This window comes from Oncorhynchus tshawytscha, linkage group LG32 (assembly GCF_018296145.1).
Source record: "Oncorhynchus tshawytscha isolate Ot180627B linkage group LG32, Otsh_v2.0, whole genome shotgun sequence".
Lineage (NCBI taxonomy): Eukaryota > Metazoa > Chordata > Actinopteri > Salmoniformes > Salmonidae > Oncorhynchus > Oncorhynchus tshawytscha.
The window spans coordinates 1973606-2045694 of NC_056460.1; the positions used below are offsets into that span (position 1 = coordinate 1973606).

At 41.1% G+C, this 72089-nt stretch overlaps 3 protein-coding genes and 1 long non-coding RNA gene across 5 annotated transcripts in view; 1 reads left to right on the forward strand and 3 right to left on the reverse strand.

Moving 5' to 3' along the window:
- Positions 1-16060: 16060 nt before the first annotated feature.
- LOC121841608 lies at positions 16061-17651 on the reverse strand. Its single transcript, XR_006080623.1, has 2 exons — positions 17109-17651; positions 16061-16414 (listed from the first exon to the last, which is right to left on the reverse strand). It is a non-coding gene; the product is annotated as an uncharacterized LOC121841608 (long non-coding RNA).
- Positions 17652-24633: 6982 nt separating this feature from the next.
- LOC112229364 (zinc finger protein 2 homolog) lies at positions 24634-43661 on the reverse strand. 2 transcript variants are annotated; one of them, XM_042310836.1, is made up of 2 exons: positions 43011-43661; positions 24634-26120 (listed from the first exon to the last, which is right to left on the reverse strand). In XM_042310836.1, the coding sequence occupies exons 1-2, from the start codon at positions 43378-43380 to the stop codon at positions 24823-24825; spliced, it is 1668 nt and encodes a 555-aa protein (XP_042166770.1). In that variant the 5' UTR covers positions 43381-43661; the 3' UTR covers positions 24634-24822. The 2 variants fall into 2 exon arrangements, with proteins under 2 accessions (XP_042166770.1, XP_042166771.1); XM_042310837.1 differs by lacking the exon at positions 24634-26120 and adding an exon at positions 41545-41749.
- A 12646-nt stretch (positions 43662-56307) lies between these two features.
- LOC112245057 (zinc finger protein 501-like) lies at positions 56308-66134 on the reverse strand. Its single transcript, XM_024413000.2, has 2 exons — positions 65479-66134; positions 56308-59619 (listed from the first exon to the last, which is right to left on the reverse strand). Exons 1-2 carry the CDS (start codon positions 65885-65887, stop codon positions 58547-58549), a joined length of 1482 nt encoding a protein of 493 aa, XP_024268768.2. The 5' UTR covers positions 65888-66134; the 3' UTR covers positions 56308-58546.
- Positions 66135-71536: 5402 nt separating this feature from the next.
- The window catches only part of LOC121841553 (gastrula zinc finger protein XlCGF49.1-like), a 2295-nt gene continuing 1742 nt past the window's right edge, over positions 71537-72089 (forward strand). The window contains exon 1 of the mRNA XM_042310643.1: positions 71537-71546. Coding sequence (XP_042166577.1) covers positions 71537-71546 — 10 coding nt within the window. The remainder of the gene's footprint in view (positions 71547-72089) is intronic.

Consider the following 72089-nt stretch of genomic DNA (forward strand, 5'->3'; position numbering starts at 1 on the left):
TCTACAACCCACACAAGTGGCTCAGGTAGTGCAGCTCATCCAGGATGGCACATCAATGCGAGTTGTGGCAAGAAGGTTTGCTGTGTCTGTCAGCGTAGTGTCCAGAGCATGGAGGCGCTACCAGGAGACAGGCCAGTACATCAGGATACGTGGAGGAGGCCGTAGGAGGGCAACAACCCAGCAGCAGGACCGCTACCTCCGCCTTTGTGCAAGGAGGAGCACTGCCAGAGCCCTGCAAATTACCTCCAGCAGGCCACAGTGTGTATATATATATATATATATATACCCGAGCCACTGCCCGCTATCATCCAGAAGGCGAGGTCAGTACAGGTGCATCAAAGCTGGGACCGAGAGACTGAAAAACAGCTTCTATCTGAAGGCCATCAGACTGTTAAACAGCCACCACTAACATTGAGTGGCTGCTGCCAACACACTGACAATGACACTGACTCAACTCCAGCCACTTTAATGATGGGAATTGATGGGAAATGATGTAAATATATCACTAGCCACTTTAAACAATGCTACCTTATATAATGTTACTTACCCTACATTATTCATCTCATATGCATACGTATACACTGTACTCTATATCATCGACTGCATCCTTGTAATACATGTATCACTAGCCACTTTAACTATGCCACTTTGTTTACATACTCATCTCATATGTATATACTGTACTCGATATCATCTACTGTATCTTGCCTATGCTGCTCTGTACCATCACTCATTCATATATCCTTATGTACATATTCTTTATCCCCTTACACTGTGTATAAGACAGTAGATTTGGAAATGTTAGTTAGATTACTTGTTGGTTATTACTGCATTGTCGGAACTAGAAGCACAAGCATTTCGCTACACTCGCATTAACATCTGCTAACCATGTGTATGTGACAAATAAAATTTGATTTGATTTGATATATATATATATATATATATATATATATATATATATATATATATATATATAGGAAATAAAATGTTAACTCACAAAGAATATTTGATATTATTAATTTCAAACAACGGTATTAAAATGAGAAGAACTTACTGGTCCAAAACAATGTCCTCGCCGTACAAAAAATAATCCTTCATCTTGCAATCATAGCTACAGACCACTTCTCAGTTCCTATGCTTCCTGGCTGATGTTTTGGTCACTTTTGAATGCTGGCGGTGCTTTCACTCTAGTGGTAGCATGCTCGCTAACTGAATCTTTATCCAGTAGAAACTCATTTTCCCTATCAATTTCTTCTATAATTTTGTGTACATCTGTATATCTAGACTTGGATTTTGCTTTCCCTGACTTAGTCGCCATAATGTTTGATATGAAAATAGCTGAAGATACGCTTTACCGAAATACTGCTGTGCGTAACACGCGTAGCTCCTTCCAGTATGAATCTTCAATGGCGAATGACCAGCTTTACGCCCGAGTTTACTACATGGGATGGTCTTCCAACAGCTAACCATTACATATTGCCATTTACCTCAGCTCATTGGCTATCTACCAAGCTAGATTTCAAGACGATCAGTGGTCATTGGCTTAAAATACAGTCAATTAACGAAACAGTGGTCATATCATTGGTGCACAATGAGGTCATTACTTGTTGTCTTCAAATCGGTTTCTTTCGGTCAATACGTCCCACGAAAAGATCCATCAAGTTTGGTTGTGTTACACACAACCAGTTGATTGCAATGAAACCAAACATGGCTGGATAAAAGCACGTTTAGTGTGTGTATTTACATCGAATGTTTCATCGAAAGTTGAATGAGACAGAATTCACGACACAAGCGGTTCACAAAATGTTTCGTGTTAGGCTATAAAATGGATTTGATCAAACAAAAGATCATTCATTGTGTAACAATGAGACTTGGGATTGCAAACAGAGGAAGTTCTTCAAATGTAAATTATTTATTTTAATGCAATTTGTGATTTTGTTACGCCTGTGCTGGTTGAAATAGTATTTTGGTATGGGGCTCTGTCCTCAGATAATCGCATTGTATTCTTTCGCAGTAAAGCCTTTTTGAAATCTTGACAACGCAGTTGGATTACCAAGATTCTAGGCTTTTGAACCATGTGAGACACTTGTATTTTCAGGAATGTTTAATATTACTATTTATGTAGCGCTCTGCCATTTCACCGGATGTTGTCGAATTTAATAATGGGATCTGTGCGCAGAGAAGATAACCTCTTTAATCTACCCCCCCAATTTCCGCCTGAAGACATACCCAAATCTAACTACCTGTAGCTCAGGCCCAGAAGCAAGGGTATGCATATTCTTGGTATCATTTGAAAGAAAACACTTTAGTTTGTGGAAATGTGAAAGGAATGTAGGAGAATACAACACAATAGATCTGGTTTAGATAATACAAGGAAAAAAACATATGTATTTCTTCATTTTATTGTTTTGCATCATCTTTAACGCTAGCTAGTTAATTCTCACAAAAGTGAGAACTGCTCTAGATTATAAACTTCCATTAATGAATGTAAGCCATGTTGGCTTTATGGAAACGATATACAATATATGGGAAAGAATATAGTTCAAGGAAATAATCCAAACCTAGTTCTGCCTAGATAGCGGTACTGTACTGTAGCTCATACAACACCGACGGTCAAACCCGGCTTTCTAATATTTTCGTTAATTAGCTATAGTAACGTTATGGAAGCTATTCACAGAAAACCATAATTGTCTTCGTTATTCATTATTAGTATGTTATTATTATTTTTAAATTCTTATTTTGAGACATATTCAGAGCCAAACATCAACCCAACTTAAAAAGGTTAACTGTTGTTGCATCCAAAATTGTAAGTGCGAAGTTCCCGTAAGAAGTCCAGCAACAACGGAGGTTCCTTGATGAACCCACATTCTAGCAAGTTCTTTGAAGAACCTTTTGGGGCTGTTTTTCATTGACCAAGAACCCTACGGTTCTTAGGGGATCTGAGAACAACTCCAGTTGAACCCTTCATTTTAACTTCACCTAACAACATAGACCTACTGTAGGACCCATAACTTCACCTAACAACAACATAGACCTACTGTAGGACCCATAACTTCACCTAACAACAACATAGACCTACTGTAGGACTCATAACTTCACCTGACAACAACATAGGCTATTGTACAACACACAGAGCTATTTTCCTATCCATCAAGGAACAGTTCTCTACACATTATGAGCAAAGTATCTCTGTGTGCAAACAGACAAACGAGACCCTACAGTAAATCAAGCAGACAATAACATTATAAACATCAATTTGTTGGATGTTGGATCCAACGTGGAGCACGGCATAGACAGCTGTCTTTACCAGAGTAATGAATGAAGAAGCACATTGGTTGTTGTTGCATGTGGTGATGGTCATTTGACTGCCATTCAGAAAATTATTTAATGGAACAGCTAATGATAGTTGAACATGTGTCTGTAACTAAACAGCTACAGTATTAAGAATTATGTGTAATTATTGAAGAACCAAGTTAATGACAGTATCCATTTGGGTGTTGTCAATAAAGTTAAGATTTTATTATTTATTTATTTTTATTTCACCTTTATTTAAACAGGTAGGCCAGTTGAGAACAAGTTTTCATTTACAACTGCGACCTGGCCAAGAAAGCAAAGCAGTGTGACAAAAACAACACCACGAGTTACACGTGGGATAAACAAACGTACAGTCAATAACACAATAGAAAAATCTATATACAGTGTGTTCAAATAGAGTACGGAGGTAAGGCAATAAATAGGCCATAGTAGCGAAGTAATTACAATTTAGTAAATTAACACTGGAGTGATAGATGTGCAGATGATGATGTGCAAGTAGAAATACTGGTGTGCAAAAAAGTAAATAAAACATGGGGATGAGGTAGGTAGTTGGATGGGCTATTTACAGATGGGCTGTGTACAGCTGCAGCGAGCGGTAAGCTTCTCAGATAGCTGATGCTTAAAACTAGTGAGGGAGATAAGTCTCCAACTTCAGCAATTTTTTTTGCAATTCGTTCCAGTCATTGGCAGCAGAGAACTGGAAGGAAAGGCGGCCAAAGAGGTGTTGGCTTTGGGGATGACCAGTGAGATATACCTGCTGGAGCGTGTGCTATGGATGGGCGTTGCTATGGTGACCAGTGAGCTGAGTTAAGGCGGAGCTTTACATAGCAAAGACTTATAGATGACCTGGAGCGAGTGGATTTGGCAACAAATATGTAGCCAGGGCCAGCCGACAAGAGTATACAGGTCGTAGTGGTCGGTGGTATATGGGGCTTTGGTGACAAAACGGATGAAACTGTGATAGACTGCATCCAGTTTGCTGAGTAGAGAGTTGGAGGCTATTTTGTAAATGATATCGCCGAAGTCAAGGATCGGTAGGAAAGTCAGTTTTACGAGGGTATGTTTGGCAGCGTGAGTAAAGGAGGCTTTGTTGCGAAATAGGAACCCGATTCTAGATTTAATTTTGGATTGGAGATGCTTAATTCTGAGCCTGGAAGGAGAGTTTACAGTCTAACCAGACACCTAGGTATTTGTAGTTGCCCACATATTCTAAGTCAGAACCGTCCAGAGTAGTGATGCTAGTCGGGTGGGCGGGTGCGGGCAGCGATCGGTTGAAGAGCATGCATTTAGTTTTACTAGCGTTTAATAGCAGAAGGAGTGTTGTATGGCATTGAAGCTCGTTTGGAGGTTTGTTAACACAGTTTCCAAAGAAGGGCCAGAAGTATACAGAATGGTGTCATCTGCGTAGAGGTGGATCAAGGAATCACCCGCAGCAAGAGCGACATCGTTGATATATACAGAGAAAAGAGTCGGCCCGAGAATTGAACCCTGTGGTACCCCCATAGAGACTTCCAGAGGTCCGGACAACAGGCCAGGTCAATGAAGACGGCTGCACAGCACGTTTAGTACCATGAGCGCGGATGAGGTGCACCCATGACCAGCTTGGAAACCGGATTGCACAGAGGTGAAGGTACGATGGGATTAGAAAAGGTCACTGTTTGTTAACTTGGCTTTCGAGACTTTAGAAAGGCAGGACAGGATGGATAAACAGTGGGGAGAACAAGTATTTGATAACCTGCAAAATCGGCAGTGTTTCCTACTTACAAAGCATGTAGAGGTCTGTAATTTTTATCTTAGGTACACTTCAACTGTGAGAGACGGAAATCCAGAAAATCACATTGCATGATTTTTAAGTAATTCATTTGCATTTTATTGCATGACATAAGTATTTGATCACCTACCAACCAGTAACAATTCCGGCTCTCATAAAACTGTTTTTCTTTAAGAAGCCCTCCTGTTCTCCACTCATTACCTGTATTAACTGCACCTGTTTGAACTCGTTACCTGTATAAAAAGACACATCTCCACACACTCAATCAAACAGTGCTCCAACCTCTCCACAATGGCCAAGACCAGAGAGCTGTGTAAGGACATCAGGGATAAAATTGTAGACCTGCACAAGGCTGGGATGGGCTACAGGACAATAGGCAAGCAGCTTGGTGAGAAGGCAACAACTGTTGGTGCAATTATTAGAAAATGGAAGAAGTTCAAGATGACTGTCAATCACCCTCGGTCTGGGGCTCCATGCAAGATCTCACCTCGTGGGGCATCAATGATCATGAGGAAGGTGAGGGATCAGCCCAGAACTACACGGCAGAACCTGGTCAATGACCTGAAGAGAGCTGGGACCACAGTCTCAAAGAAAACCATGAGTAACACACTACGCCGTCATGGATTAAAATCCTGCAGCACAAGCAAGGTCCCCCTGCTCAAGCCAGCGCATGTCCAGGCCCGTCTGAAGTTTGCCAATGACCACCTGGATGATCCAGAGGAGGTATGAGAGAAGGTCATGTGGTCTGATGAGAAAAATATAAAGCTTTTTGGTCTAAACTCCACTCGCCGTGTTTGGAGGAAGAAGACGGATGAGTACAACCCCAAGAACACCATCCCAACCGTGAAGCATGGAGGTGGAAACCTCATTCTTTGGGGATGCTTTTCTGCAAAGGGGACAGGGCGACTGCACCGTATTGAGGGGAGGATGGATGGGGCCATGTATTGCGAGATCTTGGCCAACAACCTCCTTCCCTCATAAAGAGCATTGAAGATGGGTCGTGGCTGGGTCTTCCAGCATGACAACGACCCGAAACACACAGCCAGGGCAACTAAGGAGTGGCTCCGTAAGAAGCATCTCAACATCCTGGAGTGGCCTAGCCAGTCTCAAGACCTGAACCCAATAGAATATCTTTGGAGGGAGCTGAAAGTCCGTGTTGCCCAGCGACAGCCCCGAAACCTGAAGGATCTGGAGAAGGTCTGTATGGAGGAGTGGGCCAAAATCCCTGCTGCAGTGTGTGCAAACCTGGTCAACAACTACAGGAAACGTATGATCTCTGTAATTGCAAACAAAGGTTTCTGTACCAAATATTAAGTTCTGCTTTTCTGAAGTATCAAAACTTATGTCATGCAATAAAATGCAAATGAATTACTTAAAAATCATACAATGTGATATTCTGGATTTTTGTTTTAGATTCCGTCTCTCACAGTTGAAGTGTACCTATGATAAAAATTACAGACCTCTACATGCTTTGTAAGTAGGAAACCTGCAAAATCGGCAGTGTATCAAATACTTGTTCTCCCCACTGTAGGTCTGTAACAGTTTGGGTCTAGAGTGTCACCCCCTTTGAAGAGGGGGATGACCGTGGATGCTTTCCAATCTTTAGGAATCTCGGACGATAAGAAAGAGAGGTTGAACAGACTAGTAATTGGGTTGCAACAATGGCTGCGGATAATTTTAGAAAGAGGATCCAGATTGTCTAGCCCAGCTGATTTGTACGGGTCCAGGTTGTGCAGCTCTTTCAGAACATCAGCTATATGGATTTGGGTGAAGGAGAAGCTGGGGAGGCTTGGGCAGGTAGCTGCGAAGGTTGCGGAGCTGTTGGGATAAAAGCATGAGGAAAGCATGGCAAGCCGTAGAGAAATGCTTACTGAAATTCTCGATTATCGTGGATTTTTTGGTGGTGACAGTGTTTCCTAGCCTCAGTGCAGTGGGCGGTTGGGAGGAGGTGCTCTTTATTCTAAATGGACTTTACAGTGTCCCAAAACCTTTTGGAGTTAAAGCTACAGGATGCAAATTTCTGTTTGAAAAAGCTAGCCTTTGCTTTCCTAACTGACTGTGTGTATTGGTTCCTGACTTCTCTGAAAAGTTGCCTATCCGGGGACTATTCGATGCTAGTGCTGTACGCACAGGATGTTTTTGTGCTGGTTGAGGGCAGTCAGGTCTGGAGTGAACCAAGGGCTATATCTGTTCTTAGTTCTACATTTTTTGAAAGGGGCATGCTTATTTAAGGTGGTGAGGAAGTTACTTTTAAATAACAACCAGGCATCCTCTACTGACGGGATGAGGTCAATATCCTTCCAGGATACCAGGGCCAGGTCGATTAGAAAGGCCTGCTCGCAGAAGTGTTTTAGGGAGCGTTCGACAGTGATGAGGGGTGGTCGTTTGACCGCGGACCCATAACGGATGCAGGCAATGAGGCAGTGATCTCTGAGATCCTGATTGAAAACAGCAGAGGTGTATTTGGTGGGCAAGTTGGTCAGGATAATATATATGAGGGTGCCCATGTTTACGGATTTAGGGTTGTACCTGGTGGGTTCCTTGATAATTTGTGTGAGATTGAGGGCATCTATCTTGGATTGTAGGACGGCCGGGGTGTTAACCTCACGAGGGTAGGAGGCACGATTTTCACCTCCGGATTAAAAGCGTGCCCAAAGTAAACTGCCTGTTCCTCAGGCCCAGAAGCTAGGATATGCATATACAGTGGGGCAAAAAAGTATTTAGTCAGCCACCAATTGTGCAAGTTCTCCCACTTAAAAGATGAGAGAGGCCTGTAATTGTCATCATAGGTACACTTCAACTATGACAGACAAAATGAGAAGAAAAGAAAATCACATTGTAGGATTTTTAATGAATTTATTTGCAAATTATGATGGAAAATAAGTATTTGGTCAATAACAAAAGTTTATCTCAATACTTTGTTATATACACTTTGTTGGCAATGACAGAGATCAAACATTTTCTGTAGGTCTTCACAAGGTTTTCACACACTTGCTGGTAGTTTGGCCCATTCCTCCATGCAGATCTCCTCTAGAGCAGTGATGTTTTGGGGCTGTTGCTGGGCAACACGGACTTTCAACTCCCTCCAAAGATTTTCTATGGGGTTGAGATCTGGAGACTGGCTAGGCCACTCCAGGACCTTGAAATGCTTCTTACGAAGCCACTCCTTCGTTGCCCGGGTGGTGTGTTTTTGGTTATTGTCATGCTGAAAGACCCAGCCACGTTTCATCTTCAATGCTCTTGCTGATGGAAGGAGGTTTTCACTTAAAATCTCACGATACATGGCCCCATTCAGTCTTTCCTTTTCACGGATTAGTCGTCCTGGTCCCCATGCAGAAAAACAGCCCCAAAGCATGATGTTTCCACCCCCATGCTTCACAGTAGGTATGGTGTTCTTTGGATGCAACTCAGCATTCTTTGTCCTCCAAACACGACGAGTTGAGTTTTTACCAAAAAGTTATATTTTTTGGTTTCATCTGACCATATGACATTCTCCCAATCTTCTTCTGGATCATCCAAATGCTCTCTAGCAAACTTCAGACGGGCCTGGACATGTACTGGCTTAAGCAGGGGAACACGTCTGGCACTGCAGGATTTGAGTCCCTGGCGGCGTAGTGTGTTACTGATGGTAGGCTTTGTTACTTTGGTCCCAGCTCTCTGCAGGTCATTCACTATGTCCCCCCGTGTGGTTCTGGGATTTTTGCTCACCGTTCTTGTGATCATTTTGACCCCACGGGGTGAGATCTTGCGTTGAGACCGAGATCAAGGGAGATTATCAGTGGTCTTGTATGTCTTCCATTTCCTAATAATTGCTCCCACAGTTGATTTCTTCAAACTCCCACAGTTGATTTCTTCAGTCACACTCCAAACTCCACTATGGCCAAGACCAAAGAGCTGTCAAAGGACACCAGAAACAAAATTGTAGACCTGCACCAGGCTGGGAAGACTGAATCTGCAATAGGTAAGCATACCTATTGCAGATTCAGTCTTCCCAGCCTGGTGCAGGTCTACAATTTTGTTTCTGGTGTCCTTTGACAGCTCTTTGGTCTTGGCCATAGTGGAGTTTGGAGTGTGACTGTTTGAGGTTGTGGACAGGTGTCTTTTATACTGATAACAAGTTCAAACAGGTGCCATTAAAAAAGGTAACGAGTGGACGACAGAGGAGCCTCTTAAGAAGTTACAGGTCTGTGAGAGCCAGAAATCTTGCTTGTTTGTAGGTGACCAAATACTTATTTTCCACCATAATTTGCAAATAAATTCATTAAAAATCCTACAATGTGATTTTCTGGATTTTTTTCCTTCTCATTTTGTCTATCATAGTTGAAGTGTACCTATGATGAAAATTACAGGCCTCATCTTTTTAAGTGGGAGAACTTGCACAATTGAACTTGCACAATTGACTAAATACTTTTTTGCCCCACTGTAATTGGTATATTTGGATAGAAAACACTCAAGTTTCCAAAACTGTTAAAATAATGTCTGAATATAACAGAACTGATATGACATTCGAAAACCTGAGAAGAATCCATCCAGGAAGTGGGATTTTATTTTTATTTTTGTAGTTTTCCATTGACTGCCTATATAGATTCCATTGACTTAGGACTCAACTTACACTTCCTATGGCTTCCACTAGATGTCAACATTCTTTAGAAATTGTTTCAGGCTTATATTCTGAAAAATGAGAGTCAGACCACTCAATGAGTGGACCATTCAGTGTTCCAGAGATGTTTCATGCACGAGACCGAGAGCGCGCCTTTCTTGTTTACCTTTTATATTAACGTTATTGTCCTGTTGAAATGTTATCTATTATTTAGGCTAAAAACAACATGATTGATTATAAACATCGTTTGACTTTGCTGATACTTCTCAGATTTTTCGTCTGGCTGTTGTGATTGCCTTTACATTTTTTTTCTTCCTTTATTTAACTAGGCAAGTCAGTTAAGACCTCTTGGGGCTAGGGGGCAGAATTTTCACTTTTGGATAAATAGCGTGTCCAATTTCAACTTCCTGCTACTCATGCCAAGAATATAAGATATGCATATTATTCATAGATTTGGATAGAAAACACTCTGAAGTTTCTAAAACTATTTGAATCATGTCTGTGAGTATAACAGAACTTATGTAGCATTCAAAACCCCGAGGACTAACTGTTCAGATTTTTGATCGATTATTAATGTTTAAAAATACCTAAAGTTGTATTACAAAAGTAGTTTGAAATATTTTGGCAAAGTTTATAGGCAACTTTTGTAAGCTGTTTTTTCTGGATCAAACGCGCTTTATTAATGGACATTTTCGATATATATGGACGGAATTAATCGAACAAAAAGGACTAATTTTGATGTTTATGGGACATATTGGAGTGCCAACAAAAGAAGCTCGTCAAAGGTAACGCATGTTTTATATTTTATTTCAGCATTTTGTGTCGTGCCTGCAGGGTTGAAATATAACACTTGTATGTTTTATGAATTTTTATAATGAGTATTTCTGTTTTTGAATTTGGCGCTCTGCAATTTCACTGGATGTTGGCCAGGTGGGACGATAGTGTCCCACACCCTCTAGAGAGGTTAAGCATATCCCAGTTTAGGTCACCTAACAGAACGAACTCTGAAGATAGATGGGGGCAATCAATTCACATATGGTGTCCAGGGCACAGCTGGGAGCTGAGGGGGGTCTGTACAGGCGGCAACAGTGAGAGACTTATTTCTGGAGATAATAATTTGTAAAATTAGAAGCTCGAACTGTTTGGCTATTGACTGGAAAGCATGATAGAACTTTGCAGTTCTATCTTGATGGAAAATGTTGTCGATGGGGATGGAAATTTCAGAATTTTTGGTGGCCTTCCAAAGCCAGGATTCAGACACGGCAAGGACATCAAGGTTGGCGGAGTGTGCTAAAGCAGTGAGTAAAACAAACTTAGGGAGGAAGCTTCTGATGTTAACATGCATGAAACCAAGGCTTTTATGGTTACAGAAGTCAAAAAATGAGAGCACCTGGGGACACACAGGGCCTGGGTTAACCTCTACATCACGCGAGGAACAGAGGAGTAGGATGAGGGTACGGCTAAAGGCTATCAGAACTGGTCGAATAGTGCGTTGGGAACAGAGAGTAAAAGGAGCAGATTTCTGGGCGTGGTAGGATAGATTCAAGGCGTAATGTACAGACAGGGGTATGGTAGGGTGCGGGTACAGTGGAGGTAAACCTAGGCATTGAATGACGAAAAGAGAGGTTGCATCTCTAGAGGCACTAGTTATGCTAGGTGAGGTCACCGCATGTGTGGGAGGTGGGACAAAAGAGCTCTCTGAGCCATGTTGAGTGGGACTAGGGGATCCGCAGTAAAATAAAACAATGATAACTACCCTAAACAACAGTATACAAGGCATGTTGACATTAGAGAGAGACATAAAGCGAGGCATAAAGCAATCACAGGTGTTGATTGGGAGAGCTAGCTAAGACAACAGAGGGTAAAACAAAAACAGTTAATCAGCTAAGACAACAACAGGTAAAATGGCAATGAATGGGCAGAGAGGGTCAGTTAACTACACACAGGGACTAAGTTCGAGGCTGTGGCCAACAGATAAGCAAAATGGAGACCTGTGATTAATTTTACAATCCAGCAGGCATCAGCTATGTAGCCAATTGATCATAGGGTCCAGTGAACAGCAATATATGAACCAGGGAAGCCGATATGGTAGTCTTTACTACGCTGGCCGGGAGATGCGCCTGGCTCGAGGCTAACTGGTGCTAGCTTCGGGACAAGGGTGTTAGCCACTATAGCCAATCTGGTGCAAAGGTCCAGAGCTTACGGCAGGAATCCAGTGATGTAGTGGCTTCTCGTCGTCTTAGTGAAGAGTCTGGGAGGCATCAGCTGTGTAGACGAGGGATCATAGGGTCCACTGAGCAGGCCGGGAGATGGGCCTGGCTCAAGGCTAGCTTCGAGGCTGGGCCACTCGGTAGCAGCTAGCTAGCTGCGATTATCTGGTGTAATGGTCCAGAGCTTACGGCAGGAATAAGATGATGTAGTGGAGAAAAACAGTCCGATATGCTCAGGGTTGATATCGCGCTGTGCAGACTGGCAGGTATTATCCAGGCTAAAAGCGGCTGGTGTCTGAGCTAAAAAGATAAAGGCCGCTAGCAGTGGCTAACAATGACTAAATAGCTAGTAGCTAATCAGCTGGTTAGCTTCTGATGGCTAGCTTCTGATGGAGTTTCTAGCTATAAGGTCTAAAAAAAATAGCAGATCCTTATCACATTGAGTGAGGTGGGTTGCCGGAAGGTATATTTAATTTAAAAATGGAAAAAGAGATTGAAATATCTACAAAAAAATACTAAAGTTTTGGAATATTTATTTTATTTCAGTTTACTAAATAGTGTTGCCCTAATTACTTTTTCTATAATGAGCATGGAGGTTTCCCCTATCAACCAGTCATAGGTACTGGAGACAAAGAGCCCGTAACCCAGCTGGGAATGGGACAGATGGAACACTTCTGTGGTAACAGACAGGGGCGATTTGTAATCAAATCTAATTCCCAGGAATGGGGTTCATATGAACCACAGAGACTGTGTGTGGGATAATAACATGGCCGTGTCCAACCCTGCTTGTTCCCTCGAACAATCTCCAACAGGGCCCTCAACCTGTAACACTAGACACCTCATAGTGAGCTACAGGTAGGAATCAGCAATGAATCCCAATAATGAGACACTTCTGGGGAGGGGTGTCAGCAACATTTAAAAAAATATATATATATAGTGTTTTATGACGAACCTTTTTTTACAAATCCGTCAAGAAACCAACTTAGACTTTACCGTGAAATGCTTTAATTACAAGCCCTTAACCAACAGTGCAGTTCAAGAAGAAGAAAATATTTACCAAGTAGACTAAAATAAAAACTAATAATAAAAAGTAACACAATGATAATAACGAAGCTATATAGAGGGGGCACAGGTATCGAGTCAGTGTGCAGGGGTACAGGCTAATTGAGGAAATCTGAACATGAAGATGGGGGCGTCGTGACTATGCATAGGTAACAAACAACCAGAGAGTAGTAGCAGTGCACAAAAGGGAAGGGGTTGGGGGGGTTCCGAAACTTGGCCCGCCGGTACCGCTTGCCGTGCAGTAGCAGAGAAAACAGTCTATAACTTGGGTGACTGGAGTCTTTGACAATTTTGTGGGCTTTCCTATTACACCGACTAGTATATAGGTCCTGGATGGCAGGAAGCTTGGCCACAGTGATGTACTGGGCGGTTTGCACTACCTTCTGTAGTGCCTTAGGGTCAGATGCTGAGCAGTTGCCATACCAGGCGGTGATGCAACCGGTCAGGATGCTCTCGATGGTGCAACTGTATTACCTTTTGAGGAGCTGGGGACCCGTGCCAAATCTTTTCAGACTCCTGAGGGGGAAAAGGTTTTGTTGTGCCCTCTTCATGACTGTCTTAGTATATACCCGCGTGGGTGATTGAAAGATGAACTGAGGTCCACACTCCAGTCCAGTTGATGATGGTAATGCACCTTAAAGTTGGTTGCCAAACGCCATATAAAGTCCAAAGAAGAAAAAGAAGCCCGAAGGAAGGAGAACTGATGAGAAACCAATTTGGTTTACCATCGCGACTGGTTACCTATTTTGATGTGATATGAAAGTATTGTGTGAAATTATTTTGATGTGATATGAAAATATTATTTGAAATTATTTTGATGTGATATTTAAGTATTGTGTGAACTTATGTTGATGTGATATGATTTATGTTTCTAGAAACGTATCGCAATTGAGAATCGTTTCACATTTACATGGAATATTTGACTATTTTAGCTGCCAGAGCCAGTCTACCTCTGAAAATAACATACAGTCCTTGGACCTCGAGGAGTAACGGGAGCAGCAATCACATGTAGAAACAATAACAAAGCGGACTCCCTGCCCGTTTCGGTAAAAAGCTGAGGGATGGAGCTGGAGAAATGCAACCATCCATGACATCAACACGATAGTTTTAACCATGTTTTGAGGATATACAGTGTTTGTTTATATTAACTGACAAACATTGGAGTAAAAAAAAGCTTATTTGGGGTTCTGATGGGGTACGACAGTTGAACTAAGCTCATGTGGCATGTATAAGTGAATTCTTCAAGAAACAGATGGGTACATACCATTAATGTATACATCCCAAAATGGATGTAACAACTGCTGATTGCCCCTTTAAGACTACATATTGGGCTAATCTAATAGGAGATATTGAGGACTACCGTATTTCAGGCATCGTCATTGGATGCATTTAATCAACTGGTAACGTTTTGTTGATAGTCCACTCTTGATGTTCTACACGTTACAGTGTAGCTTCAGCCATTCCTACAGAACAACATTAAAGTGTAGAACCCCTTTACTGCATATTGGTTCACCGACTGCAGAGACGGTACTTACTGGTGTTAAACAGATATCCAACCTCCTCTTCTTCCTCCATTATGACAGTCATCTCCCCCTCCTCCTTCACTCCAAAAACTGAATCATCCTCTCATTTTACTGTAACATCCTCTTTCACTCTGAACGTGTCTTCCTCTTCGTTCACTGAAACGTCTCTCTTCTTCTTTCACGGTAACAGCCTCACCCTCTACTTGTTTTTGTATTGTAACATCCTCCTCTTTCACCAGAGCTTCTTTCTCTGTCCAGCAGACCACCTCTTCTTTAGCAGGAGGAGAGTAGCTTAGTGAACTCATGGTCGGGGATGTTAGCTAGCTAGCATTAGCGACTAGCCTAGTTCTAAGCTAACTCAGCAAATCAGCTAGCTGACAAACAACGTAAATATATAATTAAATGGGTCAACGACTACATACGACAGAAGTGTGTTTTAATACACAGCGACTAATATACACAAAAACAGTGTAAAGAGCGTGAATGTTGTAGCTATATTTGCTAAAAAGCTACTGAGGTGTCTGCTGACTAGCTGTTGTTGTTGAAGGAGCATCCCGTTCACTAGATTATACGTCACACGGGCAGCGTCGCCTTTCTATTTGTACTTAATGGACATCATCTTTCTTTCTCTCTCTCAGAGGACCTGAGCCCGAGGACCATGCCCCAGGAATACCTGACATGATGACTCCTTGCTGTCCACCTGACTGTGCTGCTGCTCCAGTTTCAACTGTTCTGCCTTATTATTATTCGACCATGCTGGTCATTTATGAACATTTGAACATCTTGACCATGTTCTGTTATAATCTCCACCCGGCACAGCCAGAAGAGGACTGGCCGCCCCACATAGCCTGGTTCCTCTCTAGGTTTCTTCCTAGGTTTTGGCCTTTATAGGGAGTTTTTCCTAGCCACCGTGCTTCTACACCTGCATTGCTTGCTGTTTGGGGTTTTAGGCTTTTAGCACTTTGAGATATCAGCTGATGTACGAAGGGCTATATAAATAAATTTGATCATACTTAATGGAAGAAGTTTATTATTATTATTATTATATGTAGTCTGAATCCGTGGAGCTGCAGGGATTTGTAGTCTTAGTGGCCTCTCTCATACTTAAATGGAAGAAGTTTGTTATTATTATTATTTGTATTCTGAATCCGTGGAGCTGCAGGGATTTGTAGTCTTTGTGGCCTCCATCATACTTAATGGAAGAAGTTTATTATTATTTGTAGTCTTGCATGTTGTCTACTTTGATGCTAATTAGCATGATCGGATCCGTGAATAAAGGATCCCCATTAGTTCCTGCCAAGGCAGCAGCTACTCTTCCTGGGGTACAGCAAAATAAAGGCAGTTATACAATATTAAAAAACATTACAATACATTCACAACACACGGTGTGGCATCCGTCACCTTGTCCTAGAGAGATTCACATGGTTATCAAAACGTCACAACAGGGTAAGCCTAAACAAACAGCCCTATGGGAAAAATGAATGGTGGAAAAACGATTGGAGCCATTTCCCTGTTTGACCTCAAGTTGTTATGGATATTATGACTCTACAGAGCCCCACAGTGGACGTGTCAAAATATGTTACATTGATAAAGCACACTTTATTTAACCTCAATGTCATTCTCTCATGCTCCTTCAGGCTCCCTAACTGGGTACAACTCTTTCCACAATGGGAACATTAGAAAGGCTTTTCTCCTGTGTGTGTCCTCTCATGCCTTTCCACGCTTCCAAACCACCTAAAACTCTTTCCACACAAGGAGCAGTGGTAAGGCTTCTCTTCTGTGTGTCTTCTCTTATGTGTTTTCAGGCTCCCTAACTGAGTAAAACTCTTTACACACTGGGAGCAGTGATGTCGTCCTGCTGGTTTGGACGTCTCAGGGTCTGGTTCCCCTGAAGGACTCTTCCTGCCGTCAGAAGGAGAGTCTGGTCTCTCTCCTGTCAAAGACAAACAGATTATTTAAACAGAGACCTGAATGAAACCTCACATGATAAAACTTCCTATGACGTTTAATCTAGACTAGATACCTCAATCACTTGAACACCACAAGGAGGCGCTAGAGCCCGATGGGACAAGCACGTCCCAGCCGGCCAAACCCTCCCCTAACTTGGACAACACTGGGCCAATTGGGATACAGCCTGGATTAGAACCAGGGATTGTAGGGTCTCCTCTTGCACTGAGATGCAGTGCCTTAGAATGCTGGCCCACTTGGGAGGCCCTGCTTAAATATTTATATCCTGGAGTCTGACATCGTTCTGATATTTCTTAATTTCTTTCTTGTTATTTTGGGGATTTGTGTGTGTGTTGATTTGTATTGGTAGGTATTACTGCACTGTTGGAGCTATAAGCATCAGCATTTCGCTGCAACTCTGATAACATCCGTAAAATATGTGTTAGAAACCAAAAACATTTGATGACAAGTCTGATTTATTTGGACAGTTTTTAGGCTGTAGAGACCACTATAATAAAATATATTGTGGACTACAGTATTTAACTAAAATAATATATTGGATGCATGATTAATGCCTTTTGTTGGTGGCCCGCTCTTTGATGGTATACACACGTTACAGTTTAGCTTCATCAATTCCTACATTATAAACAACATAATAAAGAGTAGAACTTAGTTTAAACCTGCATCAGTTCAACAACTGCAGACAGTTTGTGCCCGTTTCCAAGACAGTACTGAATGTTGTTAATCAGATCCCTAGTCTCCTCCTCGTTCGATGTGACAGTTATCTTCCCCTGTTCCTCCGCCTCTTCTTTCACTGTAACATCCTCCTCCTCACTCTGAACGCGTCTTCCTCTTCTTTCGCCGAAACGTATTTTTCTTCTTTCACTGTAACATCCTCCTCTTCCTTCTCCTCTTTCACAACAATGTTCTGCCACAGGCTCTCTTTCTTCGTCCAGCAGAGCTCTTCTTTAGCAGGAGGAGAGTAGCTTACTGACCTCATGGTCGGGGATGTTAGCCATCCAGCTAGCTACTAGAAAGCTAAATATGGAATTAAAGGGGGTAAATAGCTAAACGGCATAAGCCGACAGAAGTGTGTTTAAAATATAGTGGATAATATACACCGAAACAGTCTAAACAGCTTGAATCGTTCAGCTATGTTGGCTACGGAGGTGGATGACTCGCTGTTGTTGTTGAAGTGTTTCGTCCACTAGATTATACGTCACACTAGCCGCGTCGCCTGAAAGACGCACATCACCATCTGCAGACACGCCTGCTGACGCAGTGGAGGGAAAAGTTGTGTTTTTCCAAACAAATCGTTTAAAATGTTTTATTATTAAATAATAATATTACATTGAGACATCCCGAAATGGGATGAACTACCTGAAATTGTCCAATAACAATCAGATTTGTGTTTTGTTGCAAAATGTTTGTGTGCCCTAAATCCCATCTTGGATTAATGATTCACTCAGACTTCTCATTCCTAACTCACAATATTGAACTAACTTGTTATAGTATTTAGTAATTGTTATGGATTACTGGCTCGATTTAGTAGAGTACAGATGTTACCATTTTTACAGATGCACGTGTTGATTAGTGCAGATTTTAATCAGTGAGAATCAAACTTGACATCTACATCCACTTGACATTGCATTTTTAAGGAAGTTTCTGATTAATTCAGTCAAACTAACAGAAAATAATAAATAAGCAGCGATGTCACAATACATCATGTAGATGTATATAATGAACAGACTAGGTCTATACTGCTCCTACAAGGTGTAGCAATGCTGTTAGTGTGACGTATAATCTAGTGGACGGAACGTTTCTTTCAACAGCAGCAACAGTTAGTCAGACACCTCGGTAGCTTGCTAAACAAAATAGCCGAACCAATTGTAACGGCTTTCTTCCGTTGAAGGAGAGTCGGACCAAAATGCAGCGTGGTTAAATCGATACATGTTTAATAAATGAATAAACACGATAAATACAAAAAAACAATAAACGTACGTGAAAACCGAAACAGCCTAAACTGGTGCAATAACACAGACATAGGAACAATCACCCACAAAACACACAGTGAAACCCAGGCTACCTAAATATGGTTCCCAATCAGAGACAACGAGAATCACCTGACTCTGACTGAGAACGCCTCAGGCAGCCATAGACTATGCTAGACACCCCTACTCAGCCACAATCCCAATACCTACTAAAACCCCAATACAAAAACACAACACAAAATAAACCCATGTCACACCCTGGCCTGACCAAATAAATATATAAACACAAAATACTAAGACCAGGGCGTGACACCAATAAAGCTCTTTAGACGCGTACGTGTATATTAGCCACTGTGTTTTAAACCCCCTTCTGTCGTCTAGTTAGTTATCCGATTTAATTTAATATTTTCCATGTTGTTGTCATTAGTCTAGCTAGCTAACATCCCAGACCATAAGCTCACTAAGCTACTCTCGTCCTGCTAAAGAAGAGGAGGTCTGCTGGACGGAGGAAGATGGTCTGTGGGTGAACATTGTCGTGAAAGAGGAAGAGGAGGCTGTCACAATTCAAAACAAGTAGAGGGTGAGGGTGTTACAGTGAAAGAAGAGGAGGATGTTACAGTAAAAGGAGAGGAGGATGCAGTTTATGGAGTGAAAGAGGAGGAGGGGGAGAGGACTGTTACATCGAAAAAGGAGGAGGAAGAAGAGGAGGAAACTGGATATCTGGGCCCGGTTTCCCAAACGCATCTTAAGGCATCCGATGGTTCTAACGGTGAACTTAGCCATAAGATGGTTTTGAGAAACCGTTCCCTGATTAAAGACTTAGTAACTGAGTTGTAGCCACAATTTGGTTACCTATAAGTACAAACAGTTATGTTTTTGTTTTATATTTACAAAATTAAAATGACATGTTAAATGTTTTCTTTACTCAAGTATGTCAATTGGGTTACTTTCTCCACCACTGTATTTTTATAACGATCCATTGCGTCATGCAGCCGTTCCTCTGGGTAACCCTGCTGTCTGAAACACTCATCCAGACATTCCTCTGAGTAACCCCGCTGTCTGAAACACTCATCCAGACATTTGGCTTGTTTGTCATAGTCACTCTGTGTACTACAAATCCTGTGTATGCAACTGTATTGGCTGATGGGGAGGTTATTTTTTAGGGGTGTAGGGTGGAAGCTCTCTCGGCGTAACAGGGAATTCCTGTCAGTCGGCTTCCTGTAATACAGTGCCTGATACAGTGGCGCTACAAAGTATTAACTTAAGGGGGCTGAATAATTTTGCACGCCCAATTTTTCAGTTTTTGATTTGTTAAAAAAGTTTGAAATATCCAATAAATGTCGTTCCACTTAATGATTGTGTCCCACTTGTTGTTGATTCTTCACAAAAAAATACAGTTTTCTATCTTTATGTTTGAAGCCTGAAATGTGGCAAAAGTTCGCAAAGTTCAAGGGGGCCGAATACTTTCGCAAGGCACTGTAGTCTGTGCTAAAGCCACTCCCCTCCCTCTTAATCAAAATGTCCAGGTAACTTGTTTCATGCGCATCAAAGGTGAGGGTGAATTTCAGATGTTCACTGCTTGTATTGATGAAGGAGTGGAATCGATGAAGTTCCTCTGCTGTCCCCTGGAATAGAAGGAACACGTCATCAATGAAGCCTTTTTCAGAGCCTGATGTGCTATAATGGATTGTTAGGGCTGTCAATCACATTCTTCTCTAACAAACCCCACATACAGATTGGCATAATTAGATGCTATTTTGAAACAACAATGACCACAATGCACTGCGTGTCTACTTGTCTTTATTTTACACCTGCTATAATTTCAAGGTTTTACTGTTAACCTACAAAGCATTACATTAGCTTGCTCCTACCTATCTCTCTGATTTGGTCCTGCCGTACATACCTACACGTACGCTACGGTCACAAGACGCAGGCCTCCTAATTGTCCCTAGAATTTCTAAGCAAACAGCTGGAGGCAGGGCTTTTTCCTATAGAGCTCCATTTTTATGGAATGGTCTGCCTACCCATGTGAGAGACGCAAACTCCGTCTCAACCTTTAAGTCTTTACTGAAGACTCATCTCTTCAGTGGGTCATACGATTGAGTGTAGTCTGGCCTACGAGTGTGAAGGTGAACGGAAAGGCTCTGGAGCAACGAACCGCCCTTGCTGTCTCTGCCTGGCCGGTTCCCCTCTTTCCACTGGGATTGTCTGCCTCTAACCCTATTACAGGGGCTGAGTCACTGGCTTACTAGGGCTCTTTCATACCGTCCCTAGGAGTGGTGCGTCACTTGAGTGGATTGAGTCACTGATGTGATCTTCCTGTCTGGGTTGGCGCCCCTCCTTGGGTTGTGCCGTGGCGGAGATCTTTGTGGGCTATACTCGGCCTTATCTCAGGATGGTAAGTTGGTGGTTGAAGATATCTCTCTAGTGGTGTGGGGGCTGTGCTTTGGCAAATTGGGTGGGGTTATATCCTTCCTGTTTGGCCCTGTCTGGGGGTGTCATCGGATGGGGCCACAGTGTCTCCTGACCCCTCCTGTCTCAGCCTCCAGTATTTATGCTGCAGTAGTTTATGTGTCGGGGGCTAGGGTCAGTTTGTTATATATGGAGTACTTCTCCTGTCCTATCCGGTGTCCTGTGTGAATTTAAGTATGCTCTCTCTAATTCTCTTTCTTTCTCTCAAAGGACCTGAACTCTAGGACCATGCCTCAGGACTACCTGACATGATGACTCCTTGCTGTCCCCAGTCCACCTGGCCGTGCTGCTGCTCCAGTTTCAACTGTTCTGCCTGTGATTATTATTATTTAACCATGCTGGTCATTTATGAACATTTGAACATCTTGGCCATGTTCTGTTGTAATCTCCACCCGGCACAGCCAGAAGAGGACTGGCCACCCCACATAGCCTGGTTCCTCTCTAGGTTTCTTCCTAGGTTTTGGCCTTTCTATGGAGTTTTTACTAGCCACCGTGCTTCTACACCTGCATTGCTTGCTGTTTGGGGTTTTAGGCTGGGTTTCTGTACAGCACTTTGAGATATCAGCTGATGTACGAAGGGCTATATAAATACATTTGATTTCATTTAAAAGAGACAGAAGAATGCACAATGGTCAATGCTATCTGGAATCCTTGGGACATCCCTACTACCTTAACCCCTACTTTCACCATTTTAAATGTCAACTTCAATGGGCTAGGGACATCCCAAGGATGTATCTCTACCTGAAAATGCATGATCTAAGTGATTGATCGTTGGTATTCAGCAGTCATAAAGCCTTATTTACTTTAATGAACTACTAAAATAGTGATTTTGTCACAGCAGCTCTACACTTTATTGACTGATTGATCCATTCATCCTTCCATCCCTCCTCAGCCTTCCTCTCCTCTCCTCTGAAGACCCAGTGAGGGAGGAGCTCAGTCAGAGAGCTGTTGAGGGACTGATTAGGAAGAACACTTACAGTCAGAGAGGTGAGATGTCACAGATGGTAAATATTTATGTCCCCTTAGTGGTTCATCACGTAAGCAAAAGGGAATATGTTCCATCATCTATGTTTATTTACATTAGTGCAAGTTATCCACTGATATTGGTGTAATTTCTCACCCCTTTTGGCTGTATGAAAGTTAATTTCCCCTCAGACACAAACATTTGTCCTTTGATATTATTAAGGTAATTTGTGTTGAATGTTCTTTTCACCCCATCGACTTTACATTGCTGATACATATTCAGTGGCCTGACTGCATCCAGACTATGTCAAAGGCCCATCCTGGTAGATCTAAACCTAATGCAACTTGGAGAGATCAGATAACAGAAGTCACATTGTGTAACTAGGTGTAACTGACACCATAGATGCTACATATCCATTACTTTGAGTGTTTTATATAATATGACTAAATGTGTTGCAGGGACAGTCAAGAAATGGAACGGCAAGGCCACAGAACATGACATAAGCAGAGCTGTGGGAGATCACCTCAAGCCCTGGTAGAGCCGAGGGTGGTGTTTCAAGCCTGTTGAAGGAGTGGTAAAAGTGGGATTGATCGGTTTGATCCATTTGTTTGTTTCTGAGTAGTTGAATCCTTTGACATGGGATTGATACTGATTTTCATACTAAATAGGGACCAAGACTCTTTCGATTGGTCGGTCATTGGGTTCATATATCTCCCTCACTAACTTTAAGCATCAGCTGTCAGAGCAGCTTAACGATCATTGCGCCTGTACACAGCCACACCCAACTACCTCATCCCCGTATTGTTATTTATTTTTGCTTCTTTGCATCCCAGTATCTCTACTTGCACATCACTCCAGTGTTTAATTGCTAAATTGTAATTATTTCACCACTATGGCCTTTACCTCCTTACTCCATTTGCACACACTGTATATAGATTTTTCTGTTGTGTACTTTTGTTTATCCCACGTAACTGTGTTTTTGTCGCTTTGCTTTTTCTTGGCCAGGTCACAGTTGTAAATTAGAACTTTATCTCAACTGGCCTACCTGGTTATATAAAGGTGAAATAAAAATAACATTTTGTTGTTGAAATCAAATCAAGCTTTACTTATACAGCACATTTCAGACATGGATGCACAGGAAAAGACAAAATAAACAAATATTTAGTACACAACAAACAGAAGACTAATAACTGAAAGACTAATGGGCAGCCTAAGGAAATTCCATTGATTAAAATATTAATAGGATGCAATATCCAACCCAAAATACTAGCTTTTTTTTAGGAGGGGTTCTGAAAGACACTATGTGGGTGTCCACTGAATGTTGACTAGTAACAACAACTGGGACCCACCATAAGACCCACTAAATCTGCCCAAGCAGAGACAAACAAAATAAAAACTCACACCAAACTTAGACAGGAAGCAAAACAAAAAGGTGGCGACTCTCCACATCTATCAAGACAACTGGAGCACTGGGCCAGACACTCTTAAATAGAACCTGGACCAGCTCAGGTGAAACACCTTCCCACTAACGAGATGGACAAGCCAGCACAGGTGTAACACATACTGACTAACGAGGTGACACCAATCAGTGCAACGAAGACACATTTCAGTTGTTCAACTGACTAGGTATCCCCCTTTCCAACGCGCTAAGGTCCAACTTCAAAATATAAATGGAAAAACCAAAGCCTGTAACACCTTCCCCTTTAAGACAACAAATATATCCTATATTTTTGTTGGACAAGTTTGCTCAACACCAACAAAAAACTTGCTGTCAACAATTAAAAACAAGGGGAAAAAAACGTAGTTCTAAATATTAATATACAATCATATTTTTTTTCTCCTTTTCCTAGAATCCTAAAATTCACGAGCTTCTATAACACTTGTCTTCCTAAAACTCACTAGCTTCTAGAACTCTCGTCCCCTTGGACAACCAAGTTGTCCTTACCAAAGACATGTCCGGTATCAAGAGGAAACTCCTGCAATATCCGTAGTAACTTTCCACCTCACTGCGAAGCTTCTCTCTTTTCAGGGTTCACTCAATAGGCTTGTTGTTGGATCAGGGCCCAGTCCCCAATGTCATGCTGTAGTACATTTGGGTTGGCACATCTGAGAATGAACCTTGATAGTCTAAAAGCAGGATAACAATGTCAATATAATTGTACCCAAAAATTGTCAGTTGGTTGCATAAATAATTATTACTGAATGTTACATGAATTGTAAATATGAAATATCAAAACCAAATATACACCCCTTTGTTAATATGTGTTGGCAATAATTGACTTAATGGTGAGGCATGGAATAATAAAACATCTGTTGTCAGGCTTTTGTCAGGCTTAATGTTTGAAATATGGGATCATTTGAGACATGCTTCTTCAGTAAGTGGAATAAAGACAAGTAGAATTTGAATGTTGTAAAGAAATACTGGAGTGATGTAGGATTTTTAAGAAAATTGATTATAGACCAATGTATTATACTGTGTCCATGTGTTTTTGCTGCAAGTATGTTGAAATTAAGTTGTTTTCCAGTCATTGAAAAAACAACCCGAAAAGACATTTTTTCAACTTTCACTTTCAACTACAACCGAACATAGTCCTATTTTCAACGTCTTTTCAATGACATTTTGCTAAATTGGAATAGCGCAATGTCAAAACACAGTTTTAACATGTCGAAATCAATAACCAATATGCAAAAAGTTCAGGATATATTGAAAACCGAAACATGTTGAAGTGTTGCGTTTTGATTCAAGTGGGCCACCAACGTGGTAAGTGTAACACAATGGTCACTTTTTGTTAAATCACATAAATAGTACTCTTTCAATTCAGAGCCTGGATTTTTCCGCTGAGGCTAATATCAACTGAACAGGGGACAAACGTTCAGGGTTCATTCTACATTGACATTCATTCAAATATTGCTACGACAATGTTAAAACATTCTACATTGTGACATTGATATCATGAAACAACTTCTTCATGTATGTATTTTCTGATGTTTAATCAGAGACCTTTTATCAGAGTATCTCTTCCCACATTGATCACAGCTATAAGATTTCTCCCCTGTGTGTGTTCTCTGGTGAATAGTTAGATAACAAGATGTGGAAAAACTCTTCCCACATTGATCACAGCTATAAGGTTTCTCTCCTGTGTGTGTTCTCTGGTGTACTATCAGGCTGCTTGGGTGAGAAAAACTCTTCCCACATTGATCACAGCCAAAAGGTTTCTCTCCAGTATGTGTTCTCTGGTGTTTAGTTAGACAGCTAGCTGTGGTAAAACTCTTCCCACATTGATTACAGCTAAAAGGTTTCTCTCCAGTGTGTGTTCTCTGGTGTGATTTCAGGGTTTGAAGCCCAATAAAAGTCATCCCACAGTGATCACAGCCATAAGGTTTCTCTCCTGTGTGTATTCTCTGGTGTATAGTTAGACAGCTAGATGTAGTAAAACCCTTCCCACAGTGATCACAGCTATAAGGTTTCTCTCCTGTGTGTCCCCGCTGGTGTACTATCAGGTTGCTTAGCTGAGTAAAACTCTTCCCACATTGATCACAGCAATAAGGTTTCTCTCCAGTGTGTGTTCTCTGGTGTATAGTTAGACGGCTAGATGTAGTAAAACCCTTCCCACATTGATCACAGCTAAAAGGTTTCTCTCCTGTGTGTCCACGCTGGTGTACTATCAGGCTGCTAAGCTGAGAAAAACTTGTCCCACATTGATAACAGCCAAAAGGTTTCTCTCCAGAATGTATTCTCTGGTGTGACTTCAGGGTTTGTAGCAGAATAAATCTCTTCCCACATTGATCACAGGCGTAAGGTTTCTCTCCTGTGTGTGTTCTCTGGTGTATAGTTAGATAGCTAGATGAAGTAAAACTCTTCCCACATTGATCACAGCTATAGGGTTTCTCTCCTGTGTGTGTTCTCTGGTGTATAGTTAGATTGCTAGATGTTGTAAAACTCTTCCCACATTGATCACAGCTATAGGGTTTCTCTCCTGTGTGTGATCTCTGGTGTGATTTCAGGGTGTGTAGCAGAGTAAAACTTTTCCCACATTGATCACAGCTGTAAGGTTTCTCTCCTGTGTGAATTCTTTGATGTATTTTAAGGTTTGATGAAGAGTTGAATCTTTTCCCACAGTCAGAGCAGCAGTGAGTTCTCTTCCCTGTGGTTTTATGTTGGTGTTTCTTGAGGAGTTCTGATCTGGAGAGACTCTTCTCTGCCTCATCAGCATCATGATGTTGTTGAGGCTCCCCAGAGGATCCACGATTGTCCCGTCTCTCTCCTGTGTGAACGACAAAGTCAGACAGATTCTTAAAGGCCCACAACAGCAGAAATCCACTGTTTACTTGAGGTAAAAGGTGATGCCCAGAGCTTACCCATGAAGTTGTACAACAATTGACGTCTGTTAAATTTGAAAGTCAAGATAGCAACAATAGTCAGATGTAGTCTTGTTTTCACATTAGTAGTAACATCGATGATTGTAGGCTAGAAATAAGTTATTCAAGTTGTTGAAATCCTAAACAGTGTGCCAGACGACCTTTAGGCTCCAACATAGGCCCCTCTCTGTGTTTGCTAAAATTGCGGCACCAGGGCAAAGCGCACACAATTTGGTTGCAGAAAGTCCTCCCTGCTAATGAGTGCATTTCACACTACTTTTGGATTATAATTGTAAGGCTCGCTTGAAACACCTGCTTAATATGTTTCTGTTATTGTCGCAAATCAACTGCTTTATACTTAAAAAATACTTAAACCAGTAATATTCTCGTTGGCTAGCTTTGCCATCAGCCTGACAATGAGGCTTTGCACATTAAGTGTTTAACAAATTGGCCCATAACTTCACCTAACAACAACATACACCCACTGTAGGACCCATAACTTCACCTAACAACAACAGACCTAGGACTATAAATAATTTCATTGTTCAGGTGAAACATGGAAACTAAAATTTCTTTGTCATGACATTTCATAACCAGATAATTTTGGGAATAATCCCACTAGGCTACTCTGTAGTCATTCTAAATTTCCTGAATAAAGGACAATAGCTCTGTGTGTTGTACAATAGCCTGTCCATCAAGGAAAGGTTCTCTACACATTATGAGAAAAGTATCTCTGTCTCCAAACAGACTAACGAGACCCTACTATAAATCAAGCAGACAATAACACATTATAAACATCAATTTGTTAGGGATGTTGGATCCAATGTGGAGCACGACATAACTGTCTTTACCAGAGTAATGAATGAAGAAGCACTTTGATTGTTGCTGCATGTTGTGATGTTTGTCATTTGACTGGCATTCAGAAAATGATTTCCTGGATCAGCTGATGATAGTTGAACATGTGACTAACTAAACAGCTACAGTATTAAAAATGATGTGTAATTATTGAATAACCATATTAATGACAGTATCCATTGGGGTGTTGTCAATAAAGTTAAGGTGACTCTCGGTTAGAACCATTGGATTTAGCAAACTCTGAAATGATTTAGGATTTATGTGCCCATGAAAAAGGTTTTCCCAGCGTAACAAAAGGAGACACTAAATGTTACGTAGGTAGAGTGCATTTCAGAGATCTGACTACAAAAAAACTGTCCTAACAGGACAATAACCTAAACCACAAGGCCAAATCTACACTGGAGGAGCTTACCAAGATGACATTGAATGTTCCCGAGTGGCCTAGTAACAGTTAGGACTTAAATTGCTTTGAAGGTCTATGGCAAAACTTGAACATGGCTTCCTAGCAATGTGATCAACAACCAACTTGACAGAACATGAAGGATTTTAAAAAGAATAATGAATATTCACATGAAGATCAGTCGCCTATTGGATGACATCACGACTTCCCATCAAGCAAACTCCTTGAATGCCTTACTATGACATCACTCACTCCTTCTAGTTTGCAGTTGTCTAAAAAACTATTTTCCTCAAAACATTTATTTGTTTCCCTTTAGTGCGTTTATACTTTACTGTATTTATATATCACTTTTCAACAGGAAAATGTGAAACATCCCTGGAGGACGTCATGAACAATTCATACAGTACAAAAACATATTCAAGTGTAGAATGCCCTTTTAAAAATCACACACTAGTTCAACAACTGCAGAGTTTGTGCCCCTGGTCATCCCTACTGCCTCTGATCTAGCGGACTCACTAAACACATGCTTCATTTGTAAATTATGTCTGAGTGTTCCCATGGCTATTTCTTAAATAGAAATACAAGAGAATTGTGCTGTCTGGTTTGCTTAATATATGAAAGGTCAAATCAATTATAGTTTTACCACTGATACTTGAGTATCTTTTAGCAATGACGTTTACTTCGTATTTTACTGGGTGACTTTTCACTTTTACTTGAGACATTTTCTATTAACAAATCTTTACTTATACTCAATTATGAGAATTGGGTACTTTTTCAACCACTGTTCAGGACGTTTAGCACCCAATACCCAACATTCACTTGGTGGCTTGAAATAGGAGTGCTGAACTAGGATCTGTTTAGCATTTGTGAGTAGAATGAAGAACATTACTTTAACACTACTGTCTATAAGCTATCATAACATGTGGGTTTTTTCTTGGGGACAAGGTATCGGAAACGCTTTTGAATGGTCTACAAAGCATGCCCCCAGGTCAAAGTTGGCTTTTTGCAGACAAGGATAATATTGTTACTCCACAACATAGTATGTTATCACAACTCTATTAAAAGGACATTCTATACAAGGTGTCAATTCAGCCCTTCTATTTGATGGGAACTAGCCCCTACCCCCCTACACACCTCAAGTTAGCTCTTTCATGCAAACAAAAGGCAACATCAAAAATGGCTCTCTAAAAATGCTCTCAGATTTGAACTCTCAAACTCTGGTTTGGGGAGCAAACACCATAACCACTACTCTACCAGAGAGACAGACTCTTTTTTTTTTTAAATGCAGAGACTCCTTTTTCTTTTTCCAATGCTATTACCTAACAACCTGTTAAGGGAATTTTTATCAATAATGACTAATTATGTATACATTTCAATCAGGACTGACTAATCAGAATACTATTATGTTACTGTATATGTATGATAAAAATAAAAATAAATCCTAGTACTGAATATAATGTGTGTAAATATAATCAAGAATTAGAACAATGACTGTCTGTTCCTCGGTAGAAATTAATGAACTATATCGCCAGACTGGCTAGAATGCTTATCTACACAGGCTGACCTTGGCTCTAGACGATGTGGGAAGGCTTGAGAACTATACAGCCTTTGTACCAGTGTCAAGAAGAGACGGAACAGTTAGAAAACGCTGACGTCCTTTTCAGTTTATAACCTGTGGTAAAATGCATCATGGGCAGTACTCTCGAGAATAAATGATGCTGGTTGATTTTAAAGACGGGTCTCTGTCCATTTTATACAAATAAGAGCCTTACAAATTCTTATGAATTGACAGAGTGTTTAATTTGAATTGGGTATTAAAACATAGAGGAATTTAATTCCTGTAACAATTGGTCCTTCGAACGCCGGATCTAAATATCCGTCCCTGCCATCTGAAGGTAGTACGCCAAAAATCGTGCACGAGCGGGTTGGGTCCCATTATTTAAGACCTGGCCTCTGAATTGAGGGTGAAAAGACCAGGCCGGTGTACACCCCAGACCGACAGGGACTAGATCCAACGAACAGTGCTTTTCCCAGTCGGCAGCAAGGTCAGTAGCCTTTATTCTCGAATTTGGGAGGAATTATTTCGGATATTTTTGATTAAATGTTCTAAAGGAGTTTGGATTTAATCAATGATAGGTGCTTGAATATTCTGAACAAATACAATGGGTTTCTACTTTGTGTTTTAACCAAAATCGATAGGAAGGAAACAGGTCTGAAATTAACTGTGGTAAGGTGCACTACCATAAATAAACTAGAACTTAATAAATCCTGGTTTTGCAAGCCGGAAGGTTATTAAGGAAGGGATATAGTACGTATTGTTAGATGGGACGGTCGTTCTGTACAAATAGGATAGCCATTAATTAAAAAGACATACCTAAATAAAGTTAACCTAAGTAGTCTATCTGTATATGGGAAGTAGTCTGACTATGAAGAAGTAGCAGATAGATATATTAAAACAGGTGAGGATAAATTAGGCTTGGTGAGAAGGCAGGGCGAACAGAAAAATTTAACCTGTTCAATGCTGAAAGAAATTAATATCCAAAGAGGAGGAGAGGGAAACCTAGTCTAGAGTAGTGAGATATGAGATATTAATGTTGAAAGTCCCAAGGAGAATATTATACGGGTGAAATGTAATGTCCGATCAAAAGTCAAATCTATTGACAAAGTTTCCAGAAAGGAGAAATACATATAGAATCCCATACACATTGATTATCATTAAAGAGACACACACAGTCAGACAGAAGAGCAACTGTGTACTGTGTAACGATAAATACACCTACATAGGTCATAGAAATATATACACAGAGAATGGACAGAAGAGGGCAGTATCGCCGTGCCCAACGGGCTCCCAGTCGAGGGGGAACTTGGTTGGATATTGGAGACGCTAAAACGGAGAATCCTCGCTGGGGAAAAGCTTAGACTTTTAAATTAGGACTATTTTCTGGGAATTCTCGGTGTCGAAGTTTGCGACTACAGACAATTATAATAATATAGTTATTGGCAGGGAAACTCAATCATTTTAATAGCGGGACACTAAGGTTCGTATTTCAGCTTTGAAACCAATAGACTAAAATTGATTTTAGATTGTAATTCATCTATTTGTATGTTTTGCCTGAAAAAATACGGTCGCTAGTGTTTGTATAAGATATGAACTGAACGGCTTATATGTTTAGATTGAATTGAAAAAAGCCATTAAAAATAATGGCGAGACAATTTCGATGTAATACGCTATTTTGCCCAAAATGATCTGCTAGAATAATGTATTGAGATGGGAGTTGTATTTAAATAAATGTATCATAGAAGAGAAAGTCACCTAAACCTGATTAAATGTGGGGAATAACGGAGAGATACGATACAGTTTTGTGCTACCAGGATGTTATATTTTTTTATTAATCGACTGACATACGATAAATTTAGCACAGAAAATGGTACGTTTAAATGTTAGGGTATAGAAAGTTGAGAAGTTTGGTTGGTTTTACTTTGTCGATAGAATTTAAAGCAGAACTCAATCTGAATAGGGAATATATATTTTACAGAGGCAGGCTGACTTGCGGCGTCATTTTACGTTGGCTACACAACAACGTTCCTCAAATTATGACAGAGAAAATGGGTTGTGGCATTTAGAGGGAAAATGCGTGCATTATAGCTTTGAGTTACTTTTCAAAAGTGGCTAAAAGTTCCAAATACATTTTTAAAAAGGGAGCTGAATATCATAAGGATAGTCTGAAAAGATGCTACAGCTAGCAACAGAATTGCTAGGTGTTCCATTGGGCTATATTTGGCTATAATATAGGTAGGTAAGAATAGTTTAATCAAAAAAGTTGTGATTGTTTCCCGAGTATTGATTTTTGGTTAGGTAACGCCAGTGAATTCGAACAAGAAGTAAACGTATTCTAAACATTGTCTGTTTTCATTACGGGGAACAATGAAATATCTACAATAGGGTATGGCTGGCTAGGAATGTCTTATTTTAAAGGGACAGTGCACGTTTATCACAGTGGTTTGAGTGTATGGCAGTGTATAAAATATTTTGGGGCGACAATTTGGAGATAGACTGAATGAGTTACATGAAACATCAAGGGATTTACAACGAATGATTTGAAGGGATTATCATAATTATTAGGTTTCATTTTTGTAGTAAACGTTTGGGTTAAGGGGATTTCCCTGTTCCCAGAGACAAGATATCTTAAAGGGGTACACTCACATATGGAACTTTATGAGTTTTTATTTTACGAGTTTTAATTACACAAGTGAATTTTGATTTTAAGGATAGGTTCACAGGTTCTTTAATATGTCTAATGTGGTATGGAACATGACTATAAAAGGGTGGTATGACCTGTGACCTTATCATGGCTATCTTTGGGGTCTGATCAGCCTCAGGGAGAGCCATTTGTATAATGAATTTGTGGTCATTTGGGTTACTAGTTTTAAGGTAAATTAATTATAATGGAGTTTTAGTTTTGGGTTAGAATTATAGTTTGAACCGCAAATGAGAAAGTGGTTCAGGATTCTGTTTTACAACATTAGCTGTGAAGTTTTTGAATTGGCTATTATTGATTTGGTATTACAACAGAAAAAAAATCCTATTTATAATTGAGAATAAATATGGGGAGATAAGATACATTGAGTTTTGGATAGGAGATATATTAAGCCAATAGGGCAGGAAATTACATAGAAAAATACGTTTCAGTTCTTAGGGGTGATAAATTACTGTAGATAAGGTATTCCACACTATGTAACATATATTAAATTATTGATGAAACTGATTTAAGGTTAATTCATGTTATTGTCAGATAGAATACTGTGGATCCCGGAAGGAAAGAGCTTGTTAGTGTAGGAAGGATTTTGAGATGGTTAGCATTTGTTTGGGCTTTGTTTGACTATTAGGTTTTTTAAATAGTATTAAATTTAACAGGAATATAGGACATCTGCGATGATTTAGGATTAAGATAGATTGATTAAGGAAATGTAAGGACTTTAGAGATTGCCACTCAGACATGTTTTTTCTAAAATCAATGATTTTAGATAAAGTCAAACAGTGAGACGCTTAGTGGTATTTGAGAGATTGGAGAGAAAGGGGTTACTGTTTAAATCGGTAAATATTTTTATTTAAGAACAGAGAATTTATACAGGATTGATATGAATGGATGCTCAAGGGAGAATTGGACATACATGATAATGTCAGAACATAAGGATAATTTACTAATCCTACCTAAGTCATTATTTAGGGTAGATAAGGTTGTTACCTGGGCAGAGCCAGGTATCAAAAGGGGGATGGGTAAGTTTGTGGTCTAGAATAGGACACTTAGTGGCCTATTGGATAATAAACAAATAATAAAAAAAAAAATTTAGCTAACAAATAGGCATAGAAGTTAAAGATAAAACATGAGAAACTGTTTGTTAACCAAGCCTGTATGTCCAGGATTTTATGCATTACAGGTGAATTACAAGGTGAAGTCACTCAATCCAGTCCCTGAGACTTGTTGGGGGGACCATACCAAGGACTCCTGGTGACAGCTAGCTGAAAGAGCTACCCGGATTCATATCACACAGCGGGAGGGTAAGACACTTTGACACTGTCGAACAATAACAGTGTTTGAGAGAAGAACTGGAATTAACAGAATTCCGGGGGCCATCTCTCGAATGAAGATCTCCTTTCTGTCATTTCATCCCCGTTTTTGTTCATAGAAGTGAAAGTGTGTCTGGCTCTTGCTAGTGATGTGTTCTCGGGGAGAGGGTGGGGCTTCACATGTGCGCTGACCGTCCTGAGCTGTTTAATTGTAGGGGCCATAGTCCTGATCCACCATGATCCCCCGGAGAAGGCCAAGGGGGGTAACTTGACTCATGTGCTAGACGAGGGAACTTTGATATTACCAAAGCATCTCAAAAGATCACTGAAACAAAAGAGTAAGGAAATGAGAGTGGGATTGGGAAGGATGTCTCAGTGGGGGGATTTCAGTAAGATAAGGAGGCCCAGGGCTCACATTTGGTGGTGGTTGTGTGGGGGAATGACGTTATGGCCGAGTATTACCGACAGATTGGACAGGATTATGTGCCCTTGTACATTTGAGAATGCCTTTCACACTCATTCAACACCAAGACATGAAGTTAGCCAAACGGGAGAAAAGAGGTGTCTTTTGACGACAGAGTATATATTGTTAACATTGGGGTTTCACGGGGGGTGCCAGATGAGTTCAAAGCAAGAAATCAGATCCTAGCAGGATTAGAATCAAGCATTTTCTGGTGGTCTACTCTCAATAAGAACGTGGACTGGATTAATTATATTTATTATAATCAACAGCGCTTTATCAATTATACCAGAGATGCTATTAAAGGTTTGGCAGAACAGACTGAAGCAACCAGCCTGATGGCTTGGCAGAATAGAATTGCATTAGATATGTTATTGGCTGAAAAGGGAGGATGGTCAAGGATGGCGTGATCTTCGGGACCATGTTTTGTACTTTCGTCCCAAATGACACAGCTCCGGACGAATCAGTGACCGAAGCCTCAGCTGGTTTGACCACCCTGGCTCACGGTTTGGCAGAAAACTCTGGGGTGGATACTTATCTGACTACTTGGTTTGACAGTACGTTTGGAAAATGGAAAATTGTTATGATCACTGTGTTATGGGCTACATTCACCTGATGTGACTGTTTTAGTTTTATGTGGCTGTCGTCTAATTCCCTGTGTACGAGGCCTTATTTCCAGGACTCTGGAGAAATCGATGACACAACAGATGGTGAGGTATTAAAACATACAGGAATTAAATTCCTCTAACACAACCTTATTCTAAAATCAAGCTAGATTGGAGTCAATTCAGAATTAAATTGATACCTGTTACATTCTACATCAGTTACTTCTTTTTGAATGGAAATAATCAGTATACAGAATTTGACATTGAATGTAAAGAACATGGACTGAAAGTGAATTACAATAGTATTTTTTTTAAAACCATATCCCCCCTGTAATCAATGATCATTTCTACATACATAACTTGCCCAATCATGTCTAAGCAATGATTACTTCCAGTGAGGATGGAATTGCACTATGACGCATAACCACAGTGGGCTACAGGCATAATCCACATAAGCAGTAGCCAGGGGGCCACCGACCATTATTATCATTATACATTTTTTATCAGCGGTCACTTACTGTTGTGTTACAATAGTGAAATACACAAGGTGACATTTAGAGATTTTGTTGTGAATCAGCAGTTGGTTATCAAATAAAAGTTTGTCACATACACATATGTTATCGTACAGGCAGCAAAATGTTGGTTTCTAGCTCCAAGAATGCAGTAATACCTAACAATACAAAACACACAATCCTAAAATGTATGCAGTAAATATCAGAACAAATATTGCCAGTCACTGAGTCACAATTAGCCATGTCAGCTACAAAAATGTCGATTGGTAAGTTAGTCTAGCCAGTTATCTAAACTTCTTGTAATAATGGCCCGATACCGACTGGGCACGCAGGGGCATGTGCCCAAGGGCCCTGACCTCCAGGAGGCCCCCCCAATGATTGTGTTAGTCACTCTCACTCAGATATGGTTAACACTGCATAAATCTTGGCAAAATGTGTAGAATTGCAGCAAATTCACTGTAATACTGCACATTTTCTCTGCTCCATTCTATAAACCTTTCCCTGCAAAATGGCCACAATTGAAATTGCTGAATTATTTACATCTCTCTCCACCGTCAAGAGGGGGGAGGGCACTACAACATTTTGCCAGCGAGGTGGGCAGCCCCCAAGCCAAATATTGGTTAGGGCCCCCAATAGCCATGTTAAGATCCAAATGAACAACATAACAATGGACAGAGGGGGACCTGGGACTTCATCCACAAATCATCTCAGAGTAATTGCTGATCTAGGATGTGTCTATAATCTTATTTTTGTTGTAAACTGCTAAACTGATCACTCCTACTCTGAGACACTTGATACGTAAGGCCCCAGGCTAGATTGAATGTTAACACTTGGCCCCTGGGGTTGAGTGGGGTCATATGGGTATCAAACTTCATGCTAATGTATTTACCTGGAGTAGGAGTAATGAGTTATTGCTGATGTGGACGAGGCAGAGGCTCAAGTGGTTCCACTGTACAAGATATATGTGGAATGGTTACAGACAATATACAGGTGAGAGGTCAAAAGTATATTATATGCAAATAACAGGATTGGGTTGTGTAGCAGACAGTAGAGGCTCGCTCAATCTTTACATATATCCCTCCTTTTGTCCTCCCTAGATGTAATCACTGATTAGAAATGACTAGATGGGGTGGAGCCCTGCCCATTCCTGTCTAAGCAATGATTACTTCAAGGAGGGAGGAAGGAGTTGCTCAGTAATTTGTATCAAACATCTCAGTTCTCCCAAAGTACCCCCTTTCAATTCTCTGCATGAACAGGAAATATGGTAGAAACTCCTTTTGGGCCAATCTAATGCTTTTACATTTATGGCGAATAGTGAATCATATTATGTACGCCCTTCAGGAGAAGTGAGTGTTTGATGTCATTACACTAAATTGAAATATTGATCATAATAAGTGATTTCTTACAGACATCCCACCAAATGAGGTTAATAAAGATAGGGCTGATTACTGCCCCCTTTGGAAGAATTGCGTGCCCATAGTAAACAGAAAAAAAATATGTCAAAAATTGCTAATATATGCATATAAAAATTATTATTGAATAGAAAACACTCTAAAGCTTCTAAAACCATTTAAATTATGTCTCTATGTAAAGCAGAACTCTCAGGGCACTCATTCTCCCAAACTCTCTCGTCATCATAAAAGCTGGCCCAACTTTGACGTCATCACCCCCACCCTTCCCAAGCACCTACAGTCCTGGGAACAGTTTCTATCTCTTCAGCGCGATGTCTGCTTTCAATGGGGCTTCCCATTGTGAGAATCGCGCGCTCACGAGAGTTTTGGCGGGCCGAAACCTTTCGGTCGCGCGAGGAAACAGGTTACTCTCATGCGCGTTCTGCTCGGGTGATGTCTTTCTTCCAAGATTGATTAAACGACTCGTGTGTTTCTGATCGTCCTGAGAATTGCTGTGAAGCTATATAACATGCTAATGCTGTGTTCTGAACATAGTTTGACAAGTTTAGTCAACATATAATATGTAATTTCGACGTTTTGGTGCGCATCCACTCGACTTATTGGCCGCATTTCAACCGGAATATGTCGTGTTTGATCACCGAAAGACACAGACTTCCAAACTAAAGCTGTTTTTGGTAAGTATAAACCCTTCCACGTCTTCTGATGGAAGAACAGCAAAGGTAAGGGAATATTTATGCGTTTATTATGGGTTTCTGTGGACTCCGAGATAGAGGAGCCAAAATGCTAATTCCTGAGCGCCGACTCATATTATAGCCTAGTGAACGAAATCTGTAACGTTAAAAATAAATGTAACACAGCGATTGCATTTAGAAGAAGTGTATCTTTCTATATATATGTAGAACATGCATATTTAGTCTAAGTTTATGTTGTGTATTCCATGTTAGCTGATGGCATATGCCAGAGCTATCGCATTTCTCCGGACATTCGAGTAGCATTTTTTTGAACATGGCGTCATTGTAAACAGAGATTTATGGATATATATAGCATATTATTGAAAAAAACATAAATGTACTGTGTAACATGTTATATTACTGTCATCTGATGAAGATTTCAAAAGGTTAGTGAAATTATTTTTCTTTTAATCCTGCGTTTGGTGATTGCATATTTTGTTCAATTTGGCTATGGAAATTAGCTTGGTCTTCGGTGTGTCTTCGGTGGTGGTTTGACATAAATATGTGCTATGTTTTTGCCGTAAAACATTTTAGAAATCTGACTTGCTGGCTAGATAAACAAGTTGTTTATCTTTCATTTGAGCTATTGGACTTGTTAATGTGTGGAGGTTAAATATTTTAAAGAATATTTTTTGCGTTCCATGCGCCACATTCCAGCTGACGGTGGGAGGGCTGGTTCCCAATTGGGACTCAAGATCCTTAACTCGTTAAAATATATTTCAAAAGGACAAATTAAGAAAGACTACAAATGAAATGCATCACCCACACATATTCAATGTCTACATGAACAAATATAGCAATGTGCAGAATAAATGAGCAATTTCAATTGTCATTGATTGACATTTCCCCTCATGCCAAATCACACGTCATGTCTACATCAAGTAGCACCTTTCCATCTAACTGCACCGTAGGTCGGCCCACGTGGGACAAGTGAGAGGGGGGAAAAAAATTCACACGCTAGATCAAACAATGAAAGTTCAGCAGGATGTCATCCAGAATGTGGAAATTTAAGGCCCTTTGCAAGGGGTCAAATGTCACAATAGGGCAGAATGGAAAGTATCACCTATAACCAGAGACTGGATGTATTATTAGTGTATTTGTATACTGTTCTGCATATACACAAAGAACCTGGTTAATTTTTCCCCCGTTAGTTGGAATTTCTCTACCCCACACTGTCAGATTGTGAAGTTATAGTTGTCATAGTTCATGAATGTCATTGACAGGAAAGTTGTGGTTAGCTAATGTCCAACTTTCACCAAAATTGAGAAATGTGTTGTTCTTGTGTATATGTAAGACTTAAAGCATAATAAATGCAAAAAGTAACTAAATGTTTTCTGGTAGGGTCCACTAGATCATAGGCCCTGTCCGGGGGAATCATAGGCCCAGTCCGGGGGAATCATAGGACATGGCCACAGTGTCTTCCTACCCCTCGTATCTCAGCCTCCAGTATTTATGTTGCAAAAGTTTGTGTCAGAGGGCTAGGGTCAATCTGTTATATCTGGAGTATTTCTCCTGTCTCATGCACCCTCTAATTCTCTCTCTCTCTTCCTCCCTCTCCCCTCCCAGAGGGCCTGAGCCCTGGAAACATGCCTAAGGACTTCCTGGCCTGATGACAACAACCTCTCCCTCAATGTGAGCAAGACAAAGAGGCTGATCGTGGACTTTAGGAAAAGGAGAGCCGAACAGGCCCCCATTAACATTGACAGAGCTGAATTGGAGCGAGTCGAGAGTTCCAAGTTCCTTGGTGTCCACATCACCAACAAACTATCATGGTCGAAACACACCAACACAGTTGTGAAGCGGGCACGACAAAACCTTTCCCCCTCAGGAGACTGACCATCCCCAGATCCTCAAAAGTTCTACAGCTGCACCATCAAGAGCATCCTGAGAGGTTGTATAACCGCCTGGTACGGCAACTGCTGGGCATCTGGCCATAAGGCGCTACAGAGGGTAGTGTGTACAGCCCAGTACATTACTGGGTCAAAGCTTCCTGGCATCAAGGACCTATATACTAAGCGTTGTCACAGGAAGGGCCAAACAATAGTCAATGAGCCCCCACCCCCCCAGTGTTTTTACACTGCTGCTACTCACTGTTAATTATAAATGCAAAGTCACTTTACAAATGACCTCAACTAACCTGTACCTCCACACATTGACTCGGTACCGGTACCCCATGTATATAGCCTCGTTATTGTTATGTAATTGTCTTGTGTTATTGAGTTTGAGTTTATTTTTATTTTTACAGGGACAGTGCACATTAATCAACGTTTCAGTAAAAGTGCCGGTTTTAGCCAGCCTGCTAATTTTCAACCGCAGTCCCTGGGCAGGTTATTAAAAACAATTACAATATAGACAATAGCAACATAGAACAAGCAAGACATAGCAACATAGGACAAGCAAGACATAGCATACAGACAGAGCAACATAGGACAAGCAAGACGTAGCATACAGACAGAGCAACATAGGACAAGCAAGACGTAGCATACAGACAGAGCAACATAGAACAAAAAGCAGCAAGACAAAATTCATTAAAGCAACAAAGTGTTTATGGGTGTAATTTAATTTTTTGACTTCAGTTTACTTAGGAACATTTTTACGAAAATCTTAACGATATTTCTTAACCTGCATTGTTGGTTAAGGGCTTGTAAGTAAGACCTTCACGGTAATGTCCACAGCTGTTGTATTCGGCGCATGTGACAAATAAAATGTACTTGATTTGGCTTGGTTTTTGCTCTGGCATGCACTGTCAACTGCAACGACCTTGCAACGAACTGCAACGAACTGCAACGCCTGCCTTTCCAAATCATGTCAAATCAATTGAATTGACCATAGCTGTACTCCAATCAAGTTGTAGAAACAGCTCTAGGATGATCAATGGAAACAGGATGCACCGGAGCTCAATTTGAGGCTCATTGCAAAGGGGAAGAATCATTATGTAAATAAGGTATTTCTGTTTTTTATTTGTAATTAATTTGCTCAAATGTATAAACTCGATATTCACTTTGTCATCATAGGGTATTGCGTGTAGATTGAGGGAAACTATTAACGTAATCGATTTTAGAATAAGGTTAGAGTAAGGTTGTTAGGTGGGAAAATGAAAAAGGAGTCTCTGCATTTGAAAAAGAAAAAAAGAGTGTCTCTCTGGTAGAGAAGTGGTTATGGTGTTTGCTCCCCAAACCAGATTTTGAGAGTTCAAATCTGAGGAGAGCATTTTTTAGAGAGCCATTTTTGACGTTGCCTTTTGTTGGCATGAAAGAGCTAACTTGAGGTGTGTAGGGGGGTAGGGGCTAGTTCCCATAGAATAGAAGGACTGAAGTGACACCTTGTATAGAATGTCCTTTTAATAGAGTTGTGATAACATACTATGTTGTGGAGTAACAATATTATCCTTGTCTGCAAAAAGCCAACTTTGACCTGGGTGCATGCTTTGTAGACCATTCAAAAGCGTTTCCGATACCTTGTCCCCAAGAAAAAACCCACGTTATGATAGCTTATTGACAGTAGTCGGCAAATGAAGGTTCCAAAGTTCCAATATTAAGATGATAGAATAACATTTCTAGGGTCTATTTGCTGGTAATTGGAAACATGTCCCTTTCGAATTTCTTCCCCCATTCCTAAACACATCCATTCTATAGTGTAGGTTTTGAAGATTCATAATCTATGCTTGTAGTCATCAGAAGAAGATTGAGGAACGGTTGGTGGACCCAAGAAGTACAAGCCCCCACACCATTCTCCAACCTCTGAAATGTTGTCTTTGATGTGTGCATTTTTAAGTACCGCTCAACATTTAGTCTCCGTCTGTCTGGTAGAGTAGTGGTTATGATGATTGCTCCCCAAACCAGAGTTTGAGAGTTCAAATCCCAGAGAAACAGTTAAGGTAGCAACTTCTTTCTTGTTGCCTTTGTGGGCCTGAAAGAGCAAACAAGAAGTATGTTGGGGAAAAGGGGCTCGTTCCCATCAAATAGCAAGAATGAAGTGACACCTTGTTTCAAATGCCATTTCAATAGAGATGTGATAACATACTCTGCTGTGGAGTAACAATACAACCATACTCTGCAAAAGCCAACTTTTACCTGGGGCCATTCAAAGGTGTTCCTAGACTTGGTCCCCCTGAAGAAAGCCACATGTTAAGAGTTTAGAAATAGGTGTAGTAGTAGATATGGTGGTGAATTCCCAAAGGAGAGGTTGTGAGTTAAATTCCTTTCAAGAGCATGCCAACTTGCTTTTGTTGCCTTGACAGAAACATGTTGAGGTGGGGTTCCAGAAGGACATAGACAGCAAGGGAAATTGGATTATAAAATGTTAGGGTACAGCAACTGGTGTTGAGTAGGAGTGCTGATCTACGATCAAACCCACCCCTGTCCATATAATCTTATTCCAGAGACAACTGATTCAGAATGATCTAGGCAAAGCTGATCGTAGAAAAATTCTCCTCTGTACGCATTTATGAAATGTCTCAGGCTAAGAATGCTGAACCCCCCCCCCTGTCAAAGTAATGTTATTCATTCTACTCACAAATGCTAAACAGATCCTAGTTCAGCACTCCTACATCAAGCCACCAAGTGAATGTTGGGTACTGGGTGCTAAACATCTTGAACAGTGGTTGAAAAAGTACCCAACTGTCATACTTTAGTAAAAGTAAAGATATGTTAATAGAAAATGTCTCAAGTAAAAGTGAAAGTCACCCAGTAAAATACTAAGTAAACGTCATTGCTAAAAGACACTTAAGTATCAGTGGTAAAAGTATAAATTATTTGACCCTCCATATATTAAGCAAACCAGATAGCACAATTCTCTTGTATTTTTATTTATGAAATAGCCATGGGAACACTCAGACATAATTTACACACGAAGCATGTGTTCAGTGAGTCTGCTAGATCAGAGGCAGTAAGGATGACCAGGGATGTTCTCTTGATAAGTGTGTGAATTGGACCATTTCCTGTCCGGCTTAGCATTCAAAATGCAAAAAGTACTTTTGGGTGCCAGGGAAACTGTATGGAGTAAAAAATATATTATTTTCTTTAGAAATGTGAAGTTAAATGTAATGTTGTAAAGAAACAGAAATAGTAAAAGTACAGATTTAAAAAAAACAGATAAACAGAATGTAGTGGAGTAGTTTAAATACATTTGTGTTAAGTAATTTACACCACTGGACTTGAAAGGAACACCTCAATTACCTCAACTAACAGGTGCCCCCACACATTGACTCTGTACCGGTACCCCATGTTTTTAGGCTCCCTGTTTTTATTTTACTGCTGATCGTTAATTGTGTTACTTTTATTTCTTATTTTTTACTAAACATTTTTCTTACAGCTAAATTGTTGGTTAAGGGCTTCATTTCAGCATTTCACTGGAAGGTCTACACATGTAGTATTCGGCACATGTGACAAATTCAACTTGATTTGTTACACATGAAAACATGTTGTGAACCTGGTGTGACATGTTGAAGCTGTGCTGACATCTAGTGGACATCAAGAGGACCTACACTACACACACATATACACACACTATAACCTTAAAACAGATAGGATGCTTTACATAAGTTGCTCTTTTTTATTAGATCCTAATATATATGTCCAATAAACAGACGTTCAAAAGTCGGAATGTAAAGCAAAAACGACTGGAAAGTTATTCAAAAGCAGCTGTAGTGAATTAAGCATCTTGGGGTTACCTGTAATAGGTAAAAGTATATATTTTACATGTTCTAATTTATTTAATATTTATTTAACTAGGCAAGATGAACTCAACAACATCGACATAGACACAAGTTACCTGCTATATTTGGGAAACAGGATTAACAGAGAGAACTTGGCAAAATACAATGCATGTTTCTGTAGTACGAGTAGGTATATACAGTTAAATAGGTAAAAAAAATTGTGTACAAGCCACCTAGCAAATAAAATACTGGGGCTTGCGGTCATTAGTTACATTTTAACCACAGCGATTCCCCAATTGAGGCGCAACAGAGTTCACCGGCAAATGCAGGAACACCGGAAATAATTACTAAACCAACGAACGAGAAATGGTAGATGTTACCAGAATGAAGAGACATTTTTCCGAATAAACGTGGTGAGTGAAAAACGTAATTACATAGCTCACTTCCTACCCGGTATCTCATTCTACTGTTATACGACTCTGTATGCGTTGTTTGTTGGCAACCTTGATATTTACGAAGTTTTTGGAACGGATTCCTGTTGGAACGTACCTCAAATTATACCCACCCTTTTATAAGATAGTACTCACTGTACTTACTGGTGTTAATCAGATCTCCAGTCTGCTCTTCTTCGTCCTCCTCTAATGTGACAGTAATCTCCCCCTCATCATCCTTCATTCCAAAAACGTCTTCATCTTCTTTCACGTCATCCTCCACTCCAAAAACTGCATCTTCCTCTTCTTTTACTGCAACATCCTCCTCTTTCACTCTGAACGCGTCTTCCTCTTCTTTCACTGAAACGTCTTTCTCTTCTTCTTTCACTGTAACAGTCTCACCCTCTACTTCTTGTTTCACAGTAACATCCTCTTCTTCCTTCTCCTCTTTCACGACAATGTTCATCCCCAGAGCTTCTTTCTCCGTCCAGCAGATCTCTTCTTTAACAGGAGGGGGGTAGTTTAGTGAGCTCATGTTCGGGGATGTTAGCTAGCTAGCTATCATTAGCGACTAGGCTAGTGCTAACTTAACCAGCCAGCTACTATAGCTGACTAATACAAAATAACGTAATATTAAATTAAATAGGTTAACAAGTAGATACGACAGAAGTGTGTCTAAAACACAGTAGCTAATATAGACCGAAAGCGTATTAAGAGCTTGAATCTTTCGACTATGTTGGCTACCGAGGTGACGAGCTGTTTCTGAAGAACCGTCCACTAGATTAGTCGTCACGATGGCAGCGTCGCCTGGAAGACGCACATCCGCTGACTGGAGAGGAAACGCAGTTGAGGATCATATTTTATTTTCAGACAAAGATTATTTTAAATGGATTTAATTAAATAATACTATTGTACTGAGACATACAAAGACAGGCATGTGTTGGTTGATTAGTGCAAATAAAACGAATGTTTACTACAGTACATTTAAGGCAGTTTAATTAAGTCAGTAGCCAGCTACTGTAGGTCTATTCTGCTCCAACATGGAGTAACAATACATCATGTAGATGTTTATAATGAACAGACTAGGTCTATACTGCTCCTACATGGTGTAACAATACACCATTCTATATACTTTCGGCCCGTCATTGGACACTGTGCTATCTAACCTCCAAACAAGCTTCAATGCCATACAACACTCCTTCCGTGGCCTCCAACTGCTCTTAAACGCTAGTAAAACCAAATGCATGCTTTTCAACCGATCGCTGCCTGCACCCGCATGCCCGACTAGCATCACCACCCTGGATGGTTCCGACCTTGAATATGTGGACAACTATAAGTACCTAGGTGTCTGGCTAGACTGCAAACTCTCCTTCCAGACTCATATCAAACATCTCCAATCGAAAATCAAATCAAGAGTCGGCTTTCTATTCCGCAACAAAGCCTCCTTCACTCATGCCGCCAAGCTTACCCTAGTAAAACTGACTATCCTACCGATCCTCGACTTCGGCGATGTCATCTACAAAATGGCTTCCAACACTCTACTCAGCAAACTGGATGCAGTCTATCACAGTGCCATCCGTTTTGTCACTAAAGCACCTTATACCACCCACCACTGCGACCTGTATGCTCTAGTCGGCTGGCCCTCATTACATATTTGTCGCCAGACCCACTGGCTCCAGGTCATCTACAAGTCCATGCTAGGTAAAGCTCCGCCTTACCTCAATTCACTGGTCACGATGGCAACACCCATCCGTAGCACGCGCTCCAGCAGGTGTATCTCACTGATCATCCCTAAAGCCAACACCTCATTTGGCCGCCTTTCGTTCCAGTACTCTGCTACCTGTGACTGGAACGAATTGCAAAAATAGCTGAAGTTGGAGACTTTTATCTCCCTCACCAACTTCAAACATCAGCTATCTGAGCAGCTAACCGATCGCTGCAGCTGTACATAGTCTATTGGTAAATAGCCCACCCATTTTCACCTACCTCATCCCCATACTGTTTTTATTTATTTACTTTTCTGCTCTTTTGCACACCGATATCCCTACCTGTACATGACCATCTGATCATTTATCACTCCAGTGTTAATCTGCAAAATTGTAATTATTCGCCTACCTCCTCATGCCTTTTGCACACATTGTATATAGACTCCCCCCTTTGTTTTCTACTGTGTTTATTGGCTTGTTAATTGTTTATTCCATGTGTAACTCTGTGTTGTCTGCTTGTTCTCAACTAGCCTACCTGGTTAAATAAAGGTGAAATAAAAAATAATGTAGATGTATATAATGAACAGACTTGGTCTATACTGCTACTACATGGTGTAACAATACATCATGTAGATGTATATAATGAACAGACTAGGTCTATACTGCTCCTACATGGTGTAACAATACATCATGTAGATGTATATAATGAATAGACTAGGTCTATACTGCTCCCTACATGGTGTAACAATACATCATGTAGATGTATATAATGAACAGACTAGGTCTATACTGCTCCTACATGGTGTAACAATACATCATATAGATGTATACTACAGTCCAAAAGTTTGGGGTCACTTAGAAATGTCCTTGTTTTTGAAAGAAAATCAAATGTTTTAATTTATCATTTATAAAAACCAGTTTTTGCTTTGTCATTATGGGGTCTTGTGATGGGGTATTGGGATGTCATTATGGGGTATTGTGTGTACATTGATGAGGGGGGGGAAATATATTTAATCCATGTCAGAATAAGGCTGTAACGTAACAAAATGTGGAAAAAGTGAAAGGGTCTGAATACTTTCCGAATGCACTTTATATATAGGGACAGTACTCAGTGACATCACTTCATGAAACAGGAGGTACATAGGTTCACAATATCAACATTCAAAGTATCAAAATATATGACCAAGCTAGAGGTTCACTGATGATCAACCTCCTCCTTCACATATGACTCCTGATGATCAACCTCCTCCTTCACATCTGACTCCTGATGATCAACCTCCTCCTTCACATCTGACTCCTGATGATCAACCTCCTCCTTCACATCTGACTTCTGATTATCAAGCTCCTCCTTCTCATCTGACTCCTGATGATCAACCTCCTCCTTCACATCTGACTCCTGATGATCAACCTCCTCCTTCTCATCTGACTCCTGATGATCAACCTCCTCCTTCTCGTCTGACTCCTGATGATCAACCTCCTCCTTCTCGTCTGACTCCTGATGATCAACCTCCTCCTTCACATCTGACTCCTGATTATCAACCTCCTCCTTCGCATCTGACTCCAGTGATCAATCACGAGCGTCTTCCTTTTTGGGGGATCCCGATGGACGACGTCATCGAATAGGCCGTCATCACGACCACAAGTTAATTGTCATTCAGGTTATCAATGGGAAGAGCATTAGCAAGATCTCCTGTCTGGTAAATTGTCTCATTTAACGGATTTACATTGGCAGGTGAACATGGAGAAACCCCATTAAAAAAACTTTGTCAATCTCAAACTGCAGAAACACTGTTGGAATTCCTTATCAAAGTCTGTGGCCTGTGATGTTGGGACAAATGATAGTCGCTTATTACACAAGAGACCATATTCTACAGCACAACGGCAGAGTCATGTCTTCAGTGTAAAACTAACAATGACTCAATAATCCTTTTGGGAATGTTGTGATGTCATAAAGTTATGGGCAGAGTTAGAAAGTTGGCTGTCAGAAGTACAATTATACAATGTAAAATTACTTTTAATCTGTCTGTCTGCATATTTCAAGACATGGCATTTGAGGGTGCAGTGAGATATCCCAGAGTTAGACAATACTTTTCTCATCAATCATCTTAAATATTATACTTATTAAATTAATTAATTAATTAATTAATTAAAACCTGGAAATCAACCAATCCTCTGTTGTTAATTCAATAGAAAGGTAAAATGCTTTATTATCTAAAAGTTGAAAGTGACAGAGAGAAATAAAATGGTGCTCATGCGGGCGCTGGGGGTGTGTTCTCGTGGGTCTGGGCAGGTGTGATGTAGTTAATGGAGATGGGGGTGTGCTCTAGTGGGTCTGGGCAGGTGTGATGAGGTTAATGGAGATGGGGCTGTGTTCTAGTGGGTCTGGGCAGGTGTGATGTAGTTAATGGAGATGGAGGTGTGTTCTAGTGGGTCTGGTCAGGAGTGATGTAGTTAATGTTTGTATGATGTCGTTGTTTGTATGTGTATGTTTTGTATTGTTTATAAAATATCATCAATTCGAAGTTACACCTCACTGTTCTATTTTTGGAGTTATTACATTAAACCAATCAGATTTCAGAAGAATGCCAAAGTCAGGTGTGAAGTTGTTAGGAATATTATGAATAAATGACTAAACAATATTCTCATTTTAAATAGAACTGCAACTAAGTAAACTTCTACTCTGTTTTATTATATCTGTTTAACAATATGAGTTCATAAGAAGGGATTATGTGACACGGACAAGGAGTAATTCAAGTTAATGAACACCATTTCAACTAGGCAGGGGAGGAATGGGTTGTGGATAAAATAGGCAGATAGGTTAACGACCCTGTGGTTGAACCGACGAAACTTAGCTCTGAGGTGTTTTAGATAAGGCAGTGAGTGCATTCCTAGGTTTTCTTTTAATTAGAGCTGTCAGCTAAGTGGTGATCGATAATGGTGAGGGGTCAAGAGTTAATTCAGTTATGTTGTGTGACCTGTGAGTGTGTTAGTGAGTTGGAATGAACTTTTAAACTCACTTAATTCTAGGTCAGGAGGAGGCGATTCATTAAGCAATGAAATTACGTCATGTTATTGTATATAAACTGTTCCTCGTGGTAACGTGGCAGCGCGTTCCGAGAATAAATTATGTTACCTATTATTGATAAGACTGGTCTCCGCCTATTTTATGCAAACAAGAATCTTACAAATTCTCAAAATAGATTAAGGGAATTCAATTAATGAAAACATATTGGAATAACTCAATTACAGTAACAGAAGTAATATGGAGGACCAGCCTATTCCCTATGATGTAAACTACAGCAGAAATAACTTCAAATGTGTAACTTCATATTAAACCAATCGTTTTCAGTCATGACTTGAGTGATTAAAGTAAACCACAGTTTTGGAAATACATAACACCATCTAACCATATATCAAAGAATGTTAGCTATATGCAGTTATCTTAACCAGCCAGCTAACGTTAGCTATTTAGTCAACTAGCTATTAGCCTAACGAGCATAGCCAACCTGCACGGTTATGGTCAGCGAGCTGGAGCACCAACTACCGGAGACCATTTAGAGCCCAACTAAAACATAACTGCAGATAAAAAGAGACAGAATGATGGACGAAATGAAGCTTCAGACATCATTGATCACTGCTGATAAAAGTGACACACTGCTTTGAAGTATACTGCTTAGCGATTTCGGCGCATGCCTCGTAGCTCCGGTATTAAATGTAACACGCGTGCTACAGGTGAGTGTTGTTATCGTGACTAGTGAGCTGAGTACCATATCAAAAAGTTGACAAAACAAAAAGGAGCAACCATGTTAATTTCCTCTGTCGTCTTGAGCCCACAGCAAGAAGGCACCAGAGCCTACCGTGCTAACGAGTTCCCACTAGATAATACAACCACAGAGTTCATGAAAAGCATGAGGTGAAGCTTGAGCTAGATATCAACCTAGCGTGACCTTCCTGGTCCCTCAAGTCAGTGAGTCAACACAGAAAGGAGCAATAAATGGATAGTTAACTTATTTCCAAAGCTGCAATGATGGGACACACACAGTATGGATGAATGATCACTAGTGACGGGATATAAATAGCACTCCCACAGCAATTCTCCATAAATCTGCTGTATAATATATTAACAAAAAAAACGATTGAAATGTCTATCAAAGTTATTGTGAAAGTATAGTGGATTTAACAATTCCTACTAATTCCTAATTTACTATAATAAATTAATCCATTCTTTCCATGTGTCTCATATTCACTACATCAGAATAAACTGTCATCCATTTTACTATCAAAATATATCAAATTAACCTGAAAAATTACTCAATGTCCTCTGGTGGTGAATAAGTATAATACACCTGAACTAACAAAACCGGGCTAAAAAGCTGGCTGGTGTTCACGAGTTTATAAAACATATACTTTATACATTTGTCATAAATTGCCTGCATTGATGAGACACACAGTGTGGATGAATAATCAGTAGTCAACAGGGTAAAAATAGCACTCCTAAAGAAGATGCATTTTCCAGTTAGCTACCAACTTGAAAGAGGGAACTTTAGCATAAAACCCACATGGAAAACTGAGATTCGGCAGGTAACATATAAAGATAGGCTTATTTGACGCCAAACCAACAACAGTAGTTACTAGAACATAAATTGCTAATGTATGATGTAATGTCAACTTTATACATTTCTATCCCAGGACCACTCAATTTTCAAATTCTCCATAAATCTGCTGTGGATTACCCAGAATCCCATGCCATTATCACTGAGTGTAATGTAAACACACGAGCAGCGCAGCGGTCTAAAGGCACTGCATCTCAGTGCTACAGGCGTCACTACAGTTCAAATCCAGGCTGTATCATAACAAGCCGTGATTTGGAGTCGCATAGGGCAGCACACAATTGGCCCAGCATCGTCTGGGTTAGGGTTTGGCAGGGGCAGGCCGTCAATGTAAATAAGAATGAGTTTTTAACTGACTTGCCTGGTTAAATATATTTAAAAAATGTAACTTCATTACACCTTTACACTGGCATACAAACTCAGTAGCACAGAGTAGATCATCCATATGACATTGGGAAATAGAGCATTGTGGGTAGTTTAGAAGATTTCCCGAAATAAGTTAATAAATATGTAATAACGAAAAAACATAACTGTTTGTAATTATAGGAAACCATATTGTGACTACAACTAGCTTACTAAGTCTTTAACCACACTGTATTGTCACACTGGTGAGTAAAAACTCATGCTTCCTACACTTTAACTTGTTGTCGAAAGATAAAATATACTTTTTACTCAACAGCGTTACCCACTCCAGTCAGCAGATGGAGGTCTGCGACTTTAAGGCAATGCTGTTAGTGTGATGTATAATCTAGTGGATGGAACGCTTCTTTCAACAGCAGCAACAGTTAGTCAGCCACCTCGGTAGCTTGCTAGACAAAATAGCCAAACCAATAAAGCTCTTTAGACGCTTCAGTGTATATTATCCACTGTGTTTTAAACCCCCTTCTGTCATCTAGTTAGTTATCCGATCTAATTTCATATTTACGGTGTGGTTTTTAGTCAGCTAGCTGGCTGGTTAAGTTAGTATTAGCCTAGCTAACATCCCCGACCATGCGGTCACTAAGCTACTCTCCTTCTGCTAAAGAAGAGGAGGATATCACAGTAAAACAAGAAGTAGAGGGTGAGGCCGTTACTGTGAAAGAAGAGGAAGACGTGTTCTGAATGAAAGAGGAGGAGGGTGTTACAGTAAAAGGAGAGGAGGATGCAGTTTATGGAGTGAAAGAGGAGGAGGGGGAGATGACTGTTACATCGAAAAAGGAGGAGGAACTGGATATCTGGGCCGGGTTTCCCAAACGCATCTTAAAACCTCTTAGAGCTACACCCCTACATTTTTCAATTTCCACCTGAAGACATACCCAAATCTAACTGCCTGTAGCTCAGGCCCAGAACCAAGGATATGTATATTCATGGTTTCATTTTAAAGAAAACACTCTGAAGTTTGTGTTAATGTGAATTGAATGAAACAACCATACGTATTTTATTTTTATTGTTGTATCATCATCTTTAAAATGAACAAGACAAAACAAACATTCAGATAGGATGATGGGAACAATTTCAGTGAAAAACAGAAGAGGGCAACAGTACTTGTGCAAAGTTTCAGAATGATAACTTCCAAAATGAGTGTGCTACATGACATTTATCATGAAGTCACAAATGTACCCAAGTGGCCAAATTGGTGAAGTTATTCATTTTGAATGGAATAACTATATACAAAATACCAAAATGGTATTCTAACACACCCCCCAAAGAAATGGAGAAAAAACATGAAAAAAATAAATAAATTTACAAAATAACACTCAATATTTGGAAGACCCTCAGTCCTCTACACAATATTGTGCTGCTGATGCCAGGTGCAATAGCAGTCTCTTTCTGCTGTAAAGCAGAGGGTCACCAAGCATGTGGTGCAGGTGATGGGGGACTTCATTTTGCAAAGAACACAGCGACGCCTCCATGCTGTGCCCTTTGGGCCCTGAGGCACATTCATGCCTGCAGAAATAAATTGGGGCAGATAAACACCACTTGTGGCAGGAGCAGAAGGGACAGAGGTAGAGGGGCCAGAACGTGGTGCAGTGGTGCTGTAGCCAGCAAGCTCCTTGATGAGCAGCTCTCTGAAGGCAAGCTGTGAATTGGGGGGCTTTCCACAGCTCTTAGCCATTTCCTTGTGTAGGATGAATGCATTCACCACAGCAATGTCGATGAAATGATAGAAGGTCTTGTACCATTTCATCGTCTTATGGAGAACATTGTAATAGCCTATCAGCGCATCTGACAGGTCCACACCTCCCATCCTCTTGTTGTAGTCCTTTATTGCAGTTGGAATGGGGACATTTTTTTGCGGTCCATGCCCCAGTAGCGCTGAGACAACAGGTGTCCGGCTGGATGAACCAGCTTCAGTGAGGGATGGGCACCTTGGCACTGGGACCTTGGCACCCATCCCATGTTCAGTTAGAATAGTTTCACATATGAGCCCTGTATCAACAGGTATAATAAACTGATATATATAGAGTACAGGGAACATAAGGTTGAATATATTATTATAGACCTGCTAGATCTACTGTCTCATTTATATTATGACAGACCACCTAGAGCTACTGTCTATTTTATATTATGACAGACCAGCTAGATCTACTGTCTCTATTATATTATGACAGACCAGCTAGATCTACTGTCTTTATTATGTTACAACAGACCAGCTGCATCTACTGTCTCCATTTCACTTTGGCCATTGTTGTGGGCCTGCCCTCCCTTCAACAGCCTCAAATAGGCTATTTCATGTGGGGGTGGGGTGGGGTGGAGCGGCAGACCAAGTCCAGAACCCAGTTGCACAGGGCGGGGTCGAGACCCAGGGTCTCGAGCTTGATGACGAGCTTGGAGGGTACTATGGTGTTGAATGCCGAGCTGTAGTCGATGAACAGCATTCTCACATAGGTATTCCTCTTGTCCAGATGGGTTAGGGCAGTGTGCAGTGTGGTTGAGATTGCATCGTCTGTGGACCTATTTGGGCGGTAAGCAAATTGGAGTGGGTCAAGGGTGTCAGGTAGGGTGGAGGTGATATGGTCCTTGACTAGTCTCTCAAAGCACTTCATGATGACGGATGTGAGTGCTACGGGGCGGTAGTCGTTTAGCTCAGTTACCTTAGCTTTCTTGGGAACAGGAACAATGGTGGCCCTCTTGAAGCATGTGGGAACAGCAGACTGGTATAGGGATTGATTGAATATGTCCGTAAACACACCGGCCAGCTGGTCTGCGCATGCTCTGAGGGCGCGGCTGGGGATGCCGTCTGGGCCTGCAGCCTTGCGAGGGTTAACACGTTTAAATGTCTTACTCACTTCGGCTGCAGTGAAGGAGAGACCGCATGTTTCCGTTGCAGGCCGTGTCAGTGGCACTGTATTGTCCTCAAAGCGGGCAAAAAGTTATTTAGTCTGCCTGGGAGCAAGACATCCTGGTCCGTGACTGGGCTGGGTTTCTTCCTGTAGTCCGTGATTGACTGTAGACCCTGCCACATACCTCTTGTGTCTGAGCCGTTGAATTGAGATTCTACTTTGTCTCTGTACTGGCGCTTAGCTTGTTTGATAGCCTTGCGGAGGGAATAGCTGCACTGTTTGTATTCAGCCATGTTACCAGACACCTTGCCCTGATTAAAAGCAGTGGTTCGTGCCTTCAGTTTCACACGAATGCTGCCATCAATCCACGGTTTCTGGTTAGGGAATGTTTTAATCGTTGCTATGGGAACGACATCTTCAACGCACGTTCTAATGAACTCGCACACCGTATCAGCGTATTCGTCAATGTTGTTGTCTGACGCAATACGAAACATCTCCCAGTCCACGTGATGGAAGCAGTCTTGGAGTGTGGAGTCAGCTTGGTCGGACCAGCGTTGGACAGACCTCAGCGTGGGAGCTTCTTGTTTTAGTTTCTGTCTGTAGGCAGGGATCAACAAAATGGAGTCGTGGTCAGCTTTTCCGATTAATTAGGGATATGAGGGCTTCGGGAATCTGTGATAACAGGTTTTCATCTGGCGTCCCTGACTCGTTCATACAATTAATAATTTCTAGGAGTTCGGCTGGAATCTGTGATAATATGCTTTCATCTATCGATATTATGTCTGTTACCCCCGCCTCATTCATACGATTAGTCATTTCTAGGAGTTCTGGCGGTATCTGTGATAAGAGGCTTTCAACTGTCTCAATTAGGTCTGTTGGCTCTGCCATTTGGATAATTAATGATGTGCGTTCTTGGGTTATTCTGGAAGGATCCGTGTTACATATAAGATTTTAGCGCCTGTATTTACGTTTTTTAATCGGAGTGCTGTTTAACATACGTGGTTCTATGCCAGAATGATAGATCCTGGCGGTATTGTCGCTCAAGTAGAACCCCAATTCGTTTGTGTAGCAAAACCTTTCGGGATTTTAGAGCCCTGGAAAAGGCTGTGAAAAACCTAGCTTGTTCTATTTCAGATCCAGATGTTGCCACCATAGAATTGGCGGAATCAAGAAGGTTGGCCGCATCCCATAATAGTCATCTGCCTCTGAAATGTCATTTAAAACTGTGAAATCCTCCGGTTTGGTTGTTTCATTGGGAATGTTCGGTGAGCCGGAATCCTCCGCGTGCTCTAGATGTGTGTGGTCTTCTGTGCCGTTATACGCAGGGGAGTCTGAAAGAAAATACTACATACAAAATAGGTTATTAATTTTTTAAATTTTAGACACAAAAATGTCAAATACATTTCAGGTATAATACTATATATTAACAATACATAATTAAAATACTTCGGCTTTTTTGGCGAGGGCTGTTCTGGCGAAAACTGGGGGGGGGAGTGATTTTTTTCATCAAACAATTCCTGATTCTGCATGGCCGGTCTCGTTGAAGCCTGAAAAAATATTATTTGTCCTTGTTTTAACATATTCAAGCCTAAAAAATGTATAAATAATAAACTAGGTAAAACTAATAATATATATATATATATATATATATATAATGGCTTCATACCATGTCCATGGAGCGCCTGCTCGTGAAGCCGCAAGTTCCCTGCCCAGTAGTACTTTTCTGGAGGGGAGGATTCTGAGCAATGTACTAGAGCCCATGTTGTGCGTTGGTTGTTTGGGTCTGGAATATGGAGCGAGCGAGTGGAGGTTCCCGGGGGAGTTGGCGGGACGTTTAAATCCTCTGTTCTCGGTGTGTTTGAAAAAACGTTCGTACAGAACGGGAGAATTGCATCTGTGTCATCGGATGTGTCATCTGCTCCGACGAAGTCGTTCAGGGTCCATAAGGAGCCCGTTATTCTTCTTGGCTGTATGTCGGCTGTAAACACAAAAATAGCTTTTAATATAGGGTGCACACTTTTTGTTTTTTAATGTATAAATATTCTTGTGTATGTGATTATTGGACTTACGTCGAAAATAGTGTGATGGGGATTGGCTGCATGCGTTTTGCGCCTGAGAATCCCCGTCTAACGCGGTCTGTTCCAGATCATTTAAACCTCTGAGCAGCTGCGTAAAGGATGGAGAACCTACAAACGTTAGATAATATTAAGTTATTTACCCTATATAACATTTTTTTAAAGAATACGTGCATTGCCCCCACGTTTAAAACACATAACTCCTGTTTAATATTCCAATAATATTCAAACAATTCCCAGACTCCAAATCTTAAAATATATTATTTTCACTAACTCACCTTCAGAAAGCGTCATTAGGAGGGATTCACGGATGATCTTTAATCTGTCCTGGGCTGTTGTACGGTCGTGCGAACAGAGTGGAAAGTATCTGTTTTCCCTAGACTCGTTCTGCGGTCGTGTCCCTAACAAGAGATAGTACGGAATGAGTTTACAGAGCATGGGGTGACGTTTTTTCGGGCAATATCGTGTATGCCATAAAATGGGTCTGGAGTACCCCCAGAATGTTTTAGAGAGGCAGCGAATTAAAGCAACAGGAGGGGATGTCGAGACATTATGTCTGCAGGTATTGCATTTATGTTTCATAGCACCTCAGGGGCAGCAGCTTGGTGGGGTGTCCGATGTAAATTTATAGACCGGGTTGGGGGGACCGTTAATATATGCGCTGATTAGAAATAACATTGTTTTAACCCCAAGGGTTGGTCTAGACATATTGTATTCTTTCTGGGGTGTTTGACTTTTTATCCCCCACATCCTCTGGGGTGAGAAATTCGGAATTGAAAGACATGTGTGTTAATGAATCGAAAGTGCTTAAGATATAGGGGGCAGCATTTTCACTTTCGGATAAATAGCGTGCCCAATTTCAACTTCCTGCTACTCATGCCAGGAATATAAGATGTGCATATTATTAGTAGATGTGGATAGAAAACACTCTGTTTGAATCATGTCTGTGAGTATAACATAACTTATGTAGCAGGCAAAACCCAGAGGACTAACTGTTCATATTTTTTTTTTGCCTCTGACTGTTCCCTAAGTAATCTTTTCCCTGAGATATTTCATAGGAACCTGTTATCAGTTCCTACCGCTTCCACTGGATGTCACCAGTCTTTGGAATTTGGTTGAGGTTATTCATTTGTGCAACGAAGAAGAAGAACATCCTGGAACAACGTTACACTATTGAGAGTTGCACAAGACGTAAAAAGGAGCATGGTTTGTTTACTTGCTGTATTGAATACAGATTGCCCCGTCTACCATTTGATCGATTATTAACGTTTAAAAATACCTAAAGTTGTATTACAAAAGTAGTTTGAAATATTTTGGCAAAGTTTATAGGAAACTTTTGAAATGTTTTGTAGTGATGTTGCGTTTTTTGGCAGCTGTTTTTTTCTGGATCAAACGAGTCAAATAAATGGACATTTGGATATATATGGACTGAATTAATCGAACAAAAGGACCAATTGTGATGTTTATGGGACATATTGGAGTGCCAACAAAAGAAGCTCGTCAAAGGTAATGCATGCTTTATATTTTATTTCTACGTTCTGTGTAACTCTCTTTGTTGACATTGTGCTATCATCAGATAATAGCTTCTTATGCTTTTGCCGAAAAGCTTTTAAAAATCTGACATGTTGGCTGGATTCACAACGAGTGTAGCTTTAATTGAGTATCTTACATGTGTGATTTAACGAATGTTTGATTTTTATATCATTATTTGAATTTGCCGCGCTGCATTTTCTGTTTTTTTTTCTCCAAGTGGGATGCAAGCGTCCCCTAACCCATAAGAAGTTAAGAGACGCTGACAAACTTTTTGATGGGGGGGTAGGCAGATATCTGTACATACAGTTTGCATGATATTGCAAACTTTGGTTTCAAACGACCCCTACAGAGACACACACCCCCACCCCTTTTGTTTTTGAAACACACGCTCCTCCTGGCCCGGCACACGTACACCGTGCACGCACACGGCTTTTCAGAAATTATTTTTCTCAGAGACATGCATGATGATAGAGCGAAAAGACAGAGCCCCTTCGTTGAAAGGTGAGAGAAAATTTTGAAAGCATTTATTTAATTCAAAATATTTAGTACATACAGTTTAAAACCTGTTATAATTAATTAACCATTTGACTATTCCTTTCTTACAGATATAGGGCTTGTTTAGGGGCTTGGTTAGCCCTGACCTGCATCCGTTTCCAATTCACTAATGCCAAGACAGGCTCTCTTGCACGCTCCATCAAAGCTCCGTAAGTTTTCACTCCAGGGGTAGATCATCAGTCGGGCATGTGGATCCTGGGAATGTCTTAAGGATAGACGTGGCCAGCGCCATAATTGTTCACTATTTTGGAAAAGACTGTCCAGCTTATTCATAATGGTTATGAATATGGGATAATCAATCCATTTAAAGCTAAACACCGGCATAAAAGGTTTACATCCTTGAATGCTTTGGAAAATACATTTGTCGCATTTGCACTATCAAATTGTTCACATGCTAAAATTGTCACTTTGGAGTCAGGGCTATACGCCATTGAAGCGATTCTTAGGGCCTTCAGATCACTGCGTCCGCAGACCAGTTATTCCACTGCATATCCGGGGAGAGTTGTACCACTCAGGGCCTGTTCAATTTGACAGAGTGCAAGCCTTTTCTTAAGCCATTCTCTCATCCGCAGCGCAGGAGAAAAACTCTTGGGTTTTGCCTGATAAAGGGGTTTGGGGCCGCTGTCTGTGAATATCTGAACCGTAGATTCCTCAGGTTGGAATATGTAAGTCATATGTCCCTCACTCGTAACCAAAACTCATTTAAAACATTCTGGAGTCTCACACAAAACTTCCTCAAGGCTTTTGTCATTGGGTGCATGACAAGAGATGCATAGCACCCCGAGAATTGGCCTAGGAGACATAATTTTCTGTTTAATATTCAGGGTTTTATTTTTAAAATCTTGTTTAGTGTTCGTGGGCCGCATGCCTTGTTCTGGGCTTCATTTATAATGCGTCTGCCACACCCAATACCCCGGACATTCCTGTTTCATAGACGACAGGTCAATAAAATAGGGGTAGGGGGCCATACTCTTTGAAATGTTCAAACACCCCCCCCCAGTTCAAAGAGGTCCCTAGACATCAATCATCATGACAACTTCAAAGGAATAGATGCAATATATGCATAAATTAGCACACCCGCTAACGCGTGAGAACAGGAACAGGATGCCCACATATGGACATAAGCAGTGATAAGGTCCTGACAGGATGCCCAAATATGGGCATGCACACGGCATCCGGACATCGGGTCATAAATCAAACGTTTGACGTGTGCAGCCTACTTTATTCTCTCTGACTTGTATTTGTTAAACAAGCACCTTATTAACTGCACAAGCACCACAAACCCTGTTGTTTTGACAAGAAGCAATAAATCACTGATATCGATTTGGGGGGAAATCAGGTTTTACGTGCTGTTGAAACGAACACAACTAAACAAAAACACATGGAAATGGGAGATATCTTTTACCTCACTGGTTAGAGGACAACCTGCAGAAGACAGTCAGCTACATTTTGGAGTGATGCATTTAAATGTAGGGGTGGCTAAACAAAGGAACACAACACTTATTTGTAATCACTCATTGATATCATATTGAAATAAATTATGCGAGAGGGGGGAGGTGAGGTTGCACATCCTGTTAAAACCAACACAGCAAAAACCACACGGAATCTGGGAATAATCTATACATCATTGGTTAGAAGACAATTTGTAGAAAACAACCAGCTACATTTTGAAGGGTTTCATTTTGATTCTAGTGGGTCACCAACGTGGTAAGTGTAACAACTCTTTTTTAGTTAGTCACTTTTTGTTAAATCTCATAAATAGTACTCTTTCAATTCAGAACCTGGAATTTTCCCCTGAGGCTAAAAACAATAGAACCTGAAGGCAAATGTTTAGGGTTCTACATTCTGACATTCATTAAAATACTCCTACTACAATGTTAAAAACATTCTACATTGAGACATTATTTCATTGATATCATGAAAAATGTTTAATCAGAGTATTTCAGAGTATTTCTTCCCCTATTGAGCACAGCTATGAGATTTCTCTCCTGTGTGTGTTCTCTGGTGTGATACTAGGCTGTTTAGCCAAGCAAATCTGGTCAAACAATGGCTACAGCTGTATTGTTTCTCTCCTGTGTGTATTCTCTGGTGTATAGTGAGATAGCTAGATGTAGAAAAACTCTTCCCACATTGTTCACAGCTATAAGGTTTCTCTCCTGTGTGTGTTCTCTGGTGTGTCTTCAGACAGCCAGATGTACCAAAACTCTTTCCACATTGATCACAGCCATAAGGTTTCTCTCCTGTGTGTGTCCGCTGGTGTAATATCAGGCTGTTTAGCTGAGTAAAACTCTTCCCACATTGATAACAGCTATATGGTTTCTCTCCTGTGTGTATTCTCTGGTGTATAGTGAGATAGCTAGATGTAGAAAAACTCTTCCCACATTGAGTACAGCTATATGATTTCTCTCCTGTGTGTGTTCTCTGGTGTATAGTGAGAACGCTAGATGTAGAAAAACTCTTCCCACATTGATCACAGCTATAAGGTTTCTCTCCTGTGTGTGTTCTCTGGTGTAATATCAGGCTGTCTGGCTGAGTAAAACTCTTCCCACAATGATCACAGCTATATGGTTTCTCTCCTGTGTGTGTCCTTTGGTGTATAGTTAGATAACTAGATGTAGTAAAACTTTTCCCACAATGATCACAGCTATACGGTTTCTCTCCTGTGTGTGTTCTCTGGTGTATAGTTAGATAGCTAGATGTCGTAAAACTCTTCCCACATTGATTACAGCTATAAGGTTTCTCTCCAGTGTGTATTCTCTGGTGTGATTTCAGGGTTTGTAGCCGAGTAAAACTCTTCCCACATTGATCACAGGCAAAAGGTTTCTCTCCTGTGTGAATTCTCAGGTGTATTTTAAGTTCTGATGAAGATTTGCAACTTTTCCCACAGTGAGAGCAGTGGTGAGATTTCTTCCCTGTGGATCTCTGCTGGTGTTTATTGAGATGTTCTGAACTGGAGAGACTCTTCTCTGCCTCGTCAGTATCATGAGGTTGTTGAGGCTCCCAAGAGGATGCAAGATCGTCACGTCTCTCTCCTGTGTGAACAACAAAGTCAGACAGATGGTTAAGCCCCACAACAGCAGAAATCCATTGTTTATTGGAGGTAAAAGGTGATGCCCAGAGCATACCCATGCAGTTGTACTACAACTGACGTCTGTTCAATTATTTGACTGAAGACAGTCAAGTGAGCAACAATAATCATATTTTGTCTTGTTTTCACATGAGTAGTAACATTGATGATTGTAGGCTAGAAATAAGTGGTCGAAATCCTAAGCAGTGTGCCAGATGACTTTTGGTCTTCAATATAGGCCCCTTTCTGTGTTTGCTAAAATTGGCGCACAAGGGTAACGCGCACACAATTTGGTTGTAGAAACTCCTCCCTGCTAATGAGGAAACCGATAGTTATGGATGTAGTATATCTGCCTGGAGCAAAAATGGTGAGCGAAGATTTTAGTTTTTCACAAGGTATTCTGAATATTACAGCGAACCATCAGCGCAAGATCAGGAGTGCTACTCAAGGAGACTCACATTAACTTCTTATGGCTGGGGGCAGTATTGAGTAGCTTGGATGAATAAGAGTAAACTGCCTGCTACTCAGTACCAGAAGCTAAGCTATGCATATTATTAGTATATTTGGATAGAGAACACTGAAGTTTCTAAAACTGTTTGAATGATGTCTGTGAGTATAACAGAACTAATATAGCAGGCAAAAACCTGAGGAAAAACTCCAACCAGGAAGTGGGAAATCTGAGGTTTGTAGTTTTTCAACTCTTTTCCTATCGAATACACAGTGTCTTTGGGGTCAAATTGCACTTCCTAAGGCTTCCACTAGATGTCAACAGTCTTTAGAACCTTGTTTGATGCTTCTACTGTGAAGTGGAGGCGAATGAGAGGGGATTGACTCAGAGGTCTGGCAGAGTGCCATTAGCTGACCACGCGCGTTCACGTGAAAGTTAGCTTGCTTTCCATTGCATTTCTATAGACAAAGGAATTTTCCGGTTGGAACATTATTAAAGATTTCTGATAAAAACATCCTAAAGATTGATCCTATACATTGTTTGACATGTTTCTACGGACTGTAACGGAACATTTTGACTGTCTGCTCGCGTGTCATGAATTTGGATTACTGTGCTAAACGCGCAAATAAAATGGAGGTAAAGGGACAAATTATGAACTTTATCAAACAAATCAAACATTTATTGTGGAACTGGGATTCCTGGGAGTGCATTCTGATGAAGATCATCAAAGGTAAGTGAATATTTATAATGCTATTTCTGACTTCTGTTGACTACACAATATGGCGGATATCTGTTTGGCTTGTTTTGGTCTCTGAGCATTGTACTCAGATCATTGCATGGTGTGCTTTTTCGGTAAAGCTTTTTTGAAATCTGACACAGCGGTTGCATTAAAGAGAAGTTTATCTTCAGTTCCATGTATAACACTTGTATCTTTATCAACATTTATGATGAGTATTTCTGTAAATTGACGTGGCTCTCTGCAAAATCACTGGATGTTTTTGGAACTACTGAACATAACATGCCAATGTATACTGAGATGTTTTTTTAAATATGAACTTTATCGAACAAAACATACATGTATTGTGTAACATGAAGTCCTATGAGTGTCATCTGATGAAGATCAAAGGTTAGTGATTAATTCATCTCTATTTCTGCTTTTTGTGACTACTCTTTGGCTGGAAAAATGGCTGTGTTTTATCTGTGACTAGGCACTCACCTAACATAATTGTTTGTGGTGCTTTCGCCGTAAAGCCTATTTGAAATCGGACAATGTCGTGGGATTAACAACAGGTTCATCTTTAAAATGGTGTAAAATACTGGTGGTGTTTGAGGGTCACAGGGTTTGAGAATACTGGGATACTGTAATGTTTTGTCATTCTAAATGTCCTGAATAAAGGAAAATAGCTCTGTGTGTTGTACAATAGCCTATCCATCAAGGAACAGTTCAAAGTAATCACAATATACCAATTAGACACTGGAATGATAGATGTGCAGAAGATGAATGTGCAAGTAGAGATACTGGGGTGCAAAGGAGGAATAAATACAGTATGGGGATGAGGTAGTTGGATGGGCTATTTACAGATGAGCTATGTACATGTGCGGTGATCTGTGAGCTGCTCTGACATCTGGTGCTTAAAGTTAGTGAGAGAGATATGAGTCTCCAGTTTCAGTGATTTTTGCAGTTCGTTCCAGTCATTGGCAGCTTTACCTAGCAGAGACTTGTAGATGACCTGGAGCCAGTGGGTTTGGCGATGAGTATGAAGCGATGGCCAGCCAACGAGAGCGTACAGGTTGCAGTGGTGGGTAATATATGGGGCTTTGGTGACAAAACGGATGGCACTGTGATAGACCGCATGCAATTTGTTGAGTAGAGTGTTGGAGGCTATTTTGTAAATGACATTGCCGAAGTCAAGGATCGGTAGGAAAGTCAGTTTTACGAGGGTATGTTTAGCAGCATGAGTGAAGGATGCTTTGTTTTGCGAAATAGGAAGCCGATTCTAGATTTAATTTTGGATTGGAGATGCTTAATGTGAGTCTGGAAGGAGAGTTTACAGTCTAACCAGGCACCTAGGTATTTGTAGTTGTCAACATATTCTAAGTCAGAACCGTCCAGGGTAGTGATGCTGGACGGGCGGGTAGGTGCGGGCAGCGAGCGGTTGAAGAGCATGCATTTAGTTTTACTTGCATTTAAGAGCAGTTGGAGGCCACGGAAGGAGAGTTGTATGGCATTGAAGCTCGTCTGGAGGTTAGTTAACACAGTGTCCAAAGAAGGGCCAGAGGTATACAGAATGGTGTCAACTGCGTAGTGGTGGATCAGAGAATCACCAGCAGCAAGAGCGACATCATTGATGTATACAGAGAAGAGAGTCTGCCCGAGAATTGAACCCTGTCATGGCTCACATCAACACCATCATCCCAGAAACCCTGGACCCACTCCAATTTGCATACAACTCTAACAGATCCACAGATGATGCAATCTCTATTGCGCTCCATACTGCCCTTTCCCACCTGGACAAAAGGAACACCTATGTGAGAATGCTATTCATTGACTACAGCTCAGCATTCAACACCATAGTTTGGATTTATAGTTCCATAGTTCCCTCAAAGCTCATCAATAAACTAAGGACCCTGGGACTAAACACCTCCCTCTGCAACTGGATCCTGACCTTCCTGACGGGCTGCTCCTGGTGATGAGGGTAGGTAACAACACATGCACCACGCTGATCCTCAACACAGGGTCCCCTCAGGGGTGTGTGCTCAGTCCAGTCCTGTACTTCCTGTTCACTCATGACTGCATGGCCAGGAACAACTCCAACATCATCATTAAGTTTGCCGATGACACAACAGTGGTAGGCCTGACCACCGACAACGATGAGACAGCCTATAGGGAGGTTAGAAACCTGGCTGTGTATTTTAGCGCCTGGCAATGCAGATGCTTGTTGGCACGCGCGAGCAGTGTGGGTGCAATGATTGAATAACATGTATGTGTAAATAGATCGTGCAATGTTCGCACCCATGACACATCTGGTTTCGGCAGAGTGTAAGTGGACGAGGGTGTGTCTTATAACTGTTTGGGCCGCTGCCAATATGTAGCCGCCTAACCTCAGAAAAGAAGAAGACATGGTAGGAACCAAAGTGTTGGTAAGTGTTTCCAGGTAACCCTAATTAGATCTTGCATTGCATGTTCTTACTTCATGTAACTGGCTAGCTAGCCAACATATTCATACTTGGCCTATTCTTCTCTGACAAGATACCGCTGCACAAACATGCTTATGTAACAGGGTTATATTGGTGATTCCCAATGCCACTTTATTGTTAAGCCAATGGAGTTTTGGTTTGAGTTAGTCTTGCCTTCACCTACTCAACATGGCATCTTATTGGCTGGTTTGCGTAGCTTGCTTACGAGGGGGGATGTTCCAGTTAGAATCGTCCCAGTGAACAAGCACCAAACCAGCGGTAAATTGTTGGTTGCAAAGCACTGTACATCAAAAGTGATTTTTATACTCTCAAGTGATGATTTAAATGTACAATTTATATCAAATTGTTTGTAAATGTTATTCGAACATCACACATAAGATGCAGCTGTTTTTGGAGAATATTTGTTGTGCATTTTGTTGTAGAGAATTCCCACCAGTACTAGCTAGCAACTTACTGTGTCTGGTGGGGGGGTTCATATATTTTGTACAGTGTGTGAGTGCAGAGTTGGATGGTGAGACGTGCATTGCATGACGTGCAATTTTGTGCCGTTCCTATCAGGTACATTGTTAAAGATATTATATTGTATATTGTATTATTTTGTTAACTAGCCCAGTGAACAAGCACCAAAACAGCGTGCATGAGTGCAGAGTTGGATGGTGAGACGTGCATTGCATGACGTGCAATTTTGTGCCGTTCCTATCAGAATAAATCTACATGACTGATGCTATATGTTGGAGTTCCGTGTCGATGACTGATTCTACACAACGCAAGAAGAGTACTGTTACACTTATCTATGCCTACACCAGCACTGGTACCAGGCAGTGTTAGTTAGCTACGTTTGAGCTGACTCTTAATACATTTAGCAAGCTAGCTAGCCCGCTAACTAGAAATTAGTCAAGTCAATAAACATTGGGTAGTTAGTTAGATAGAATATAGTTAACACACTGGCAAGTTTGATGTATAAGTAGCCAAGTAACATTAGGTAGCTAGCTAACATACCAGTACATACTGCTGTAATGTTATGCTATGTGGTTCGTAAGGACAGCGTAGCTAACAAACTATCAGCCAACATAACGTGTAAGGTAACTTATTTGAAAAGTCATTACTTTATTACATTGCTCAACATTTTCTTAACATTTGCCATAATTAGTTAAAGCAATGAATTTGTATCGGCTCTCGTTGGAGTTTGGTTGCATATTTTCGGCATTTTCTTCAAATCTGAAAATGTTGTGAAGCCACGCCCATTTTCTGAAGAACTGCATTATGGACCCTAAAAGTACAGAAATAGTGTCCACTGCATGTATAGTATCTATAGTACTGCATGTATACTTCGTATTTTGGCGAATGACATCCAGGAACATCTGGCATTCTAACTGTATCCATATTTTGACAAATAAGGGAAAGGGAATAAGGGGGATATCTAGTCAGTTGTCCAACTGAATGTTTTCAACTGAAATATGTCTTCCGCATTTAACCCAAACCCTCTGAGTTGCTTAATCGACATCCACGTCTTCGGCGCCCTGGGAACAGTTGGCTAACAGCTTTGATCAGGAGCAGAACGACCGATTTTTACCTTGTCAGCTCGGGGATTCGTTCCAGCAACCTTCCGGTTACTGGTGTAAAGCTCTAACTAGTAGGCTACCATTCCGCCTTAATAAGCATACATACTCAATTTACGCCAAAAATAGTGTGGTTAGTATGAGTCTTCAAACACAGCTCAGGTCTCTGGGCTGCCATTTTGTTTCTGTTTAAATCCTAGATTGGCCCTTTAGCAAAGCCACAACAATAAACCAATCTGCAGTTCAAACAATAACTAAACTAATTCCACCACTGTTTTGGTAATAAGATGATAGTGGGGCTGGAGAAATGTAACTACTCTCAAATTCATAGACAGACCTGTGGATGGAAGGACTGACCAACCATGATATCAACATTGTAGTTTTAACCATGTACGAGGCTATACAGTGTTGATTTACATTGTTTCTAAACATCGGAGTAAAAAAAGCTTATTTGGTGTTCTGATGGGGTAAACAGTTGAACTAAGCTCATGAGGCATGTGTTATATTATTCAAGAATCAATGGAAAGAAAGAAATAATTTAAATGTAGCAATTGAATATTTCCCCTTTAACACCACACATCAGTCCCACAACTGCCTCTGTTTTTAAGAGAGTACTTACTAGTGTTAATCAGGGCCCGGTTTCCCAAAACCATCTTACGGCTAAGTTTACTGTTAGAACAATTGGATGCCTTAAGATGCGTTTGGAAAACAGGGCCCAGATATTCAGTTTCCTCCTCCTCCTTTTTTGATGTGATAGTCGTCTCCCCATCCTCCTCTTTCACTCCAAGAACTGCATCCTCCTCTCTCTCTGTCTCCTCTTCTTTTACTGTAACTTCCTCCTCCTCTTTCACTCTGAACGAGTCTTCCTCTTCTTTCACTGAAACGTCTTTCTGTTCTTCTTTCACGGTAACAGCCTCACCCTCTACTTGTTTTTGTATTGAAACAGCCTCCTCTTCCACGAGAGTTTCTTTCTCCGTCCAGCAGACCTCATCTTCTTTACCAGGAGGAGAGTAGCTTAGTGAGCTCATGGTCGGGGATGTTAGCTAGCTAGCATTAGCGATTAGCCTAGTTCTAAGCTAACTTAGCAAACCAGCTAGCTGACAAACAACGTAAATATATAATTGCATAGGCCAACAAGTACATACGAGAGAAGTATGTTTATTACAGAGCGACTAATATACACCAAAACAGTGTAAAGAGCGTGAATGTTGTAGCTATGTTTGCTAGAAAGCTACCGAGGTGTCTGACTAGCTGTTGTTGTTGAAGGAGCATCCCGTCCACTATATTATACGTCACACTGGCAGCGTCGCCTGAACCTAAAAGACGCACATCGCCATTTGCTGACTGGAGTGGGCAACGCAGCTGAGGAACCAAATGTTTATTTTTCATTTATCTCATAAAGGTTTAATATTATATTATGTCGTTCAAAGAAAAGCATGTGCTGATTGATTCGTGTTTAATTGAGTGAGAATTTAAAACAAACTTTACACACACTAAATATTTGCATTGAACCATACTTCGGATCATTTTGTCCCCAGAGGCATAACTTTTATCATAGCCAAAATGTGGTTTATTCAATTATTCCAAATTTTCATGACTTTGTCAATCAACTGGTTGTTAATAAATCTAAATCATGGTTTAGTGTTTCTGTATCAAAATGGACTTTTAACAAATTAAAATCCTTTGGAGTAATTTTGACCCCAGGCAAAAGCACCTTTGATAAATAGGAAGTTTATTTCAAATCAAAATCAAATGACATTTTATTGGTCACATACACCCTCAAAAACATCTGCTAAACACGTGTAACGAAATGCTTGTGTTTCCAGCTCTGACAGTGCAGTAATATCTAACAAGTAATATCTAACAATTTCACAACATATACCCAATACACACAAATCTAAGTATTTGAATCTAGGTTTCTCTGGAGACATGATTCATCCCACCAGAGGGTGGAGGGACCCCTGTTTCAGTGGTTTTGACCAGATAGACACCTGCAGAGACACAGTATAGTGCCTCCCTTGTACTCTCCTAAAATTAGATTTTTCTATACCACGTATCACGTGACAGTGTACAAAACTACCAGCGGTGGAATACTCTGCCAGCGGTATACAGTGCATTCAGAAAATATTCAGACCCCTTCACCTTTTCCACATTTTGTTACGTTACAGCCTTATTCTAAAATTGAAAATGTTCCCCCTCCTCATCAATCTACACACAATACCCCATAATGACGAACCAAAAACAGTTTAAAAAAAGAGGCGCATCCTTAAGAGGTTTTAATCATTGCTACATAAAGGCCTGATTGGTGGAGTGCTGCAGAGATGGGGGAACATTCCAGAAGGAAAACCATCTCCACAGAGGAGCTCTGGAACTCTGTCAGAGTGAACTTTGGGTTACTGACCAAGGCCCTCCTCTCCCGATTGCTCAGTTTGGCCGGGTGGCAAGCTCTAGGAAGAGTCTTTGTGGTTCCAAACTTCTTCCATTTAAGAATGATGGTGACCACTGTGTTCTTGGGGACCTCCAATGCTACAGACATTTTTGGTAACATTCCCCAGATCTGTGCCTCGACACAATCCTGTCTCTGAGGTCTATGGACAATTTCTTTGATCTCATTGCTTGGTATTTGCTCTGACATGCATTGTTAACTGTGGGACCTTAAATAGACAGGTATAATCATAAACAATATGATTTCATGTGGCATAAACAAAAACACAAATTAACATCTTCCGTCATCTTCCGTCAAGATAGAACTGCTAAAGGGGGAGGAGTTGCAGTCTACTGCAGAGATAGCCTGCAAAGTAATGTCATACTTTCCAGGTCCATACCCAAACAGTTCGAACTACTAATTTTGAAAATTACTCTCTCCAGAAATAAGTCTCTCACTGTTGCCGCCTGCTACCGACCCCCCTCAGCTCCCAGCTGTGCCCTGGACACCATTTGTGAATTGATCGCCCCCCATCTAGCCTCAGAGTTTGTTCTGTTAGGTGACCTAAATTGGGATATGCTTAACACCCCGCCAGTCCTACAATCTAAGCTAGATGCCCTCAATCTCACACAAATCATCAAGGAACCCACCAGGTACAACCCTAACTCTGTAAACAAGGGCACCCTCATAGACGTCATCCTGACCAACTGGCCCTCCAGATACACCTCCGCTGTCTTCAACCAGGATCTCAGCGATCACTGCCTCATTGCCTGTATCCGCTACGGAGCCGCAGTCAAACAACCACCCCTCATCACTGTCAAACGCTCCCTAAAACACTTCTGTGAGCAGGCCTTTCTAATCGACCTGGCCCGGGTATCCTGGAAGGACATTGACCTCATCCCGTCAGTTGAGGATGCCTGGTCATTCTTTAAAAGTAACTTCCTCACCATTTTAGATAAGCATGCTCCGTTCAAAAATGCAGAACTAAGAACAGATACAGTCCTTGGTTCACCCCAGACCTGACTGCCCTCGACCAGCACAAAAACATCCTGTGGCGGACTGCAATAGCATCGAATAGTCCCCGGGATATGCAACTGTTCAGGGAAGTCCGGAACCAATACACGCAGTCAGTCAGGAAAGCTAAGGCCAGCTTCTTCAGGCAGAAGTTTGCATCCTGTAGCTCCAACTCCAAAAAGTTCTGGGACACTGTGAAGTCCATGGAGAACAAGAGCACCTCCTCCCAGCTGCCCACTGCACTGAGGCTAGGTAACACGGTCACCACCGATAAATCCATGATTATCGAAAACTTCAATAAGCATTTCTCAACGGCTGGCCATGCCTTCCGCCTGGCTACTCCAACCTCGGCCAACAGCACTGCCCCCCGGCAGCTCCTCGCCCAAGCCTCTCCAGGTTCTCCTTTACCCAAATCCAGATAGCAGATGTTCTGAAAGAGCTGCAAAACCTGGACCCGTACAAATCAGCTGGGCTTGACAATCTGGACCCCTATTTCTGAAACTTTCCGCCGCCATTGTCGCAACCCCTATTACCAGCCTGTTCAACCTCTCTTTCATATCGTCTGAGATCCCCAAGGATTGGAAAGCTACCGCAGTCATCCCCCTCTTCAAAGGGGAGACACCCTGGACCCAAACTGTTACAGACCTATATCCATCCTGCCCTGCCTATCTAAGGTCTTCGAAAGCCAAGTCAACAAACAGGTCACTGACCATCTCGAATCCCACCGTACCTTCTCCGCTGTGCAATCTGGTTTCCGAGCCGGTCACGGGTGCACCTCAGCAACACTCAAGGTACTAAACGATATCATAACCGCCATCGATAAAAGACAGTACTGTGCAGCCGTCTTCATTGACCTTGCCAAGGCTTTCGACTCTGTCAATCACCATATTCTTATCGGCAGACTCAGTAGCCTCGGTTTTTCGGATGACTGCCTTGCCTGGTTCACCAATTACTTTGCAGACAGAGTTCAGTGTGTCAAATCGGAGGGCATGCTGTCCGGTCCTCTGGCAGTCTCTATGGGGTGCCACAGGGTTCAATTCTCGGGCCGACTCTTTTCTCTGTATATATCAATGATGTTGCTCTTGCTGCGGGCGATTCCCTGATCCACCTCTACGCAGACGACACCATTCTATATACTTTCGGCCCGTCATTGGACACTGTGCTATCTAACCTCCAAACAAGCTTCAATGCCATACAACACTCCTTCCGTGGCCTCCAACTGCTCTTAAACGCTAGTAAAACCAAATGCATGCTTTTCAACCGATCGCTGCCTGCACCCGCATGCCCGACTAGCATCACCACCCTGGATGGTTCCGACCTTGAATATGTGGACATCTATAAGTACCTAGGTGTCTGGCTAGACTGCAAACTCTCCTTCCAGACTCATATCAAACATCTCCAATCGAAAATCAAATCAAGAGTCGGCTTTCTATTCCGCAACAAAGCCTCCTTCACTCACGCCGCCAAGCTTACCCTAGTAAAACTGACTATCCTTCCGATCCTCGACTTCGGCGATGTCATCTACAAAATGGCTTCCAACACTCTACTCAGCAAACTGGATGCAGTCTATCACAGTGCCATCCGTTTTGTCACTAAAGCACCTTATACCACCCACCACTGCGACCTGTATGCTCTAGTCGGCTGGCCCTCATTACATATTTGTCGCCAGACCCACTGGCTCCAGGTCATCTACAAGTCCATGCTAGGTAAAGCTCCGCCTTACCTCAATTCACTGGTCACGATGGCAACACCCATCCGTAGCACGCGCTCCAGCAGGTGTATCTCACTGATCATCCCTAAAGCAAACACCTCATTTGGCCGCCTTTCGTTCCAGTACTCTGCTGCCTGTGACTGGAACGAATTGCAAAAATAGCTGAAGTTGGAGACTTTTATCTCCCTCACCAACTTCAAACATCAGCTATCTGAGCAGCTAACCGATCGCTGCTGCTGTACATAGTCTATTGGTAAATAGCCCACCCATTTTCACCTACCTCATCCCCATACTGTTTTTATTTATTTACTTGCTCTTTTGCACACCAATATCTCTACCTGTACATGACCATCTGATCATTTATCACTCCAGTGTTAATCTGCAAAATTGTAATTATTCGCCTACCTCCTCATGCCTTTTGCACACATTGTATATAGACCCCCCCCTTTGTTTTCTACTGTGTTACTGACTTGTTAATTGTTTATTCCATGTGTAACTCTGTGTTGTCTGCTCACACTGCTATGCTTTATCTTGGCCAGGTCGCAGTTGCAAATGAGAACTTGTTCTCAACTGGCCTACCTGGTTAAATAAAGGTGAAATAAAAAAAATAAAAAAATAAAACATTTCTGGGCCACATCCTGATTGATTGCATCCCATTCTTACATAATGAATGCTTGGAGTTTGTCAGAATTTGTTGATTTTTGTTTGTCCACCCGCCTCTTGAGAATTGACCACAAGTTCTCATTGGGATTAAGGTCTGGGGAGTTTCCTGGCCATGGACCCAAAATATTGATGTTTTGTTCCCCGAGCCACTTGGTTATCACTTTTGCCTTATGGCAAGGTGCTCCATCATGCTGGAAAAGGCATTGTTCATCACTAAACTGTTCCTGATGGTTGGGAAAAGTTGCTCTCAGAGGATGTGTTGGTACCATTCTTTATTCATGGCTGTGTTTTTAGTCAAAATTGTGAGTGAGCCCACTCCCTTGGCTGAGAAGCAACCCCACACATGAATGGTCTCAGGATGCTTTACTGTTGGCATGACACAGGACTGATGGTAGCGCTCACCTTGCCTTCTCTGGACAAGCTTTTTACCGGATGCCCCAAACAATCGGAAAGGGGATTCATCAGAGAAAATGACTTTACCCCAGTCCTCAGCAGTCCAATCTCTGTACTTTTTGCAGAATATCAGTCTGTCCCTGATATGTTTCCTGGAGAGAAGTGGCTCCTTTGCTGCCATTCTTGACACCAGGCCATCCTCCAAAAGTCTTCGCCTCACTGTGCATGCAGATGCACTCACACCTGCCTGCTGCCATTCCTGAGCAAGCTCTGTACTGGTGGTGCCCCGATCCCGCAGCTGAATCAACTTTAGGAGACGGTCCTGGCGCTTGCTGGACTTTCTTGGGCACCCTGAAGCCTTCTTCACAACAATTGAACCGCTCTCCTTGAAGTTCTTGATGATCCGATAAATGGTTGATTTAGGTGCAATCTTACTGGCAGCAATATCCTTCCCTTTTGTGCAAAGCAATGATGACGGCACGTGTTTTCTTGCAGCTAACCATGGATGACAGAGGAAGAACAATGATTCCAAGCACCACCCTCCTTTTGAAGCTTCCAGTCTGTTATTCGAACTCAATCAGCATGGCAGAGTGATCACCAGCCTTGTCCTCGTCAACACTCACACCCGTGTTAACGAGAGAATCACTGACATGATGTCAGCTGGTCCTTTTGTGGCAGTGCTGAAATGCAGTGGGATTCAGTTCATTTGCATGGCAAAGAGGGACTTTGCAATTAAATTAAATTCATCTGATCACGCTTCATAACATTCTGGAGTATATGCAAATTGCCATCATACAAACTGAGGCAGCAGACTTTGTGAAAATTAATATTTGTGTCACTCAAAACTTTTGGCCACGACTGTACACACAATACCTCATAATGAAAAAGCGAAAATAGGTTTGTAGAAAACATGTCACATTTATTAATAAGAAAAAACAGATACCTTATTTATATAAGTATTCAGACCGTTTGCTATGAGACTTGAAATTGATCTCCGGTGCATACTGTTTCCATTGATCATTGT

Bases quoted from the DNA above. Each gene is read 5' to 3' on its own strand.
- LOC112229364 (XM_042310836.1), bottom strand. From the start codon at position 43,380: ATGAGCTCACTAAACTACCCCCCTCCTGTTAAAGAAGAGATCTGCTGG. The intron at 26,121-43,010 runs GTAAGTACAGTG...TCGTTCACACAG, and splicing joins TGGAGATCTGATTAACACCA to GAGAGAGACGGGACAATCGT.
- LOC112245057 (XM_024413000.2), bottom strand. From the start codon at position 65,887: ATGAGCTCACTAAGCTACTCTCCTCCTGGTAAAGAAGATGAGGTCTGC. The intron at 59,620-65,478 runs GTAAGTACTCTC...TTGTTCACACAG, and splicing joins CCGGGCCCTGATTAACACTA to GAGAGAGACGTGACGATCTT.